This window comes from Pelmatolapia mariae, linkage group LG10_11, assembly GCF_036321145.2.
Source record: "Pelmatolapia mariae isolate MD_Pm_ZW linkage group LG10_11, Pm_UMD_F_2, whole genome shotgun sequence".
In the NCBI taxonomy this organism is placed as follows: Eukaryota; Metazoa; Chordata; class Actinopteri; order Cichliformes; family Cichlidae; genus Pelmatolapia; species Pelmatolapia mariae.
In genome coordinates this window covers 53,573,981-53,646,069 of record NC_086236.1, presented here as the reverse complement: position 1 = coordinate 53,646,069, position 72,089 = coordinate 53,573,981, and the positions used below count along the sequence as shown (strand labels likewise).

At 39.2% G+C, this 72,089-nt stretch overlaps 3 protein-coding genes across 3 annotated transcripts; all 3 read right to left on the bottom strand.

Moving 5' to 3' along the window:
- Nucleotides 1–21,747: 21,747 nt before the first annotated feature.
- LOC134637747 (myelin-associated glycoprotein-like) lies at nt 21,748–23,710 on the bottom strand. The gene is made up of 6 exons (XM_063488265.1): nt 23,656–23,710; nt 23,166–23,573; nt 22,772–23,065; nt 22,528–22,627; nt 22,383–22,418; nt 21,748–21,784 (listed from the first exon to the last, which is right to left on the bottom strand). Exons 1-6 carry the CDS (start codon nt 23,699–23,701, stop codon nt 21,748–21,750), a joined length of 921 nt encoding a protein of 306 aa, XP_063344335.1. The 5' UTR covers nt 23,702–23,710.
- An 11,192-nt stretch (nt 23,711–34,902) lies between these two features.
- Nucleotides 34,903–37,279, bottom strand: LOC134637796 (myelin-associated glycoprotein-like). Its single transcript, XM_063488310.1, has 6 exons — nt 37,234–37,279; nt 36,744–37,139; nt 36,355–36,648; nt 35,931–36,030; nt 35,034–35,069; nt 34,903–34,939 (listed from the first exon to the last, which is right to left on the bottom strand). Exons 1-6 carry the CDS (start codon nt 37,277–37,279, stop codon nt 34,903–34,905), a joined length of 909 nt encoding a protein of 302 aa, XP_063344380.1.
- Nucleotides 37,280–57,107: 19,828 nt separating this feature from the next.
- On the bottom strand, nt 57,108–59,474 carry LOC134637490 (myelin-associated glycoprotein-like). The gene is made up of 8 exons (XM_063487935.1): nt 59,411–59,474; nt 58,920–59,327; nt 58,526–58,819; nt 58,282–58,381; nt 58,134–58,169; nt 58,007–58,039; nt 57,643–57,657; nt 57,108–57,212 (listed from the first exon to the last, which is right to left on the bottom strand). The coding sequence occupies exons 1-7, from the start codon at nt 59,454–59,456 to the stop codon at nt 57,645–57,647; spliced, it is 930 nt and encodes a 309-aa protein (XP_063344005.1). The 5' UTR covers nt 59,457–59,474; the 3' UTR covers nt 57,108–57,212; nt 57,643–57,644.
- Nucleotides 59,475–72,089: the final 12,615 nt, after the last annotated feature.

Sequence of the window (72,089 nt, the reverse complement as noted above, 5' to 3'; positions counted from 1 at the left end):
TGCAAATACGTGATGTCTTGATAAATCGAGCAGATATTTGAAGTTTACACTGATATTGCATTTGATTTGATATTGCATTTCATCATTTTGAGCAGTAATGTCCATAAACCTCAGACTTTGTTTCGTGTTTTAAACTCCATTGTTGATCCTCATACGTCCACTTGCCTCACACCTTCTGTCACCCTTTGCAATGACTTTTTATGTTTCTTTGTTAATAAGATTTCCCTTCTGCAGTCTGTCATTCCACCTCCACCTTTAAATCCCTGTGTTTCTCTCCCGTGCCAATCTGCCTTTAATCAGTTTGAGCTAATTTCTCTTTCTCAGCTGCATGAAACAGTCTGTAAGGTCAAGTCCACCAACTGTTCCACTGACGTTATTCCCTCTCGTCTTCTGAAACAGGTCCTGGACTCAGTTGGACCTTTCCTTCTGGTCCTGATCAATGCCTGTCTCAGCTCTGGTTGTTTCCCAACACTTTTTAAGCATGCTGTTGTTCAACCTCTCCTCAAAAAGCCTAATCTGGATCCATCTATACTCTCTAATTATAGGCCCATCTCCAATCTGCCCTTTCTGTCCAAAGTATTGGAACGAGTTGTCTTCAGGCAGCTCCAGTCATTTTTAGACAACAACAGTCTCTACGAGAAGTTTCAGTCTGGTTTTAGAGCTCGTCATAGCACTGAAACCGCCTTACTGAGAGTTTTTAATGATTTGCTTTTAACTGTAGACTCTGGTCGTGCTGCTGTCCTAGTAACCTTAGACCTGACAGCAGCCTTCGACACTGTCGATCATAACATACTGTTATCCCGCCTAGAACACTGTGTCGGTCTGCAAGGTACTGTTTTGAAGTTTTTCCAGTCCTACCTGGATAACAGGAGTTTTTCTGTTCACCTTGGCGAACTGTCATCTCCCAGAGCTCCTTTAACTTGTGGTGTACCTCAGGGGTCCATTCTAGGCCCCCTGCTGTTTATTTTGTATTTGCTCCCTCTGGGCGATGTGCTGCGCAAACATAATGTGTCCTTCCACTTTTTTGCTGATGACATTCAGATCTACCTCCCTCTGAGGTTAGACTGTAAGGACTCTTTGCAGCCGTTATTCTCCTGTCTGTCTGACGTTAAGACTTGGATGGCTCTTAACTTTCTACATCTAAATGAAAGTAAAACTGAAGTCATTGTGTTTGGGCTTCCTAAAGACCCTAACTCTTCTTTTGATTTTATGGGACCCCTAACTTCTGAATGTACTTCCTCTATTAAGAGCCTCGGTGTTACTTTTGACAGTGCTTTTAAATTTGATAAACAAATCAGCTCCGTAGTCAAGGGATCTTTTTATCACCTACGGATTTTAGCTAAAGTCAAGTCCTACCTGTGCAGGAACGATCTAGAAAGGGTGGTCCATGCTCTTATTACTTCACGGCTGGACTACTGTAACTCCCTTTATGCTGGTTTAGATCGTTCCTGTTTGCATCGCCTCCAACTGGTGCAGAACGCTGCTGCTCGCATGCTGACCGGTTCCAAAAAGAGAGACCACATCACTCCGGTCCTCTGCTCTCTCCACTGGCTCCCAGTTGCTTTTAGGATTGATTTTAAAATTTTACTGCTGGTTTTTAAGGTTCTTAACGGCACTGCACCTCCTTACCTGGCAGAGCTTCTTAGCATTTACTGCCCCAGGAGATCTTTGAGGTCAGCAGACTTGATGCTTTTAGATGTTCCCAGGTACAGATTAAAGACTAGGGGAGAGAGGGCTTTTGCTGTGGCTGCACCCAGACTGTGGAACAGTTTACCCCCTCACATCAGATTCTCCACAAGCCTAGGAACTTTTAAAACTGCTCTTAAAACTCACCTATTTTCACTGGCTTTTAGCAAGGTTTAACCTATTGTTTTTAATTTATTGTTTTATCTGTGAGGTATTTTATGTACCTGTGTTTTATAGTATTTTATATTTGTATTTTATTGTGCAGCACTTTGGTCAGCTTCGGTTGTTTTTAAATGTGCTTTATAAATAAACTTGACTTGACTTGACTGATTGGAGACCAAAACAGCCAGTCAGAATTTTTGGCATCCACGTCTGTGATTGGTTGGTTTTGTTGCACAAATATAACGGTGTACAGAAAGAGTTCAACGCGCACGGGCAGAAATGTTGAGAGCGCAAGCAACACATGTCCAAATTCATGGGCTGCATCCTCCTGAGGATCCGGCCTTCGCGGTCTACGTGGGCCGGATCCTTAGAAGGTCGGGTAGGCCGGAAGTAAACAGCTGTGAAATTGGACAGTCTAGCCTTCAGATTTGCATCACCGCTATCTCAGTGGAGTTTAATAAACTCAGCTGTACAGCTGAGTTTACAGAGCTGACACTCTGCATGATAAGAGAGACATAGTGTTGGACCAAAAGTGACTCTATGGCCTACAAATTATGCCTAGATAGTACTGTAAGAAAATTAAATGTTGTCACTTAAGAAATAGAGTATTTAACAAGTTCACCCTTTGACCTTCATCACCTCTAATGATCAATTATTCAATGAGCAGACGTCTGCTCATTGCTATCTAACATATAACAGGACACTGGTGTAAATTCTCATTTTCTGTTTGACGTTTATTCAGCTGTGTGAAAACCAAGGAGGAAAGTTTTATTTTATCTAATTTAATCTAATAACTTTAATCTCAGCCAAACCGATTTACTCACGAACAAATAAAACACTTAAAAAAGCCAAACAATAACATTTTTTAGGTTATCTAAGTGAGTGATATATATTACGTTTAACCTGAGTAGCAAAAGACCGCGGTGATCTGAAAATGATGTGCTGGGAGTTTGACGTTCTTGGCGGCTCTAGTGACCCTCGAGCTCCCGGCTCGCTATCAAGCTGGTGGATAACAGATGTCTCCGAAAACATCGGAGCACTTTTGCAAATTTTTGATATCTTGATAAACCGAGCAGATATTTGAAGTTTACACAGCTACAGTGGCTTGCAAAAGTATTCGGCCCCCTTGAACCTTTTCACATTTTGTCACATTACAGCCACAAACATGAATCAATTTTATTGGAATTCCACGTGAAAGACTAATACAAAGTGGTGTACACTTGAGAAGTGGAACGAAAATCATACATGATTCCAAACACTTTTTACAAATAAATAACTGAAAAGTTATGTTAATGTTAGCTATGTTATATTGCTGCCTCTGTTCGGTGGTGTCGAGCCAAACGGAACTTAACGTGTGTTTGATCGAGCTGACGGTTCACTCGTTAAGCTGAAAGAAAGATGCTTTAATCACAGGAGTCACACATGTGTCCACTGTACCATCTGGGAACTCTTCTTGTTTAGCACTCGTAATAACACAAACACTAAATCCTCCTTCTCTTGTGCTGTTTTGTAGCAGTGTATACACCTGAGACTGTCACCTGTCTGTCCTGCACTCTCTCTCTTTTTCTTTCTCTCTGATTGTGTAATAAAAGTATGAACATGTGTTTATAAGTTACACTTGTGTTTGAATCCTGCAGCTCATTACACATTTGATTTCCATGTGTGACAACTGCAAGTGTCCAGAGTGAGGACAGACTGAGGACCCACTGCTGCACATCATCTGTGAGGCTTTGCACCCCTGATGATCCACCAGGACAAACTCAGCAGTGTGTGAGGACGAGGAGGAGGAAGAGCCCGCAGCAGCTGACAGATGGAGAGAATAGACAGACTGTTCCCTGTTTGTGAAGGACTGCTAGAAAAGTTTAAAATAACTAATTGTCTGTTCTGAATCAGTCTTATTAGATAATGTTCAAATAACTGTATCATCCCAGTGTTTTCAGTGTGGGAGAAAGTACTCAGGGCCTTCAAGTTAAACACTATGAAAGGCAAAAACAAGTTTAATATTCAGAAACCTAAAGTATGTATCAGCAGAAGAATGGACCTAAAAATAAATGTCCATGTTTTTTTCAGGTGTATGAAGCTTTGAGTATTTTGGATTAGTAGTACTGCTGTGTTTGTTGCATCATATTGCTGTAATTGTTCATATGTTTTATATATTTTGAGGAAAGTTGATCTATAGTGTTACATGATATTCTATAAGGATGTTATGTGTTTGTATACTTTCTGCCCAGTTTGACCCATTTAGCAGAAGTCAGCCTGTTTAAAGCTGGGCATACACTGTGCGATTTTCTCAGTCGCGTTATTCAGCTCCTGCTCAAACTTCAACTACGATTGACTCGCAGGGGTTAGAAGTTCGTAGGTCACGATGCAGGGTCTCACACACGCCCGATGCTTTGATGCGACCTGAGTGCTCACACTGTGCGTCCATAACATGAAGCTTATAACACAAAATCTGTCTCTCGCTCTCCCTCTCTCTCCCTCTCTGTCTTTCACTCACACAGATACGCACACCATCACCATCAACTTTGCTAAATCGCTAATGAAAAACATTGATCAGGCAGCTGTGATTGAGCAGCCATGTCCATCCAACTATTTTCACGGTTGTTGCGGTTGTGATAATTTTGTGAAGCCACATTGAAAAGGCTCAGGTGAGCTTGCCAAAGTTCTACAAGTTGTGCCTCCATCACTTGTGTCCAGATCACACGCTGCACAGCCGTGCTGCTCCGTCTTTTCACTTTCATGTCTGTGTTTGCGCATGCGCAGTGTGAGAGGCTGCGGTGACACCCTCACGACGGCCGACACGATTTCAAACAGGTTTGATTTTCTTACGATGAAATGATTGATGATCGGGAGCTGGTTGTGAGGTGTTAATTGCTTCTCGTTACCCCATGTATACTACACGACGCACGACACACGATGAAGGCGAAACTCGGGCCGAACAGTCGCCGGACTGAAAATTCAGCTCAAAATGGGCCAAAAATCGCACAGTGTATGTCCAGCCTAAGGCTGTGACATCTATTCTGTATGACTTAAAGCAGTTATGACATGGTATGATTTTCTCACCCAATAAAGGAATATTTAATATATCAGTGTACTCTACATTCTATCAGACACAGTTATCACAGCTCGTACATTTTCTTTAGTAATGCCAACATATTAAACGAATAATATTTGTCTCTTATATATGATACATCTATATATACACTGTCAAAGATACTTGTCTTTGAGTGAAGATTTAAGGTGATAGGAAATTTAAATAAATGCAACTTGAATCTTTACTGAAGCTCAGTATTTGACACAGAGTTCAAGCTCACTGCTGTAATATATCATAATAATCGAATAAGAAATATATTATTGGCAATATTACATTTAACACTGAAAAACACTGAAATACATTTTTTGCACGCAGCAATAAATTTTGTTCACTCAAATTTAGCTTTTCTTTGCTCAAAATTAATTTCTCCACAAAATGCAACACTTGCACCTGCAAATTTTTTTTACGTGCGCACATTTTTTTTTTTACGTGCCCTCAGAATAGTGGCACAAAAATAACGCCATACATTATTCCACCTCACTTTACTTAACAGGATTGTGTCTGCTGTGGAAACCTTCAGGTTTTTGTGATCTACACTCTCCCTGTCTGTTTTCTTTACCATGTAGTAGTGAAAGATGTATTCTTATCTTTTGACTAAAAATACAAACTTCAGAAAAACCCATTACAAGTATTGCAAAAGCACATTTAAGTGAAAACACACATTTTTTATTCAGTGATTGTATATGATTACTCTGTGCACAGAACTCTTTCTGAACTTTAAGCCAGACATGTGACACTCTCTACCTACCTCTTTTATTCCACTCTGCACCCCAATAACATCAAGAATCAACAACCACAACACCTTTAGGGCATATACTACATCTCTCCCCTTCTTACTCAACACTTTGCATCATCATAACTTGGTAACACAAACATATTCACTTGTAGACTCTGTTCATAAATATTTCTTGCATTCATCTTACTTATGTATTGCAATTAAAACAGTCAGTTAATATGCCATCTTCCATTATTTAACATACAATGCATTTCACATTTTAATTGACATAACTAAATAATTCATTGTTAAAACTTTTTGTAGTTTTTAAAATTGATTTCTTTGTATTAGACTGCCATCTTCTGGACAGTAACAGTATTTGACAGATTACTAAAGGAGGCCAGTTTATTTAAACATTAATGTCTGTGATACCACTACAGTAAATAAACAACATAAAGTAAAAGTGCCAGAGACACAAATTATAGGACTTCCTCAGAAAGTAGACTCTGCTAAACCCTTTCTTGTACAGCATCACTGTTGGTCTTCCCATCCTGTCTGTCATTCAGGTGCACTGAAGCACCTCTAGGTGTTTCCACCTCCTCACCATTCAAGGGCAACTTTATTTCTACTCTTCATCAGCTCCCTGTACTTTGACTCCCACCTTCAATACACCCAACCACTGCAGTGTCATCAGAAAACGTCTGCAAGGGTATTGTTGATGGAGGTAAGTGACGGAAGTGACGGACAAGGTAAGCGACTCACGTTGTAACTGACGTCAGACGCCGGAGATTTTGGTGGAAAATTAAAGCGAATGGTAGTTTAGAATTGAACAAATTCCTTTAAGCTTCAGTATTACCAAATACACTTATCAATTGTCTTATAACTAACAACATTTGTCTAAATCATCTCCAACACCCTGGAGAACAACGGGGAGAGTTTAGAGGCTCTCCAAGATTACATTGATCAGTGCTTCCAGGATCTCGTGATGAAGAAGGCCCAGAGTGCAGCTTCACCGGCCAAATCTGAGACGCCGTCGTCGAAAAGACTTCGCCCGGCAGATTCCCCCAGCACAACATCGCCAGCCGGCAAAGATATTGCCGACATACTGGAGTCAATCGACCAACGATTGTCCAGTTTCGATGCAAGGCTGTCCTTGGTGGAGATTCTTCACCGGGAATTTAAATCCTTGCGAGAATCCCTGGAGTTCAGCCAGCAGCAGGTGGAAATGCTCGCTGCTGAAAATGCCACGCTAAGAGAGTCGGTGAAATGTCTCACAGACAATGTTACCCAGCTAAATAGAGAAAATAAAAAAATAAAAGAAACAGTTATTGATCTACAAGCTCGTGGCATGCGTGATAATCTTGTATTTTCTGGTATTCCAGAAGCCGCTGGAGAAGACGCGGAGACTACGGTGAAAAGCTTCATCAAAACCCACCTGAAGCTGCCGGAGAACACGGTGAAGAACATTGCCTTTGATAGAGTGCATCGCATTGGCCCCATGCGGGCTGTGACCGGGAGACCACGTCCTATTGTGGCCAAATTCGGCCACTTCAAACAAAAGGAACAGGTGAAAAGCCGCGGCAGGGAATTAAAAGGAACGGACTTCAGCGTAAACGACCAGTTCCCCAAAGAGATCCTGGAACGACGCAGGGTCCTCTTCCCAATCCGACGCGGCTTCATCCAGAAGGGCTCCCGCGCTGTCATCGCTGTGGACCGGCTGTACGTGGACGGACAGCTTTACCGCGACCCCGACATCACTCCGTGGTTGTATTAACTTCACACCCGATAAGAATCCGCTACACCCTTTCCCCACCCACTCACACTAACTTGCATTAACATCTGTTTAGTGTGATACCATAGCAGAATTAACACCGTCACTCTCCGTCAATGGTTTGATTGGAATGTTTCCGGGTTTTTTCCTTCTCGTTTTTTTTCTCTCTTTTTCCCCCTCTTGTTTTTATGCTGCTCACCCTTGTCCTTGGTTTCTTTCTTTTTTATTTTTCTTTCACTGCTTCGATCACCTGCTTCCACACTCATCCACAAACAACATCCTTTATTTCGATATTATACGCACAGCACGATCACGCACAATCATGCACTCAACGGCAGCACATTTACCTCAGCCAGACAGCACACACAGACGTATAGGATACACACACTTAAGCCAAGCGTACTCATATTAGTAAATATGCACACACATAGTCAGACTCAGGGAGCATCTCGCCACACATTTTTTCTCTCTCTCCTTCTCTTTATTTACGAACAAGTGATGTGTTCTCTCCACCTGTCTAAGCGACACACACAGCGTACACCCCTAGTTATACACAGACATCTATGGGTGCACTAAGGTTCGTTACATGGAATGTAAATGGAGCTGGCTCCAGAGAAAAGAGGTTAAAAATATTTAACCAACTCAAAAAACTACAGGCAGATGTTGTCCTTTTACAAGAGACCCACAGACCTCTTAGAGGTTCGAATGAACTTAAAACACCTGAGTTTCCTAATGTGTTCTCAGCTTGTTATAATTCTAGACAAAGGGGAGTAGCAATTTTAATACATAAAAATATTAATTTCACAGTACTCGATACAGTTATAGATCCAGAGGGCAGATTCTTAATCATTAAACTATCTATACTTGATAAAAAAGCTATGTATTGTAAGTGTATATGGTCCAAATGTTGATGATCCCTCATTCTTTCAGTTTTTTCAGTGCACTCTCTGTACACTTAGATGGCACACTTGTTCTTGGAGGCGACATCAACCTTGGACTAAATGAAGAAATGGATAGGCTCAATACAGCAGGAACTCAGCGTAATTGGCATTCCACAAATATAATCAAACAGTATATGAGCGACATTGGTCTTTGCGATGCATGGCGCTCCCTTCACCCCAACAGTAAGGAATATACTTTTTTCTCACATGTCCATCACTCCTACTATCGTCTGGATTATTTTTTGGTCAGCAGCTCACTGCTGAGTGACATTTCAGACACTGAGATTCACCCTATAGCTGTCAGCGATCATGCTCCTGTATCTTTAACACTAATGCACAAGAATAATACTACGACAAGTAAAAACTGGAGATTTAATACATCACTGCTTAAAGATGAAGACTTTATTAACTATTTTAAAAAAGAATGGACTCTATATTTAGACTATAATGACGCTCCCGGAACTTCAGCATCTGTTCTATGGGAAGCAGGGAAAGCTGTGATGAGAGGTAAATAATTTCCTTCTCATCACATAAAAAGAAAGAAGAAAACAAAAATATTCAGGAATTAGAAAAAACCATCAAATCCCTAGAGGAAGCCTAATTGTCACACCAAGATCAACAAATATTGAACAAAATACGCAAAACGAAACTAGAATTAAATGAGATAATTGATAAAAAAAAAACAAAATTCTTAGTACAAAGACTACGCTTACAAAATTATGAACATGGTAATAAATCTGGTCAATTTCTAGCAAACCAGCTAAAAATAAATAAAGAAAAAACAACTATATGGGCTGTTCAAGATTTATCTGGGAACACAATATATGACCCGAAACAAATAAACAACATTTTCAGGGATTTCTATAAAGCGTTGTATTCACCACAAATAAACCCATCTAAAAAGGAAATTGATCAGTTTTTGGACAACATAACTCTTCCAAAATTATTAGACACTCAAGCAATGGCACTGGATTCACCACTGACGCCAGGTGAACTCCAGGAAGCCCTGATAAGCATGCCCAATAAAAAGGCTCCAGGTCCAGACGGCTATCCTGCAGAATTCTACAAAGAATACCAGTTTTTTACAGAACGTTGTTGGAAATCAAAGAAAATGGCAGACTTCCATCAAATATGAATTCTACAAACATTAATCTCCTGCTAAAACCAGGCAAAGACCCTGTATATCCCTCAAGCTATTGTCCTATATCCCTTATAAATGTAGACCTTAAAATAATCTGCAAAGCTCTCTCAAAGAGATTAGAGAAAATAACCCCCCTCTTAATACATCCTGACCAAACTGGTTTCGTAAAAGGTAGGCACTCATCAACAAATACACGTAGATTACTTAATTTGATAGACTACTCATACAGTAAAAACATCGAAACTACAATATTTTCTTTAGATGCAGAAAAAGCATTTGACAGAGTTAACTGGAAATTTCTATTTGCAACTTTACACAAATTTGGTTTTGGAACCTCTTTCATTAATTGGTTAAAAATATTATATAATTCCCCAACAGGTTGTGTCAAAACAAATGACCAAACATCCTCCAGCTTCTGTCTCCTGAGGGGCACCAGGCAGAGATGCCCACTCTCCCCTTCACTGTTTGCAATTTTTATTGAACCACTAGCAGCAGCAATTAGACAGAATTCAGTAATTAAGGGCATAAAATGCAAGAATGTGGAACATAAAATCAGCCTTTATGCGGATGATGTGTTACTTTTTCTCCAAAACTCACAAACCAATATCTCTGGGGTTATTGAATTGTTAAACTCTTTTGGAAGAATATCAGATTACTCAATTAACTGGTCAAAATCTACAGTCCTTCCGATTAATTGCTCCTTCTATAATTCTTCCTCTACACCACTGCAATCGGGAAATATAAAATATTTAGGTATTAATGTTTCTCCCAAGCTTGCAGATCTAACTAAATTAAACCATATCCCACTTTTAAAGAAAGTAGAAGGCGATCTGGCAAGATGGAAATGTTTACCCATATCACTCATGGGAAGGGTTGCCACTATAAAAATGATGGTCTTACCAAAAATAAATTATTTATTCTCAATGATCCCAACTAAACCGCCACAAGATTGGTTCAGATCTCTAGATTCATATATATCCAAATTCCATTGGAAAAATAAACCCCCACGTATAAGCTTAAAAACACTACAAAAGACCAAGGAAAGAGGAGGATTAGAACAACCTAACTTTCAGCACTACTTCTTAGCCAACAGGCTTCAATTTATCTCAGGATGGCTAAAACATACCCTCTTAGATGAACCTTGGCTAGATGTAGAACAAGCACTTTGCAATAATCTAGAGATTTCAGACCTACCATTTATCAGCTCAAACATCCAACGACATGAATGCTTCAAAAGCATCAGCATCAGCTCTTCTCTGACAGCATGGTGGGAGTTTCTAAAATTGACGGAGTCTTCATTAATCCCATGCAAACGTACACCTATCTGGAACAACCCTGACATATTACAAAACAATAATATGATAAACTTTCCAGATTGGAGTGGTAAAGGAATCAAATATTTAGAACATATATTAGAAGGAACAGAATTTATTCCATTTGACAGACTAGTTACACAATATAGGATCAACAAGAAAAGATTTTTAGAATATCAGCAAATTAAATCCATAGTAAAAAAGTTGAACTACAAACACCACCAAGTGTGGTACAATTTCTTACTCTTAAAACCCCAAACTTACTTTCCAAAATATACAGAATGCTTTCTAAAACAGATGAATCAATATCACTTCCTATTGCAAAATGGGAAGCGGATTTATCAGTTAACTTAGACCAAAACTTCTGGTCTCAGATATGCTTAAAAACCTTTCATCTAATTAGAAATCCCAGTCTTCAATTAATTCAATACAAAATACTACATAGAGTACACTATACAGGTTATCGGATGTTCAAGATGGGCTTTACGTGTACCAACAACTGCTCACACTGCCAAACCAATTCACCGGACAATTATATCCACGTTCTTTGGTTCTGTCCACCAGTTCAGAAGTTTTGGCGCGAGATATGTGAAGACTTATCGAAGTGTCTGAAATGTAACATTCCAACTTCCCCTTTAGTGTGTTTGTTGGGCAGCTTAGATAATGTCACTACAGAAAAGAATATAGCCCATATGGTTTTCACTGCCCTGTGCATAGCCAAGAAAACAGTCCTCATGAACTGGAAAAATAAAAATAATCTTAATTCTAACCAATATAGAAATTATCTATTAGATTACATTAGTCTTGATACAGCCTCTGCCACCACATCAGATCAATTGCTCTGGGCTCCTTTGATCAGCTCCATCACCTAGTGGGGGTGGGGGGTCATAGTTTGGTCCCACCTTCTCTGTTGTGATTGGTGTGGAGGTAGGGACAGGCTTGGGGTGTCGGGGGTTTCCCCAGGAGCATCTTCCTTGGAGGGCTCAACCCGGGGTTGTGGTCATGGCCTATTAAGGGCTCTGTTGGCTCTTAGGTGACGGTTTCCTCGTGGCTGCGTGTAGCGGGGCTAGGGGAGGGTCTGTGCTGACGGACGTGGGTTACTGACCTGGTAGCCTGGCTGCCCCTGGGTGGGTCCGGAACGGGCGTGGGGTTCTGGGGGTGCTCCGTCTCTGGGCTGGGGCCCTGGCTGGGCCTTGGGGGCTTGGGTCCTGGTTGGTGTGTTGCCGGGGTTGTGGACGGGTGGGTGTATGGGGGCCCAGCCCTGGCGCAGGGTGCCGCCAGTGCATCGAACCACCTGGGGGGCTCTTCAACTGGTGGGGGAGGTTGTTACATCTTGCAGGAGGTCTCCTCTCTTCAGGAACTCACTCTGCAGGAGGGGGAGATATAGGAGAGGTGGAGGAAGATCTCAGCCTGGGCGTCCATTGTCTTGTGTAGTCTGGAAGATGAGTGGATGACGGGGTGGGTGCAGTTTTCTCTGTGGTGGGGTCGGGTGGGCTGTCCCGGGCTCTGTGGGGCCAGGCGGCGCTGCTGAACTGGACCCCGGTCCGGATGGGCCTGGGCCCCCTTTCCCTGGCGGGTTGCAGAGTATGGGGGTGCCTACTGGGGTCAGCGGGGGAGCTGGCCCCAGGGAGGGGTCACTTGCCCCTCCCTTCCTTCCCTCCCCATCTCCACCTGCCTCCCTCTTCCCGCTCCACCACAATCACCCACACATGCAGGGCCTTGGGGTAAAGGTGTGTCACCAGGGTGCAGGGGAGGCATCCCCCCCTCTGTCCCCTTCTGTCTGCCTGTGCCTCAATTTTATCCCACAACTTAGACATTCACATTACTCACACTCTCATAACACATACATATAGGATCTTGGGGGTGGGCACGCTACACGGAATCCAAGAGACCATCAGGGTGTACAACCTCACCCCTGGCGTCGTTGCCCACCTCTCAATTTTAAATACATGTATACATTGAGGGCTATCAGGAGGGGCTATGCGCTTACCTGCTGCTCTCTGGCAGGTAGCTCCATGCCCTCATGGGTTTTAAATGCACCTTAGAACACACATGCATCAACACTACATATGAGCGGGCGGAGGGAGGTTTGGAGTCTTCACACACCCCCATTCTCTGCGGCCTGTTGGAGCGGGGGGGCTAGGAGGAGGAGTTGGCCGTCCGATTGGGGTCTGGAATGTGGGGCCTCCCTGCTGCTGCCGAGTTGGGGCAGTCTGCTTCTCTCCACCCCAGGGAAAAGGGTAACACCACCTGGGTCTGGGTGCAGTTTCCCCCTCCAGGGGCAAGGGTACCTAGACCTGGGGCTTAGAGTACGCTTGGGGAGTGTGATTGTGTGTACAGTGTCTCTTTATGTCTGTCTCCACGTTGGGTGAGTGTTGAGTAATTGCATATGAGAGCATGAGGGTGGGAATGGATGTTTGTATCTGTGTGCGCCTGTATGTCTGTTTCCATATGTCAGGTTGGGTATCAGACGCCACCTCTCTAGGGACATCTCAGGCCCTCCAAGGTATGGAGGCCTATCTCCCCCCACCACTTCTCCTGCCGGTGGCAGACACCCTCAGACTTCGGTGCGTTTTGTGTCCGGGGATGGGCGCCCGGGTACCCACTGGCTCACTCCTTGGTGGCTGCTTATTGGGGCCTGGAGCCTGGGGCCCGCTTGGGCCACTTCGGGGGTGGGGTGTCCTCAGCCTCTCGGCCTGGAGCTCGGTCACTCTGGCGCAGCTGGCTGCCGGCGGAGCTCACGGACACGTCACTGCAACCCCCCCTGGCTTCTGCTCCGCGGCTGCTGAGTGACCCCTCATCTGGGACTCTCCTCAGCTCTTTCTGGGATAGTGGCGCGGCTGCCCCTCTGTTGGTCTTCCTTGGTCTCTTGTGTTCTGAGGGCCTCTGGATGTCTGGAGTTTGATCTCCTCCATACCTGCTTCATGCCCTGGAGGACGGGACAGTGGCCCCCCACACCCTCTAGCAGATCATTACATGAAGGAACCTTTTAAATACAAGCGCGCTCATGCTCACAGGTGTACACACGGGTGCTCACACACACAAACTACACCCTTTTTGGCTCCTACCTCAAAGCACACTGTGCGCTGTCGATCTTACATGCTGCACAATAATATTTAATATTTAGTATTTACTGTTATATACCAATAGATCATCATGATGTTGTTTATTATATTGCTCTCTTGTTCTTTTGCTTGTTTTCTCTTTTTTCTTTCTCAACAGGTGATCCAGGTGATTGATATATGTATTTTTTGTCTGCTTATTTTGTTGGTTTTTGTTTTTTGCCCTTTATCCCCGTCCCTCTTCTCCACTTTTTTTCTTTCCCTCTTTCTTTCTACCCTTTCTTTTCCTCAGTCAAGTCTGTCCCGTATTTAGCAAGTGAAAATAAAATAAAATAAACAATAAAAGGTGAATCAAAGAGACCATTACGGCAAGGCTGGGATGGTCCATTTGGTAAAGTAAATCCGTTGGGCATCTTTCTTCGCCTTTAGACAATAATTCTGATGGCAAAAGAGCCAAACGGGACAGGCAACAAAAACCAAAAAACCAAAAACGTCTGCACACGTCATGCTGGGAATGACGTGTACAAAATAAACAGGAATGAAGACTGGACTGTCCCATGTGGTGCCCCAGCATTACTATCGACCACATGAGGCAGGTCGCCACCCCAGCCATACAAACTGAGGGCTCAGAAGTGGTGACACTCTGCATGATAAGAGAGACATAGTGTTGGACCAAAATTGACTCTGTGGCCTACAAATTATGTCTAGATAGTACTGGAAGGCCCACGTAGACGGATCCTTAGAAGGTCGGGTAGGCTGGAAGTAAACAGCTGTGAAATTGGACAGTCTAGCCTTCAGATTTGCGTCACCGCTATCTCAGTGGAGTTTAATAAACTCAGCTGTACAGCTGAGTTTACAGAGCTGACACTCTGCATGATAAGAGAGACATAGTGTTGGACCAAAAGTGACTTTATGGCCTACAAATTATGCTTAGATAGTACTGTAAGAAAATTAAATGTTGTCACTTAAGAAATAGAGTATTTAACAAGTTCACCCTTTGACCTTCATCATGTCTAATGATCAATTATTCAAAATGTGTCCGCCTACAAGATTTGTTTTTGGATAATGTTCAGTGCTATTCTTTGTGCCTTTTCGTGTTTTTAGTTTGTAGAAATCATTTTAATGGTGCCCATTCACTCTTGTGGAGTCTTTATAATCACATACAATTATTTTTTTCTGGATATTCCTGATTTTTTCATTTGACTTTCTCCCAACCAATGTTACTGATTTTCTTTTGGAAAATTTGGAAATGAAGAAAGTCAGACATAAAGTAAGAGTCATATAACAGAAAACTGGCATAGATGCTTGAAGTCATGGAAAATTGGTGACATACGGAGCATGTTTAACTCGATGCAGCCTTCAACAAAGGAGAAATTGTCTTTTGTGGGTTCATTGCCTTCTGTTCGCACTAGTTCAACCCAGACACAGAAAGGGGAATTGTTGTAATCTCTAACATCAGTTATTTCCAAAGTGCAAATGTGTCCCACCCGAAGAAATTATAACTAAGCAGTTGAGATCTTAACCCTATTAACATACTCTCAATATTTACTTGTAAAACATCAAAACACATATGTGTAACACATCAGTGCTTCCATGTTGCAACAGTTCATGTGTATCTAAAGGACAATTTTTTCAGGAGTAGACCTAATAAAGCCAGTTACTGATTAAGAAGTGATACAGCATACATTACAGCATAACAAAAGAGATGTGCATATAATTGTGTGTGTTTGTCTTTCCAGAAATGATATGTCTTTTCTGTGACTTTTCAGGCAAAAAACCCCAAAAACAAAACAAAACAAAACATGAAGTTATCTTTATGTTTAAATTTAAATAGAAATGAAAAGATTGATAAATAGATACCAACTGCACAATTTAACTTCTCACTTTAGATGCAGTTAAAGTCCTATTTTAAAGGCACATGTTGCATTTACCATGTCTTGGTGCCCTATCCTACTTCAAAAGATTAATGAAAAAAAAGAGTAGAAGAGATTTAAGTTGAAGGTGAAGCGATGCTTGCAGAAACCAAAGCTGCATGGGATGAATAACCAGCTACTAGTAAGATTAAGATCATTTTTATATGTTTAAACTTAAATAACATTATTCATTAAAGAAAATGTATTTGCTTTTTTAAAGACAAATTTTAAGTTATTTTACTAAAACATAATAGCTTTGTCTATTGTTTCGGGGGGAGGGGAAAAAGCAAATGATCCTCTTATGTCAGACAGCTGCAGCATTAAATACCCAGCTGATCACATTAACCAGCTCAATCAGTCAAACCATGCACTAACATAAAAGTACTATTTGAAATAAACACAAGAAGCCCACAACTGGGAAAAAAAACCCCATAAGCACCTAATGTCATTTGAGTGTCCAACATCAACCTCATTAAACAAAAATGAACTTACAATTTAAAAACCTGCTGAGAGTGCAAAAATAAAAAGCGAAATGAGCTGGAGAAGGAAGAAGTGAAAAGGGAAATGTCTTCATTTTATAAAAACTTAATTTAGTTTGTAACAACTTCATCATTTTTCCGTTCTCTATTCTCTGTGGTGTTTTTTTTGTTTTGCAGAAAGTTGGCACAGTCATTGTTACTGTTTAATTTGAAATTAACTCTGTTTCCTGTGAAGTATTCAAAACAGAATCTGACTTATGTTTTCTTGGATAAGTCTCTGCAAGCTTGTCTTCATTGCTTTAAAACAAAGCAACCAGACTTCTGTAGGTTTGTGATGATTTCAACTTCAACTGTGATGTTTGAACTTGAGTTTGGAGAGATGAGTGGCTGGCGCTCCACACACACTTCAAACCTCTCTGATGACTAAAGGCAGACTGCATGGCAGGGTGCTTGATTACATACACTTGTGGCAATGGGACTGAAAACACCTGAATTACAAGGTTTGGCCCGATACTTTTATCCATAGAGTATATGTTTAAAGAAGCAACTGCATTAGATCTTTTTCCAGCTTTGGTGTCAGGAAACCAATCTCACTTCACTTTTTATAATTTTAATTATGTACTGATATAAAATTATGAATTTTAAACCACTCATGTGTGTAATTATCATGTTACTGTAACATATAGTACATTGCTTCACTGTTGCCTGTTTAAAGACTAATATGTCATTTCCTAAGCTAAACGTTACAAATACAAAAATTAATCACATATACTGAAAAAGCAACACAATATAAAGAAACAAGAAGTAATGATGACACAAACACAACTCATGGATCATAACCAGGGAAGTGTTCACAGTTAAAATGAGTTCATAAAATTCTGCTCATCAAAGTTTTCTTTCCCTAGTATATCTACTCAAACTTCCTGCTGAGGATTCATTTAAGGGAGGAAACACTACTAATATGCAAAAGCATTTGTTCACAAAACACACGATGACCTTAAATGAATGTCGTGTTTTTAATTCCGCTCCGGACTCGTGAATTTCAACCCAGCAGCAGCGGTAACGTTTGCCCGTCCTCTCCCGTTAATACGGCAGGTAAATAATCAACTAACAGTGCATATTATGTTACCGCGATCTGCCTTATTACAAAACCTGCCATTACTGTGCGCTGCATTTAGGTGACCATGATGAGAGAGACAGACCGAGTCTGGCTGGCTCAGATGCTGGCAGTTCTCGCTGCAGTCTACCGGTAGCGTCTCCTTTTAGGCCAGGATAGACGAATGTCACCGAGCAGTGACTAAGTTTGTGGTAAAAGGCTTGCACCCATTTGCCACAGCAGATGCCCCCAATTTTCGGTAAGTGAATGTGTTTAATTGTAGGCAGGGACATTAATGGATATTCTTGTGTAATTGCTACAGAAGAATATTTAATTTATGCCCTTAATTTATTATTTTACATTCACAATTTTTTTTTTTTCCTGGGGACCCTGTGACACCCCATTGAAGAGCCGTAGGCTGTGGATCTCTTAAGATCTCACTGTTGGGTTTGTAAGGCCATGTTACTCCTAAATTTCTATCTTGTTCAAAGAGAAGATATAAAACAAAGTTCTAAGCTAATCGACCTTAGTGTTCTCCTTTTTTAAAAAGAATCGTTAAACAGAATCGAAAATGGAATCGTGAAAATCTTATCAATACCCATCCCTAACCACAACACAATGCTCCCATGTATTGCTACTGCCAGTGTCTTTGTGCTTTATAATTTTTCTTATTAATAGCCACAACCACAATGTGAAAACATATAATAAATCATATTTTAAAAGTAATATAAAATTTTAAAATAATATGTGATCAGGTGCTTGGGTTCTACAGTATAAACTGTAAGAGAAGGACACCATGAGACATCATGAGAGTAAAAAAATAAAAATCAAGAATTTGGTGTACAAGTTTTTGTTTATTTTTGGATTTCTAAAATTAATAAGTACTCAGGTCTGAGAAACAAGCAAAGAGCATTATTTTTTGTTACGCTCCTTGACAACAATCAGCAAGTTTCTGTTATAGTTCTAGTCTGATTTAACCAATCTTCCAGTCTCAATTGGTTGAGTTTATTAAAAACTGTTGCTTTTTTCCACACACATTCCTGACTTTTAGCCACTGTCCACATACTTTTGGAAATGGTGGGGGGTGTATCCCAGCTAAAATAGGTCACCAATCTCACACAGGGCTTATAAAAAGAGACAGAGAACCATTCACAGTCACACATATGTGCAATTCAGAATCAGCAGTTAAACTTACCCCACTAACTGCATGTCTTTAGACTGTGGAAAAAAAGGCTCAAGCTATAGTATGGGAATATAAAAAGACAACTATATAAATATAGATATTTTATAGTGGCATTCTGTTCTTCATTTCCCAGTGAATTACGGTGAATTTCAGTTTTCTGAATTTCATAAAGTTGATGCTTTCATTAATGTTTTATTTTAAATATGAAATTACAGTGTGGTGGCATTACACAGTGTCTTATGCAACCACAGTTTGACCATGTCATTATTTTGATTTTCATTCTTTTTTGTTCATGGTGTCCAGTCATTAGTGAATCACAGTTATGTTGTCAACAATTCTCACTGTACAGCTGTGTGGTTATTTTTTGCATCCGGACTTACTACAAGTCCAGCTACAAAAAAGATCCTGAACAGGTGGTTAGGACTGCGGAAGAAAAGTAACAGCACCATTGACACTGCTGTCTATAAATAGACACTGCCCATGGAGTATAACAATAAACTTCCTGAAGTATTCGTGGATGTTTGCTGTCTCATCCTGGACTGTGGTACTGACGCTCACCAGTCTCCGGCCTCCTTCCTTCCACTTAGCATACAGTCTTCGGGGTGCTGGACTTGGGGTGAAACCCTCCATGCATACCCTCCATGGAGCTTCCTGGTCTTTTTGTAAGTGGCTTCTGTCTCCTCTTTTGGCCAGCTTATTATCCCGGCAGGGTACCTGATCACAGGCCGGGTGTAGGTGTTGATAGCCCGGATCTTGTTCTTCCCATTTAGCTGACTCTTCCAGACTTGCCTGACCCTCTGCAGGTACTTAATAGTTGCAGCTTTCATAGAGGCCTTTTCATGGTTTCCATTTGCCTGTGGGATTCCCAGGTACTTGTAGCTGTCCTCTATGTCTGCAATGTTGCCTTCTGGTAGTTCGATCCTCTCAGTTCTGATTACCTTCCCTCCCTTTGTTATCATCCAAATGACATTCCGATGTCATTGCTTTATATCCTGGTGAATCGATGTCTCATCCACTCTTGACATACAGATTAATGGGGTATAGCTTCATATTTATGTTTCTCGCTCTGTCTGTCTGCGGTAGACTTAGTTTAGCATGGGAGGTCTAGCGTAGGACCCAGACGCCACAGGCGGGAACCGAACTTACGACACCCGTGCAGTTACCACAACGCATAGTGGTAAGACAACCGAAATGAGCAAACACTTATGAGATCCAGTGTGGCTTGTTTTGATTTCTAAAAACCTAAGTTAAACCAATCCAGTCTACAGTTTTTGGAGTACTCGAATAAATTAAATTGAGCTCCTCTTAATTTAATTTTTACTCATAATATCCCACAGACTTTCAGTTTGTCAGTGAAAAACAATTAAACAAGAGAAAAAAAAACAAGAATAGCAATTATAGATGTAGTTTATTGTGAAATCAGTACTACATTTTGCTACATGCAGACTCAACAATGCTTTGACAAGAAAACAAAAACAAAACAAAAATGTTAAATAAATGCTGACTCCAGAGTTCAACTGTTGTATGTTTTGTAATAAAACTGAACATGCGTATAGTAAAATATAGTAAAATATTTCCTGTTGAATTTGGGAACTCTTCATGTTTTATTATGAAATGCCCAGTCTTTTGCACATTTCTATTTCTGTTGTGCTGAGTTACATTGCACAAGTCACCCTTCACTCTTCACAACTGAGTATCTTCCTGTTAATCTGCTGTGCTGATCAAAATCTCCACATTAAAATCAGCAATTACTGTACACCTTAAAATATGACAGATCACATTTTGATTCTTTTCAAAAGCTATAAATAGCTCTACAATCAGAATTAAAGCCTTTAACTGTGGAGTGTCTTTGTTTCCCAACATGTTCCATAATTTTCCCTTAATTATAACCATTAATTAAAAGTAATGTGTGTGAATGCTAGACAGAAAGCACTTAAGCACAGAAGAAAGTGACTGAGTGATCTGGGAGAGCAGAAAAGCACTATATAAGAATCAGTCCATTTACCATTTACAAATCATAAAATATCAGTGAGATGGGTAACAAACAATTCATTCAAACATGTCATGTCTATTAACATATTATGTCTTCTCTATATCTCTAATAACCTAACCATTGACAAATGAAGATGGAATCTTAAAATAAATGGAAACATTTTCTTTACATCATAGTTAAGAATTTCAAATATGCCTAAAACAGACCAGGTTTTTTGTTATTTAATGCTCTCCTAAATTATCAAAAACATGCAACACACACTGTATTCACAATCTATGTGAATAAATCTGAATAAATCTATCTGAATAAAAAAGGTACTTCTAAATGAAGTTAAAATTATACTTAACACTGAAGGTCTTTATCATTCAAACAATAAATTCAGTCTGGGGACAAATGAAGATTTAATATTCAAAAATAGGCTTACAGTACTGATACATCTGTTTAGTGGTGGGCTCGCATTGCTATATGCTCAGTTAACATTTCTGGCATAAATCAAACACAGCGCATCCTTTCAAGCATCAAAACAAAGAGAAAACATCACACTAGTTAATAAAAAAAGGCTAAAAGCTAATTGTAGAAAAAAAGCCATTCCTCCTTTTACTTTTTGATACTTTATTATATTACTTTTGTTCAATCACACTTTTTTACTTGTATTTAATTTTCATAATGTTTAAAAATATGATAAAATTGGGAATGTAGATAATACTGACAAGAGCTATAGCTTCAAGAGAAAGAGAAAATATATTCAAGACAATCAACATGAGAACCTGGATAGTACGCTTGTACACGTGGACAGTGTAGCAGCATTCATTTTTCTCACCTTCAGCGTCTTCCCCTGACGAAACCACAGAAAAATAAGAACAGAAAATAAGATATCATTTGAAATTTAATATCAAAACCACCTACAAAAATAAATCTGCCCTGTTTCTTTAAATGACTGTGAGACCATTGAGGCATTTGTGCACAGAAAGTTAGCGGTGGAGAACCAAAAACCAAAAAGCCTTTGGCCTTTAATCAGAATGGCTTAGACTGATTTAATTTAATTAGAAATGTAATCTTGAAGACGTGTGGACGTACAATTCCAAAGATTTTGCATTAAAGACAAAAAAAAGTAAAGAAAAAGAAAACATGCATGCGTACATTTCTTATATTGTGTTTTTACTTAACTGTAAAAACACAATATAAAAAACATTTTTTCTCATCTGCAAGATAATCTGGAAAGCCTGTTCCACATGCTGTGATAAATAAAAACAATCATTATATTGTTATCATACATGATGTGTTAAATATCCCAAATCTTTGTTCTTTGGGCTGAAGGAAGAACAACACAGTGTATAAATGCTCAATCAACAATCTCTTTATTCCATACAATTCTTATTATTCCATACAACACTTTGAGCATAAACGTCCTGACAGGAGATGTGGACAGGAGGGTGTCCACCAGATCTCGAAGTCTCTGACCGTTTCTCACATTCTTATAGCTTCAGCCCCCCTCCAAAGTCATAAAACCTAAACATCCACATTCTTTCTCTCTCAGTGAGTCTAAGGTATGACCTTGGCTTCCTATGCAGTATGTTCTGTTCTTTCTAATCAGACAAATAAGGCCATGATTCTCTGAAAACAGTATTTCTTATAAATCAGCAGTATAATACATCATAAAACAGTGTAATGATTTCACAATCTTTAATCCAAGGCATAATGTAGCCTATAGCCGTATAATAATTCAACAATTCTTTGATTAGAAGTATAGGGTGGCATAAGATAGTATAATAATCTCACAGATAACAGGCTCAGAAACCAACTGCATCTGATCTAAAGTACTTTTCTACTTACGTTTCTTCTTGATTTTGAAGCTCTGCAATACGGTTCCTTAAACAGAAAAAAATACATATATTAAAGAGCGTACTGTAGAACTGATGAGAGGGAAAATGTCTCCTCCTTGTTAACAGAAAGCTCGATTCTCTATAAAATGGCTAACTTGTATTTTTTTGCCATTAAAATGCAGGGGATGCCAAAGAGCAGAGCTGTACCAATCCCCACTACAACAGGAATGATGATGTGATTATAGTTCTCAATACCTGGAAATAGACAGAATTTATGACATCATTAAGAATGCATACAGTCATTGAAAGATACTTTTAATAGTGATGTTAACATTTTCTTAATCATGCAAAGTTAAGGTGAACCAACATATTGGAAGAGAACAACTGAAGGGATCTCACGTTTTACACTGAGTGTGAATTTTGAGGAGGATGTTTTCCTCCCATTAAAATCAGCTGTGCATGTCAGCTCTCTGTTGTCATCCTTCTCCTCAGGAATAAATGTCAGGATGGACTGTGTCTCCCAGTTGCCAGAATGAATTAGTCTATGGTACACAATTATCTTTTCTGTCATCCAGTTCCATGTAAGTGTAGGTACATGGGTTGGACAGGTGTGCATGACTGAACAGATGACAGTGTAGGGCTCTCCTTGAGTGGCTGCCATTGGTTGAATCAATGTAGGCTCTGCAGGGTCAGCTGAAGATGAAAAAGGCAGACATAAAGTAAGAGGCAAAGTGATTTAACAGAAAACTGGTATAGATGTTTGGAACTGGAAGGTGAAAAGTTGGTGACATACTGAGCATGTTCAACTCGACGCAGTCTTCAACAAAGGAGAACATGTCCTTTGTGGGTTCATTGCCTTCTGTTTTTACTAGTTCAACTCTGAAACAGAAAGGGCCATTGTCATGATCTCTAACCTGAGTTATTTCTAAGGTGCAGTTGTTCTGGCCCAGGTCTCCCAACATCTTTGTTCGGCCCTTAAAGTTGTCCTTAATCAGTGTAGCATCACTATGAAAGATGTTGTTTGCTTTAGTATCTGGTGTTTTGCCTTTATAGTACCACATTGCTCTGAGTCTGGACGTGGGCAGGTTTCCTCCAGTATGGGAAAATGAACACGGTACCACAACACAGGATGTAACCAGAGCGTCAATGCTTTTTACAACAGTGGCCTTCCATTCATCACTGGACGCAGAGCTACAGATGACTGAAAGAGAATTAAGCGAATGTCATTTATAAAGGTATAGAGCACCTATAAAACAATTGTAAATAAAAAGCTGGCTCATTACCTGCAAAAAGCATACAAGTTATCATAAACTTTGTTTCATTGTCCATGTTTCTTGAGGGTCTCGCTAAACACTGCAGGATTCTTCCATGAAAAAAATACTAATAAATAAATAAATGCATCAAAATCACTTCAATACATGGAAATTATAACATAGTTTTAGAAGTTAGACAGCTTTTAAAATATATTTATATGAAACACAGGTAAAATTATCATTCCCATATGTACTGCTATATATTCTGTTGGTATTTTGTCAGCGCCTCTGTCATTTATATTTTATATTTTTATATATTTTTTCTGTTTTACTATTTGTCTCTGAAAGCAGCAAATCTCTCACTTCCCAGGTTCCCTGTATTTCTACTTTTAATGTCTTTGGATTCATACTGCAAGGAAGTATCAGGAGTTTTTAAAGTCCACAATCACTATTTCAGGCTTCATTACAGTGACTTACAAAAATTTTATAGCAACGCTTATGCCATAAGTACTGTAAATACTTTGACAGTGAATTTCTTAGTAAATTACATAGGCTACAATACTGTGCAAAAGTGTTGCGCCACCTTTCATTTCATTATGTGTTGCTGGGAAAATGGGAAATAAATAGTGGTTTATTGAAATATGTAAACAAAAATGAAAATATAATACACAAGGCAAAATCAGAGTTGTACAATTGTAACAAATTTAAAGTTGATATTTGGTATGACCATCTTTATTCTCCAACACAGTCTGAACTCTCTTAGGCAAACTTTCTTGAAATTTCTTTTAGCAGTACTCAGCAATAGTTCTCCAGGCTTTCTGAGTGACATTTAAAAGCTCTTAATTTGATGTTGGGTGATATTTGTTCCATTTTCTGTCAATGCACAAGCAGGCAATGCCCACACAAAAATTTAGAAAGACATTCAGAAAGTTTGGCAAACTACTGCTCAAATATATATATATATTTATTTATTTATTTATTTATACATATACGTATTAATAGTGGAGCAGCATATCGGAGAAGAACGCTCAGTAATGCTCAGTGGCTAGTGGATCTAAGAGTTCACCACAGCAACCTCTCTGAACAGGATCCAGTAATCATCACAGTGGCATCCAGTATGAAGACAGCACCAGGCCCTGACATGATTCATGATACTACACGGAAGCTCCTGTCAAGCATCATGTGCTATATTAACATAATAATAAAAGAATATCAGTAGATTGGAATACAAACTCTTTTTAAAAAATTCTGATTATACTCAGCTGAAGCAAAAGAAGGAAAAAAAATGTTTTCTGCTGCCTGCATTGCAGAGGGTGACTTTGGGTCTAAACAGTATAACACAACACAATATTTTCTATTATGAGTTCCAGTAGGTTATCTTTGTGTACAGGATGTGATCAGCTGATCTGCTACTCTTTGTGGATAGATGTCAGCACATGTTTCATGTGTTGTCCTTGCTCATTTCCATCCTCTACACTGACAATACACTATTTATGCTGTTGTTTTTCTAGACACTATAAAGTTGGTATGAAGGTGGAATTCCGTCAATGAATCTAATCATCATCAGCTATAAATCGAGCCCGTTCTCACTCCCGAGGCGTAACATCCCGACGTTTTGTCACGTCCTGCGGCGTTCCTGAGAAACGCGAAAGGTGACCTTCCACGTTGTTATGGTACGCGGCGGTTTCCAGCCCTGTACTGCAGCCCTAAACTTAACCTTATCACTAAGCCTAACCATAACCTTATGCCTAACCTTAACCATAACCTTATGCCTAACCATAACCTTATTCCTAACCTTAACCATAACCGTATCCCTACGCCTAAACCTAACCTTATCCCTAAACCTAACCATAACCTTATGCCTAAACCTAACCATAACCGTATACCTAAGCCTAAACCTAACCTTATCGCTAAACCTAACCATAACCTTATTCCTAACCTTAACCAGCACTTTAATGAGGTGAAATAGTGTTTTCTAAAGCGATTTTAAGGGAAAAAGCGAAGATGTGTAGATTGAGTCCAAACGGTTCTCATGTGTCCGCAGTTTTCCGATGTCGTGACGTAGGAACGCCTTGGGTGCCCGAAAACGTAATATGTTGACGATTTGTCACCTAGCGTAAAATGTTACGATTTGGGAGTGAGAACGGGTTGATAAATCATATTAATCTCTGCTACACTTGATGTAACCATCCCTGACCATGAGGCCATAGCTTTGTTGAGCTGACAGAAATGTTGCATTTGAAATTACCAGCAAATTAAAAAATATCACTCCCTTTATGCTTGCTGGTCTTCTAGCTAGATGCTGAAGCACCGCAAACGCAATTCATCGACACCTGTTGTGCCACAAAAAAAAGAAAAAGGAAAAAAACACAACCCACTTTAACCCCTGACTATGGTTGTGTTTTTTGATCTCTTTTTATGCGACATCCCCTGGTGATTAATAAACGAACAGGACTGCCTTTCATGTGTTTCTGTTTAGGCTTAAATCGGTTTGATGTTTGAAGGCTCGCAGTGACGAAATAGTAGCTACCATAATATGCCTTAACCCAATAGTAACAAGCCTGTTTTGAGCCTGTTTTTTCAGGGGAAAAAACCGCTCAAATACAGATACTTGAAAATTCGATTTTTCAATTCAATTCAATTTTATTTATATAGCGCCAAATCACAACAACAGTCGGCTCAGGGCGATTTAAGTACAGTAACAACGTATATTTAGCCTATATGTCGTTATTTTCCACCTCAGAGCCCCGACAGCATGTTTGTTAATTTGACACATGTTGCTGCATCTATTTTTAGGTTCGTTTTATTTTTTTCTCAGCTTTTATCTCCACCATTTCGCTACTTCTTCCACACTAATGAAAAGAAATGGGCTCCTGTCAATGCTTGTATGCTTGCGCAGCGGCAAAATGCGTCTCTCCATCGGGAACATGCCAGTTCAGCCCTGCCTGGGGCATTTCGAAATCGAAAGTGTCGCCTTTCTGCTCAACTCTCACTTTAAAAAACTCAAACACAAAGCTACCGTCCCACAGTTCATACTCTTATCTATTCTATTGTCATTACAGTACTGTTTTACCTGCTTCTCCTCAGTTGTTTGTCTCTGCAAATCTCACTGACATCATCTCTGACTCTTTTAGGATGATTTTCAAATCTTTCCAGCTGGAACCACCCACTTCACTGGAATCCCAGAAAGAAGCACAGCCGTCTTACTAACATACAAAAACACGACCAGGATAAAATGGCGGATAAAAAAATCCCTCACTGAAAATGGGCCAGGGCCGTTTCTAACTTTTTTGAGGCCCTATTTTATAACATTACACAGGGGAGTTCATAGATAATCTGTAGCTATGCATCAACCTGTTACACGTTAAGAAGATAAGCTGGATGTGTGAGTCTAAAATTCTAATAAATATTTTTTATGTTCATCCAGCTATTAAGGAAATTCAATGTCTGTCGGTCCTGCTATTTATATTTTAATGATTTAAGACCAGATGTTTTTTATATTAATGTACTTAAGTATTCTTCACATATCAGTTAGATGCTATACGATATAATGACAACAGAAGGTAAGCTGAATTGTTTATTAATGTTGAACACATGTTTACCATTAATAAACACTTAAATGTTATTTGCTATATGTAGCTGTGGCTATTCAACCTCATTATGCAACACGTTCAATCTGCATGATGCAAATAAAATGAATAAATCCTGCTTCTTCTTGTGTGGTTTATTGTCTCTTAAACCAACAGACAAAGCTGGTCGCACACAGAAGATATGGGAGAAGAAATATTTGAGGCTGTGTACTGAAAAGGGTTTTTTTTTCTCATCATCATAAGACATTTGGTCTGACAGACCCACCATGACCACCAAACAGGAACCAAAGCTAACTAGTGGGGGTTATTTCCACACTAAAATGGGCAACTAAACATTAGCCACAGATGTGCTCCCGAGCTAGAAGCTCCATTTTCAGTTCCACCTAAACACCACAAGTTCTTGAGAGACACTTGTTAAGCCTAACAGGGGATAAGTGCTCCTGTCCAAATTGACACAATATAATGCCAGATAGGGCAGCATGGTGGTGCAGTGGTAAGGACTGTTACCTCATAGCAAGAAGGTCCTGGGTTCAAGTCCAGGGCCAAATGCAGGGTCTTTCTGTGTGGTATATTCTCCCTGTGTGTGTATGGGTTCTACTTCAGCTTACTCCTACACTCCAAAAACATGGGTTAGGTGAACTGATAATTCTAAATTGCCCATAGGTGGAAATGGTTGTCTGTCTATGGCAGGGGTGGGCAATCTCAGTCCACGAGGGCCATTGTCCCTGCAGGTTTTAGATGTGTCCTCGAACCAACACAGCTGATTTAAATGGCTAAATTAGCTCCTCAACATGTCCTGAAGTTCTCCAGAGGCCTGGTAACGAACTAATCATGTGATTCAGGTGTGTTGACCCAAGGTGAGATCTAAAACCTGCAGGGACACCGGCCCTCGTGGACTGAGATTGCCCACCCCTGGTCTATGTGGTAGCCCCGCAACCTCTCCAGGGTGTACCCTGCCTTGTCCCTTATGATAGACTCATGGATGGGTTTTTTTTAAGGTAATTTGCTTTTCTAATACTCATTAATTTAACTATTTGGCTTCATAATATGGACTGATTATTATTATGGAATTTGAGGTGTTGGTCAACAGAAAGTAAACATTTTTTTTTAAAACCTTATTGAACCTGCTTGTAAATCATTTCATAGCATAATAGGTTTCTAAGTCCTTTGGTCAATGTTGCTTTGGTGGTTGCTATAAACACACAGTCCACAGCAATCACAGTAGTAAACAGAAAAGTGAAATAACTCAAAATATGTTTTATATTTAAGATTCTTCAAAATAGGATGCTGTGGTAGCCATGCTGGCTCAGTGCACCTTTAATTTGGAATGAATCCCCAACAGTGTCACCAGGAAAACACCCCCACACCATCACAACTCCTCCTCCATGCTTCATGATGGGAATCATGCATTTGGAGATCATCTGTTCACAACAAAGACACAGTGGGTGAAACTAAAGATCTCAAATTTGGACTCATCAGACCAAAGCACGTATTTCCACTGGTCTAATGTCCGTTCCTTGTGTTTCTTGGCTCAAACAATCTCTTCTGCTTGTTGTTTTTCTTAGTAGTGGTTTCTTAGCAGCTGCTTGCAGCTTGGCCATAAAGACCTGATTTGCACAGTCTCCTCTGAACAGTCAATGCAGAGATGTGTTTGCTACTGGAAGTATGTGTGTCATTTATCTGGGCTCTAATTTGAGGTGCTGATCTGAGAAAAGCTTCTTCACTTCAACTGAAGAAGCTTCTCAGATGAAGGTGAAATGTCTTCAAGAAATTTAAAGAAGAAGAATTTAAAGAAGTCCAGACACTTTTCTTTCCAAGCTCCTTAGACCCAAGGACTTGTAACGCTTCAAAAAAGCAAAGGGCGGCTACTTTGAGGAATCTAAAATTAAATTAAAATATCTTGCTTGACATATTTGATGTCTTCAGTATGTATGTAAATATATGTATATATATAAAAAAATCCCCCTCTCTGAATTCCTTCAGATGCTTATTTTTCTTAAAGAGCCTTAACCAGTGACTCCTTCCGATGCGTCTTCGCTATAGCCTCAAGTAAGAAGACTCTCAGTCTCCTTCAAACTATTGGGACGCGTGCTTTTTCTTTTCATGCCCCATTTTTGTGGAACAACCTCCCTCAGGATTTTAGCCAGGCATGTTCTGTGGAGGTTTTTAAAGCAAAGTTAAAAACCCACTCAAAGCACTTTATAAATAAAGTTATTATTATTATTGTTGTTGTTGTTATTATTGTTATTATTATTATTATTATTACTTATAAACACATTCTAAAAACTGACAGTTATCTCCCTTTGTCTCCAGACAAAATCTTCTCATTGCAGTTATCTCCTGTGGAAACACTGTTTCTGGCAATAAACACCTTAAAGTATGGCAAGTCTGTTTTTGGGTCTTGCTTCAGATCTGCTATGAATAGCTCCTGCTATTGTATATTATATGGACAACTGTGTTAATGCTTTGATTTATCCAGAATATATTTAGTTAAAATATTGTTCTGGTTTCAGTGGGAAAAGTGTGCAGTTCTTTTAAATAAAACGTTCAAAGACCTGTGAAAAGTTCATTCATGAAGTGTGTCAATATTTCAGTATCACACTACAACCTGGGTTTGCCTCTTATTTAATTTTATTTAATTTTAATAACTGTACAGTATTCTATTTTTGGTAACTATTGTCCTTGATGTAAATATGTAAAAAAATAGTGTATGTTTCTGTTCTATGTCCTGTGTACTGTTTGTTTGTATATGTGTTTTTCTTGCTGCTGTTACAACCAAATGTCCCCTTGTGGGACAATTAAAGGATTATTTTATTCTTCTATTTTATAAGGATGTCATATTTCTGTATCATCTCTCTCCTGTTAGACCCTCTTACCCCAAAACATCATCCTGTTTAGTGTTCTCATATCTTATATTTATATCTTATATTTTATTATATTGCACAGTTTTCTCATCAATAAAAGAATATTTACTGCATCAGCTTGCCTTACATTTTATCTGAAAAATACAAGGTTCAAATCTTTTTAGCTTATTTTGGGATAGTGCCCTTAAATATAACTAAATCTTTCAGACAGTGGTCATTGTATATTAATATTTGTCTGTTAGACAGTCACACAGGAATAAATGATATGAAATAGATATATATAACATTAATTTAAACTGAAATGTAATACTTGAGATAACTGAATTTAATTCAACTACCGAGCATTTTCTTTTCAAACGTACAAGGTGTATACATTAAAATATCCATAATGTAAATCCTACTACATTCATACCATCAAAATGAAATGAGACTAATCTCTGAGCTATACTAGCTAAACTGAGCATCACTGATGGCTAAAGGGACTTAGCCCATGCTGTGGTCTTCTCCCACATACATCACATGCAGACAAAAGATAAAACAAAAAAAAAAGACATGAAATAAAGATTTTTCTGTATTTCTGTCGAACATACTGTCCACCACAGTTGTACCTGCTTATGTTGTGGTTGCTAGGCAACAGAAACTGCTTTACACTTCCGGTCTTTGCAGCACAGATGCAGCCCCTGAATTTGGACACAGCCACTGAATACTCTCACCCGTGAGAGTTCATGCCCTGGAAGGACTCTGCCCTTAACCAATCAGAGTGAGTCTTTTGGCCACCAAAGACCAACAAGAGCCCCTGGCCGGACAGATGATGGAGCAGTCATGGGCGGTGTTGGGTAAGTTACTTTAAATTAGTAACTTAGTTACATTACTAGTTACTTCTATCAAAGTAACTCAGTTACTTTAAGTAACTGATTTACTTTCAAAGTTACTAGTTACTAGGGAAAGTAACTTTGGTTTTACTCAGAATTCTCTTGTTAATGTGTTGCTTCCGTAACTGGATACCCAGCAAGATTGCCAGTCTTCTAGCTTGCTTACTTGCCACAAGTGCACTGTGCCACCTACCAACAGAAAGGAAAAAATAATGTGCATATTTCCACGAGAGAAATCCCACGCCTGGACCGTCGTTGACCGCCGCCATGATTCTAGCCTACGTCACAGCGTCACTTGCACTTTTTACATCCAACACGAAAACTGCAGTCATGGTGCTTTCGATTGTACTCAGAACTCGGAAATTCTGCCTTCCGAGTAGGAAGATGTAGGTAACACCAGACTGCAGATGAGCTGCATACAGAGCTGGACTGGGACAAAAAATCGGCCCGGGCATTTTGACTAGAGACCGGCCCACCATTATGGAAAAACCATAAAGCCTTTGAATGAAAACAAACGCTGTTGTGACAGTGATGTACACTGTTTTGATGGTATATATGTATCAATCTATCAATCATTTGTTGTAAGATTCAAATAATTATTTATTAAAAGCTAGATATTTTAAATGAGAATAAGAAAGAAAAGTATTTCTTTGTGCCCCGTTTCCCTGTTAATGCCCTACCTGGCCCCCCTGGCAAAACTTTGCTAGACCCGCCCCTGCACAGTTACCAGCTGTCAGCTACATAGAAAAGGATCCTGGTGTTATTTGTCTCCCAGAAACAGTTTATAACTTCCCTTCAACTCATTCATGTCACCTAAAAGGTAAACCTGTTTCTCCATCACCTGTTCAGCTCTGATGAGTAAGGACATCTCCTGGTTTCATCTTCATGTTTCCCTCTCACCAGATATACAAACCGATATCATGACCAGCAGCTTTTACAGCTGTGGCTCCAGCAAACATCAGCTGATACTAGAAATTAATATTAAATAAATTCTAACAACAGCTGATCAAGCTTAAAGGTGCTGCTGTTGTTTAACGCGACCTCCGCTGGGTTCCTCTTTCTGGATCAAAGTGGGCGATAAACAAACAAGAGAGAAAAGCCGATCAGCTGATCATTGATCAGTTTCATGATTGAAGGAGAGGGAGGGGAGAGAATGAGAGAAGAAGAGGCAGCTGTGCAGCAAAGACACGAAATAAATCCAGCTTTATGTCTTTTTCATTGTAGCTGAAGTACGGGACAAACTGTGTTGCTTTTCACCTCAATACGAAACGCGTAATATTTTCTCTGAACACGAGACGATTCCATTTTTTACGGGACGGTTGGAAACTCTAATAACTAACCTTATAAATAAAATAAAGTTCAACATCAGTAACATCATAGCACCCACCTAGCTGTATAGAAACTCTGTCAAGATAGCTAGTACCCAGTAAGAAAAAGTCAGCATAACGAAAATAAACTACACCTAAACTTGGTTTATATCTGACCCAGATAGACTGCAGGTCATAACTTCTTACCTGAAGTTCAGTTCACCTGACACTCAGACCGGCCCTGCCTCGGGTCTCTGCTCCTCCTGCCTCCCCTTTCCCTCATCCACCTGCTGGCCTCCACCACTTGCTAATGTTACTGAATCTGTCGAAGCTCCGCCATAGCCACCACAAGAAGTAATGAATAACCACCCTATCTAAATCCCAGTAACGATTAACGCGTTCCTGATTTTGGCATATTAACTAGTTACCGTGCTCGTTACCACAATAATAATGTAGTTACTGTAACGCGTTACTTAATAACGCGTTAGTTCCTACACTGGTCATGGGACAGTGAAAGGGGACATGGCAACAGCTCTGCAAAGCAGCACAGGAATGGACACTGGTTTGAGCGAGGACTCAAGGAAAAGGGAAAGACCATCTCTGAATCAAGGAGGGGGGCTAAGGGTACATCTTTCACCATCTTAGGATGGGCATACACTTGGCCCATTTTGAGACAATTTTTAAGTCATGCGACCATTGATCGATGATCAATGGTCAGGGGGTTATGACAATTTGCGTATTGATGATCATGAAACTGACCTTAGCCGATTGTTTATCAGTGGTGCTACTGTCAGTCATTATATTGTTTTTAAGGGTTGGGGAATCTCCCTACAGCCAGCTGAAACTAAAGAAGTCACTTGGATGAGTGACAACATTTTTCTCCCACTGAAAACGCTACATCCAAATGAACAGAATCAACATGTTGGGAAAGTAGATTACAGTTTTATAAAAATGTGTTATAACATACATTTATAAAACATGCTATAAAATATAAACAGTGTTTATAAAATATGAATTTCTCACAAAAAGCTTCACAATGCTCAAATAATGGTGTAACTCAGAATATACAGCAGGTGTTATCATAAGCCATGTGGGTGTGTACACAGGTAGCACCAATTAACCAAAAATTAAGTAATCACTACACGTAATTTTTCCCTTCATAATAACCATTAATGAAAGGAAGTATTAATGTGTGTGAATGCTAGACACAAAGCACTTAAGCAAAGAAGAAAATGCTTGTGTGAATGGGTGTATAAAGTGCCTATATTGTCCATTTACCATTTACAAACAATAAAATATGAGTGAGATGGGTAACAAACAATTCATTCAAACATTTTATGTATATTCATATATTGTGTCTTTAAATATCTTTAATAAATCATAAATTAAGCTTTGTGACCTTTGTGGCGTTATCTTAAATCACAGTTAAGAGCTACACACATGTGTATAACAGAGCAGGTATCTTGTTATTTGATCTCTTCCTCAATTTAACAGTAACATGCAACACACACTGTATTCACAATCTATTTAAATGATAAGTTAACTTATTCACTGTTGAATATTATGCAGTTGTAAGTTAAAGTTAAAATTTTACTGAATACTGAAGGTCTTTGCCATTCAAGCAATAAGCAGCAATAAATTCAGTCTCAGCACAAATGAAGATTTAATGTTCAAAAACAGGTTTACAGTATTGATAAATCGATTTAGAAAACAGGAAGTGGTGGGCTCACATTGCTACGTGCGCAGTTAACATTTCTGGGAAACATAATAGTGCAACCTTTAAAGTATGAAAACAAAGAGAAAGCATCATATTAGTTGATTAAAAAAATGCTAGAAGCTAAAAAAAAAAAAAAGCCATCCCCCTCTTTATATTTTGATACTTTTTCATATTCAATTTTTGTGTTTTACAAGTGAATGGAGAAAAAGAATGTAACCATTTGACTTTGGCCCCCTTGATTTCATTTCATTGCCTGAAAAATAAGAAAATACAGGTTTGAAGTATATATGATTTTCAATTCAAGCAAAGAAACAAAGGACAGAAACAGAAAGTAACAGGAATAGGCGAGAAAACACAATTGGCTGGAAAACTTCAAAATTGGAAGTAAAGCAAAACATTAGACACAAGGAACTTTCAAAAAGTGAAAAACTACTAAGAAGAAAAACAAGATGCATAATGTGTATCTTAATCTACATTAATTTCTAAGAGGAAATAAGTGGGAAGTGAAATAGCCACTGCAAGAAGGACTCCTGAAAACCTAACACAACTTGTTCAATCTGACTTTTTTACTTGTATTTAATTTTTATAATGTTTAAAAATATGTAGAGTATGATAAAATTGTGAATGTAGATAATGCTGACAAGAGCTACAATTGGAAATTCAAGAGAAGCAATAACGTAACGTGGATATTTAAGCAGCATTCATTTTTCATCTCAACTTCAGCGTCTTCCCCTGATGAAACCACAGAAAAACAAGAACAGAAAATAAGATATAATTTTAAATGTAATATCTAAACCACCAACAAAAATTCAAATCCAAAGATTTTGGATTAAAAATAAACAAATAAACAAACAAAAAACAAAACAAACAAAATACAAGCAGATTTAATGCACCAAACTGTAGATTTAAAAAGAAAGATTTTTTTTCTTATCTGCAAGATAATCTGGAAAGCCTGTTCCACATGCTGTGACAAATAAAAACAATCATTATATTGTTATCATATATGATGACAGGCTCAGAAACCAACTGCATCTGATCCAAAATATTTTTCTACTTACGTTCCTTCTTGATTTTGAAGCTCTGCAATGTGGTTCCTTAAACAGAAAAAAATACATATATCAAGGAGTGCACTGTAGAACTGATGATGTCAGGATCCTGGGTCTTCTGACCCAGCGTTTTTAATTCTTTGTGATTTTTGTGTTTTGTCGAGTACTCGTGTGATTTATTCTATGGTTTCTAGTTTTGATCCCTTGCCCCTGATGTTTCTCTGTGCCCCCTCTGTTCTGTATAAAGTCTGTGTTTCTTGGTCTGTGTCTTCGCATGTTTTGAGTTTCTTGTTTTCTGTCACTCTGTATTGTGAATTAAGTTCTCATGGTTGGTCTTTTGTTACTCCCTCGAGTCTAGTTTCTTGTGTTCCATGCCTAGTATTTCCCTCTGTGTATTTTGGTTCTTAGAGTCCTCTGCTTTATGGTTTATGTCTCTGTGTTTCTTAGTTGCTGTCTCCACTGTGTCAAGTTTGCGTCTCTGCGTTATACTTCCTGTTTTACTTTGAAGGTCCGTGTCTTATGTGAATGTGTTCTGCTTTGCTTCCTTGTCTCGTCAGTTCTGATTTCTCCCGGCTGTGCCCTCCTTCTGTGTCTCATTCCCCTCGTTACTTCCCAGTGTATTTAAACCCTGTGCTTCTCTGAGTCAGTGTTGCGTCGTCCCTCTTGCAGTGTGGCTCTCTCTGTGTGCCTCGCTGTAAAGTGTAGTTAATATTTTCCCCAGTGTAGTTTCGTTTTGTATTCTTTTCCCTTGCCAGCCAATAAATCTGTGACTTTGAGTTAATCCTTTCAGTCTGAGCGCCTGCATTTTGGGTCCAACTCCTGCCTGCCACACAGCGCTTCCTGACAGATGAGAATAAAAATGTCCCCTTCTTGTTAACAGAAAGCTTAATTCTCTATAAAATGACTCACTTGTATTTTTTTGCCATGAAAATGCAGAAGATGCCAAAGAGCAGAGCTGTACCAATCCCCACTACAGCAGGAATGATGATGTGATTATAGTTCTCAATACCTGGAAATAGACAGAGTTGGTATTTGTTTGGGGTTTTTTTTCTTGCTGTTGCTTCTTTAGAATACAGACAACATTCATCTAAACATACTTTTAATAGTGATATTAACATTTTCTTAATCATGCAAAGTTAAGAGTTAAAAAATATATTGGAAGTAAACTACTGAAAGGATTTCACGTTTTACATGGAGTGTGAAAGTGTCGTGTTAGTGTCCTTCTTTTTTGCTGCAACAGTAGAAATGAGACTAAACCTAGTTTTATTTTTAAAGCAGAGTTTAACTTCAATTCAACATTACAAAATTCAACAACTACTTAAAAATATCTCACATTTTACATGGAGTGTGAAAGTTTCAGGTGATTTCAGCCCTCCATTAAATTCAGCAGTGCAGGTTATCTCGCTGTTGTCATCCTTCTCCTCAGGAATAAAAGTCAGGATGGACTGTGTTTCCCAGTTTCCTTGTTTAATATCTTTATGATGCACAATGATGTTTGTACTATCCAGATTCCATGTGAGTTTAGGAACATGAGTGGGGCAGGTGTGCATGACTGAACAGGTGACAGTGTAGGGCTCTCCTTGAGTGGCTGTCTTTGGTTGGATCACTGTAGGCTTTGGAGGCTCAGCTGAAAATCAAAAAGGCAGACATAAAGTAAGAGGCAAAGTGATTTAATAGAAAACTGGTATAAATGTTTGAAGTTATGGAAAGTTGGTGACATACGGAGCATGTTCAACTCAACGCAGTCTTCAACAAAGGAGAACTTGTCCTTGGTGGGGTCATTGTTTTCTGTTCGCACTAGTTCAACCCGGAAACAGAAAGGACCATTGTCATGATATTTAACATCGGTTATTTCTAAGGTGCAGTTGTTCTGGCCCAGATGTCCCACCATCTTTGTTCGGTCCCTAAAGTTGTCCTTAATCAGTGTAGGATCCTCATGATAGATGTTTCTTTTTGTGCCATCTTTTTCATGCCAGATTCCTCTGAGTCTGGACGTGGGCAGGTTTCCTCCAGTATGGGAGAATGAACATGGTACCACAACACAGGATGTAACCAGAGCATCAATGCTTTTTACAATATTGGCCTTCCATTCATCACTGGACACGGAGCTACAGATGGCTGAAAGATAATTTTGAAAATAACAAGGAAATTATTTAATTATACACATTAAGCATAAAGAGACTGGAAATAAATAGCTGACCAGTGATGTTACCTGCAAAAAGGAGACAGAATTCCATCATAATTTTCTGCTTGGCCATTCTTCTATGATGTTGGGATCTTTGATTGATACTAAAGAAATCAAAACATTACATTTTACTATGATAACCAAAGCAAACCACAGCTGTCGAAGTAGACTTTATTCAAACAGCATTAATGCCAATAGACATTTATTTAGAATTATTCATATCAATTTCTATCTGATAAATACGAGTCATCATAGTAAAAAGTGATTTTCCCTGTGTGTAATGTCAATAAAGTGCTAAATATATTTTACAAATAAATAATGGCATTATTTCAGTAAAAGTATCACACATGCTTATATGTATATGTGTCATTTATACACAGTGATGGGAATAACGGCATTACAAGTAACGGCGTTACTAACGGCGTTACTTTTTTCAGTAACGAGTAATCTAATTAATTACTATTCCTATCGTTACAACGCCGTTACAGTTACTAACAAGGAAACGTGGTCCGTTACTATTTTTCAACAAACAGACGGTTGAAGCTGTGTTCAGTTTACCGCATCTTATATCAGTTGCACGGAAGTAGCTGTAAGTAATCTGGGTGCTACAGCTTTAAGCAGCTGCGCGCTCCCGCAGACGGCAATCACGATCACTGTCTAGCACAACACCTGGAGCTAAGGGGCAAAACAATCGCATGAGTGCTGCTGTTTGACTGAGGAAGAATAAAGTAGTCGTGGTAAGTTAATCACATGACCACTTCAAGACAAAGCAACAAGGTGATATATACCAGTTTATAAATTGTGTTGATAGGCCACGTAAAACCAGAGTCATGATAAACAATATATACGCGACGTTTTTTCCTCAATAGTTTCGTCACATTAGCACTAGCAAGCACTCTCTGCTTATGAGCAAAAAAACAAAACAAAACAGGGGAAGTTTTAGGAGTGACGGCGAGAGAGAGAGAGAGAGAGAGCAGAAAAATAAAGAGAGCGAGTTTTGAGATGTGGGAGATTTGTGACGTTTAGCGTGTTTGGAGTGTGTAGTTAATGTGTTGTCTTGTGTAGTTAGTGTGTAGTGTTGTGGATAGTTTTGTGTTGTGTGTCAGAACAATGAGGCAACTGCTGTCTCCAGGTAGAAACAGGAGTGATACACCTGCTGCTGTCAGACCTGCAGGTATCAGGCTGTGATGTTCTCCTTTATAGTGGACAGAAAATATTTTTTTGGAGTGGCACAAATAATTTGTGTGGCATCTTATTGAAGAACAGCTGATTGTTCTGTAAATAGTTTGAAATGGTTATTTAAAAAAAGGGTAAAAGGTAAATGGATGCAAATAACTTTTTTTAACTGTGGAAATTATAACACAGTTTTAGAAGTTAGACAACTTTAAAATATATTTATAATAAACAGGCATAATTAATATTCTCATATGGACTATTATATTGCCATTTATATTTTGCCTGCACTATTTGACTCTGAAAGCAGCAAATCTCTGACTTGTCAGGTTCCCTGTATATCTACCTATCTATATTTTCTTACTCAGTTGTATATAGCATTTGTATTCTATTTTCTTCTATTGTATATATTATTCTATTTTATTCTATTGTATATAGTATTTTATTTTATTTTATTGCATTCCAGTGTTTTCTAATTTCTGCTACATAACTTTGCACTTTTGCTGTAACGAAACAAATTTCCCACCTGTGGGACTAATAAAGGTCATCTTATCTTATCATCTTATCTTACCTTTAATGTCTTTGCCATCATACTGCAAGAAAAGTATCAGGGGTTCCTAAAGTCCCCAATCAATATCTTAGGCTTCATTACAGTGACTTAAAAAAAAATAGAGAGAAGCTCATGCCAGAGCCAGTGAATTTCTTGGCAAATTACATAGGCTACAATACTGTGCAAAAGTGTTGGGCCACCATACATTTCATCTTACCGGAAAAATGGGAAATAAATAGTGGTTTATTGAAATATACAAACAAAGATGGAATTACAATAAGTAAGGCAAAAACAGAGTTTTATAATTGTAACAAAGTCGATATTTTGTATGACCATCTTTATTCTCCAACACAGTCTGAACTCTCTTAGGCAAACTTTCTTAAAATCTCTTTAAGTAGTTCTCAGCAATAGCTCTTCAGCATAACTTTTTTTTTTCTTTTGAGTACTCCAGTAGATTTTCATAACGTAGAGGCTGTGATCAGCTGACCTGCTGCTCTTTGTGGATGTATACACCTGAATTCAACCAGATGTAAACCAGTGTTTCTTTAGTTATCCTGCCTGATTTACATTTTCCACACCGACAGTATACTTTTTATACTAGACTGGCACAGACTGTTTTTTTTTTTTTTTTTTCTTTTTTTTACTTTAAATCCATCACAATGCAGCATACTAACCTGTTTATCCTGCATTTCCTGTAGATCATTTTCATGGAATCTTTAATTGACATAGTTAGTCTAGCTCAGTTTGTTTTGCAGCAGGTTTCACAATATGAAAAACATAATGTCACATGTATATATTTGATTTAAAAACATGACTTACATGTAAGCTTGAAATTTCCAGTTTCTCAGATTCCACCGAGCAGTCCTTAAGGAAACAGTCAAAACAAAGACATGAACGGGACCATTTAACAACCAAGACAACCTAAAATACCAATACTGATAAATTAAAATCACAAGCAAGCAGAACTAGTAAACATAACACAAACAACATAATAATGAATAAACAAGACTCAAAACTCTATTAACAACAAACACTGTGGAAACGACCCTGGGACCATAGCACACACACAGTTTGTGTGTTTGCCGATGTTTGTTGGGTTGATAGAAACGTTGCATTTTAAGTTACCTGCATCTTAAACATCCTTTAACTTTAACGTCCCTTTATGTTCGCTACTCTTTTTTAGCGCTAGCTCAAATTCAAATTTTATTTGTCACATACACAATCATACACAGTACGACATGCAGTGAAATGCGTATTGCTGTGCAATTTCCGAAAAGACACGAGAATGAAACTAAAATTAAAAATCAAATATAAATTTAAGTTAAAAATCACAGGTGTGCAAATCAGCAGTGTGCAGACCGAAACCGCAACAAACAAACAAACAAAACCCAGTTATGGCACACGATTGTGCCTCTTTGATCTCTTTTTATGCGACATCCCCTGGTGATTAATAAACGAACAGGACTGCGTATCATGTGTTACTGTTTAGGCTTAAATCGGCTCGCAGTGACGTGAAATATTCCCTAATACGCACTAAACCTTTCTCTCCATCGTTTCGCTGCTTCTTCCAAACTAAACTTTTTCCTACTTTTTTTTCGTAAGAAATTTGATTGGGCAATCCAGTGTCAGTAATGAAAATGAAGAAACGGCCTGCTGCCAGTGCTTCCTGGTCGGTCCATCAGCCCGAAAGTGCGCCGGTCCACCAGGAAAATGCCCGGTTTACCAGATTACCAGTCCAGCCCTGCCTCAGGCCGAGCATGGTTAAAATGTAGACTCAAAGTGTCGCCTTTCGGCTCAACTCTCGCTTCATCACGACAGACCGCTACTGCTCATGATCGAGGTGGTCACTTTCAACCTAAGCACAAAACCTAAACACAGTTCATACTCTTATCTATTCTATTGTCATTACAGTACTGTTTTACCTGCTTCTACTCAGTTGTTTGTCTCTGCAAATCTCTTTGACATCATCTCTGACTCTTTCAGGAGGATTTTCAAATCTTTCCAGCTGGAACCACCCACTTCACTGGAATACTAGAAAGAAGCACAGCAGTCTTACTAACATACAAAAACATGATCAGGATAAGATGGCGGATACAAAAAATCCTTCACTGGAAATGGGACAGGGCCGTTTCTAACTTTTTTGAGGCCCTATACAAGATTCTGTTTGGCAGACTCTATTTTATAACATTACACAGGGGGGTTACAGCTCTTAAAGACATTGCTGTGGTGGTTGCTGTGGATGTTTTGGGTGAACTTGGCGTGTACATTTCCTGTTTTAAGCGGCCTGCCAAAGGGGGGCTGCATTTCATTTCAGAGTGCCAACAGTCTGCTATGAGCCCGTTCTCACTCCCGAGGCGTAACATCCCGACGTTTTGTCACGTCCTGCGGCGTTCCTGAGGAACGCGAAAGGTGACCTTCCACGTTGTTATGGTACGCGGCGGTTTCCAGCCCTGTACTGCAGCCCTAAACTTAACCTTATCAGTAAGCCTAACCATAACCTTATGCCTAACCTTAACCATAACCTTATGCCTAACCATAACCTTATTCCTAACCTTAACCATAACCGTATCCCTACGCCTAAACCTAACCTTATCCCTAAACCTAACCATAACCTTATGCCTAAGCCTAACCATAACCGTATACCTAAGCCTAAACCTAACCTTATCGCTAAACCTAACCATAACTTTATTCCTAACCTTAACCAACACTTTAATGAGGTGAAATAGTGTTTTCTAAAGCGATTTTAAGGGGAAAAGCGAAGATGTGTAGATTGAGTCCAAACGGTTCTCATGTGTCCGCAGTTTTCCGATGTCGTGACGTAGGAACGCCTTGGGTGCCCGAAAACGTAATATGTTGACGATTTGTCACCTAGCGTAAAATGTTACGATTTGGGAGTGAGAACGGGTTGCTGCTATAACTTGAATTCAAACCCTATTTTATACTTTAAGAAAAGGCCTGCTATTGACGTTTATAACACACACACACACACACACACACACACACACACACACACACACACATATATTTACACCCGTTGAAACTTTATCTCACCATGACAATGTCACTTCACTAAAACCTTTAAAATATGTGGTATAAAAGGGAAAAATGAGGTGGTATGATAAAGTCAAAGAAGGCCTTGAATATACTCAGTCATGTATTTATTTTTACTCAGAAATGCTAGTTTGATTTTAGTTTCCATTTGTATGATTGAACCAAATTCAAATTTGACCATGATAGAATGGAGACTGGTCCATCTGTTCACTACCCAACAAGACCCTGAGTGGATAAGTGTTTATATAATTAGATGACTGATATTGAATATGAATATTAAATAGAAATCCACTTTTAACACACATTCCTATGTAAGATTCGGCAAGTGTAATATGGATTACATATGTCTGAATTCCTAACCATAACCCTAGGTAAAAGTTCATTTATTTCAGTAATTCATCTCAAAAGGTGAAACTAATATATGATCTAGACTCATTACATGCAAAGCGAGGTATTTCACGCCCTTATTTGTTACAATTTCGATGATTACAGCTTACAGCTTATGAAAACCCCAAATTCAAAATCGCAGAAAATTAGAATATTACATGAAATCAACACCTCAAAGACCAAGGAACTGGTTGTGAACTTCGGGAGGTCCAGACCATGTCCACTGCCGGTTCAGATAGAGGGAGAGGAGGTGGAGGTGGTCAGCACATACAAGTACCTCGAGCTGTCGGTGGACAACAAACTGGACTGGTCATGCAACATGCAGCACCTGTATAAAAAAGGCCAAAGCAAACTGTATTTCCTCAGGAGGCTGGCTCTGCGGTTGGCATGAAGCTGGACACTCTGGTGACAGTGACAGAGAAGAGGACATTAAAGAAACTGTTGGACATTATGGTCAATGCTGGGCATCATCTGCACACATTCATAAACAACCAGAGGAGTCTGTTCAGTGACAGGTTGCTTCTCCCAAAGTCAAGGACCAACAGACTTAAAAACTCCTTTGTCCCACACGCCATTAAACTGTTTAACTCCTCGCTGGAGGGGAGAGGGAGGAGAAACAGGGGGACAAATGAGGGCGGGAACAACTAATCTGCAGTGCCCTTTTCACTGTGCAATATTTTTCCATATTCAACAGTGCAATAGACTGAAAATAGTTGAAATGTGCAGTTCCCTGGTTATTCCTATTATCCTATTTATCACTATTATATACTCTGTATTTATATATGTCTCTGTGTTTATATCGGTGTATATATGGTATATTTCTATTTCTGCTTACATTCTTTTGCAACTTCTGTCGGTGGTGTGCTACTGGAAACAGAATTTCCCAGAGGAACCCACCCGAGGGATTAATGAAGTTTAATCTAATCTAATCTAATCTAATCTAATCTAATCTAATCTAATCTAATCTCTAAATCATTAAAACAAGGATTTTAAATAGAAAAATGTCAGACCTCTGAAAAGTATAATCATACATATGTACTCAGTACTTAGTTTGGGTCCCCTTTAAAAGAAAATGGTAAATGGCCTGTATTTGTATAGCGCTTTACTAGTCCCTAAGGACCCCAAAGCACTTTACACATCCAGTCATCCACCCATTGGTGACGGCAAGCTACATTGTAGCCACAGCTGCCCTGGGGCGCACTGACAGAGGCGAGGCTGCCGGACACTGGTGCCACCGGGCCCTCTGACCACCACCAGTAGGCAATGGGTGAAGTGTCTTGCCCAAGGACACAATGACCGAGACTGTCCAAGCCGGAGCTCGAACAGGCAACCTTCCGATTACAAGGCGAACTCCCAACTCTTGAGCCACGATCGTCCACAATTACTGCCTCAGTGCAGCGTGGTATGGATGCTATCAGCCTGTGGCACGGCTGAGGTGTTATGGAAGACCAGGATAGCAGCCTTCAGCTCTTCTGCATTGTTCCGTCTCATGTCTCATCTTTCTCTTGGCAATGCCCCATAAATTCTCTATGGGGTTCAGGTCAGGCAAGTTTGTTGGCCAATTGAGCACACTAATCCCTGTATGATATCGCTGTATAACTACCTATATGATGACTTAGACTAATAACGCATGTTAGATAATAAAAGTTATGCATGAATTCAGCTAACACAATTATTTATTGCATATTTTCTTTGGATTTTCTACAATAACTTTATAAATAAATGCAAATCTCGTATTGTTACAGCTTTGAAATACAGAACTTTAAAACTTTCCCTCATGAAAGGTAATAAATCAGTCATCAAGACATATTTTATATGCAGTAAAAGACTGTCAAGATAATTCTGACTATAAAGTCAATGTATTAATGTGAATTTCCTTTGTCAAAACATGCTGCTGACAAAAGCTGAAAACATGACAAGTCAATATAGTAAAGCTATGTGAAACCCCCCCCCAAACTTAAAGCGATGTGGTGAGTGACAAAAGGAATGTCATGTTACGCTATGCATGGAAGGCAGAGTTATGGAGCCAATATTGCAGGACTCAGGTGAGTAACTAGAGTTAAACCACAGCTTTATTGCTGGAAATCAAAGGAAAGGAAATTCAAGGAACTAGTGACACTACGTCTGATACTGAAACCCCAAGACCTGTGTTGAGCATAGGGGGCATGTCCAAATGAAGTCCATGTCAAGGCCCTTATCAGGTTACAGAATATGGCGTGACCAAACATAAATGAGGCCCCGTTTCACTGAAATGAGGGAACTCTTTATGTGATTCGATCTGTTGAAAATGCGGGAATCAATTTCTTGCTTAAACTGGATCCGAGGTGAAAAAAAGGCAAAAAACATCAGCTGTTAGGGAGCATTTTGGCACAGTATGTCACAATGATAACATACATCTTTAATCAATCACAGATAGGCTTATTCAGGACATCATATGGGTATTCTGCAATTTGGTACATCTTTGGTACATCTTTATGTTTATGGCATGTAGTCCATATGTAATATCACAACAGGGCTGCTGTACATTGAATAACCAGCAGATGTCAGTACTTCCAAATGAGCTGTTGAACGGGTCTTCATGTGATCTGGCTTTTGGGAAAGCAAAAAGGCAGACAACATGGCAAAAAAGGCAAACTGTCATGAGAATTGGACATATTCTTGGAAATGCTAACTAAAGAAATACACAGGAAACCACCAAACAGACAGGACAGACACCTATAGGGAGGTTGTAAAAAAGAAAGAAGGAAACTAAGGACATAAATAATCATTAGTTAATCGGGGAGATAGAACACACCAGGCAACACAGGTGAATTAGATCACAATAACAAGACTAGGGCAACAGAATTGAAACACAATGCAAACAGGACAAGAGACTACTAAAAGAAGACAGGACACAAACAGAGATAGACCCAGATTCCAGACACATAAAGTTAAACACAGAGGGAAGGAGTAAACACAGACATGTGAATAACAGGAAGACCAGACAACCATAGAGACAGGGCACAGAGTAGATACAGAGACATGACCAGGGCCAATGATGAAGATAACAAAATATTGCAAACTAAGGAGAGATCAGGATATAAAGAGATTATAGCTTCATGTTTAGTTTGTAGTCTGTAAACTACACTGTTCCAAAAAATAGTAATGTCAAAGTATCTTACTGTATATTTTACAGTTTTGTACTGTCTTTCTAGGATATCATTAAATTTACATAAGTAGACTGTGATCTTACATGTCAAAGGTAAAATAACATAACATCACTGTAAATATAGTAAAACACAATTTACTTGTTTTTAAATATATTTTTTTGTACATATGCATATTTAGATTGTAAAAATACATCCAGAAATGTATCATAATTTCACGAATATTTGTCTGTTATGTGAGAGAATGATCTGTTAAATTCAAATGTAATACTATGGAAAAATATATAAAATGATCGAAAATTAATGAGAATAATCAATAATTAAAGGAGTATTTGAATTATAATTTTGCTGAAAATTTCATGTCACCTAGGTCTGATTCAATAATTCAGAGGTAACAAGTGAAAATATAATTAATAGGAATAAAAACTAAAAAAAAACAAAAAACATATTGTGGCGTGTTGGGGGAACAGCTAGTTCTCTCCCATCATGCCTTGGGACATGTGCTGCTGTTTAGATGTTCTTGTTTTATTGTTTATGGTTATGTTACTTTTAACTGTTATCTTGAATGTTGTGTTTATGCCGTGGTGCAGAGTCACTGACAGTTGTTGTTTTGTAGAGAGAGTGCTGTACCATGAGTGACTTCTGTTGTGCTGTTGTTGAACCTTGAGGCACATTGTAGCACTAGAAAGTGTTTTAATAAAACGCTCCCCCTACCAGCTTGGGGTTGAATAATGAGCTCAATCTCTTTCTGTGAGCTTCTTTGTTAAGATTTCTCTGCATGCCACAATTTAAAACATTGCACAGCCACGCTGTGCTAATGTTATATGTTTTGAAAAAGAAATGTAGAGGTAGGAATTGCAAGTAATATAAAAACATGACACTAAGCATTGGCCAATGAATGTGAACTAACAACAACAAGGTCGCGGGTATGGCTGCGACCGTAGGAAAAAATCCTAATATGAAGGTATTTTACTGTGCATTTTACAGTAATGTTCTGTTCTTCTAGAATATCATTAAAGTTACGTAAATAGACTTTGACTTCACATTTCAAATGTAAATTAACGTTAAATCACTGTAATGTAATGAAACATAATTTTCATGATTATTAAATGTATCTGTCTGTACATATGCATATTTAGATTGTTAAAATACATTCACAAATATATCATGGTTTCACACATATCTGTCCGTTATTTGAAAGATTGAACTGTTGAATTCAAATGTAATGCTATGGAAAAGCATATAACATGATCCCTATAAGCTTGTGTTACATCACATAAGTATTATTATCATTGCTAGTTAGGGCGATCGTGGCTCAAGAGTTGGCAGTTCGCCTTGTGATCAGAAGGTTGCCTGTTCGAGCCCCGGCTCGGACACTCTCCGTCGTTGTGTCCGTGGTCAAGACTCTTCACCTATTGGCGATGGCCAAAGGGGCCGATGGTGCGATATGGCAGCCTCGCCTCTGTTAGTCTGTCCCAGGGCATGCAATCCATTATTATTTAAACCAACTGTTAACTGTATATTCCTGTACATTTACGTATTATGATTCATATTGCCACATTCATTGGCCTTGTTTATAGGTAATTTCATTGTTTGATCACGTTAAATGTTCCTAATTTAATGTCTAAAAGCACTTGGAAAAGGCAGAATCCCATGTAAAATTAGCGCAACCGTATTTTTATGAGAAAGTTATTTTCTGTTATTTTACAGTCGTATTTTGGCGCCCCAGCTGCCGGAATATTACCGTTTTTTTAAGATGTTTTTTTTTCCTATTTATAGATGATTTCATTATTTAATGACATTAACATGTTCCTAATTTAATGTTTAGCGGCACTTGAAAAAGGCGAGATCCCATGTCAAATTAGCGCAACTAACTGTATTTTCATTACTGGAAATAACCGTATTTTTATGCGGGAGTTATTTTCTGTAATTATACGGTCGTATTTTGGCGCCCCAGCTGCCGGAATATCACCGTTTTTTCAAGATGCTTTTTCTAACAGTGTAGACACAAACCAAAAGTAAGTCAACACTGAAACAAAGACTGACACTTCACAGACCCAGAGAAACCATACAGGGGACATGACAGACTGGAGAAACTGAAGGTAAACAAGCACAAAGATGCTGAAGACAGGACATGGAGACAAGGACAGACTGGTCACAAAAAGAAGAACCAACATATAACAAGAAATCAAGAGCTATAACTATCAAACTCAGAGGCACTCAAACATAATATACTCAGGAACAAGAACATAAATAATTTCTGAATTTCAAGACAATTTATGATAAGTCCATAAAAAATTCAAAATGCTGAGTCAAAGGCAGCAGCTGAGTATAAACAATGAATTACAATCAATTACAAAGAAGGGACAATGGCAGCAACTAAACTGAGGGGAATACGATATGACCAGAGATTACAGAATAAATCAGGAATTGAAGTTAACCTTTACCTGGATTACTTAAGGTCTTTATAAAGTCACAGAATCAACAATTTCCAAGAAGTTTGGTTTCTTAATTGCTGTTTGAGTGTGAATTAGAGAGTGGCTAGTAAAGATTAAAAAAACCAAACAAACAGAATGCAAAAAGTCATAGTTTGCTCCTAATAATCATTAATAAATAGAACCCATCAAAAAACAGGCGCAGACTTTTACAGTCTTAGTTTCTGTTCTGGCAGGGGCTGTCTCTGGTGATGTACACATGGATGGCAGGAACAGCATCTGGCACATGTTGGTGAAACATCACAGTACACTGGTGCAGCCATGTCAGCTATTTGACACGCTGGATGGGAAAACCTGTTACACCACGCTGCTATGCCACCCAGCCTAACGGAGGGTGGAGGCTGCTGGATATCATTGGAGCATTTTGTGGAGGGGCTTCCGGGAGGATTGGCAGACTGGGTCAGATGTCACTGGCCAGCGAATACAAGGGCTAGATATAATTGTAATCAGCCAGTGGTCACTATGTCTGCCACCCCTGCTCTACGCCTTTGACCAGTTGATAAAAAATGATGGTCAAGCGGCCTGCCCTTCCGTATTTTGTAAATATTATAAGTAGTTGTAAGCTGATACATTTTTATAAGTTAACAGTTATATTGTAACTGATTATTGTCACCGTCCCTCTGTCCTTGCTGGCTGAACCTGCCATTTCTGTTTGTTTCCCTACATCCCGGAGCTCCCTGTCTCTCTCTCCCTTTTATGTGTGTTTCTGTGTTTGCCTGTGTCCTAGGTTTTGTACAGCGCTGGGGTCTGAGAGGTTCCCTCTCTGGAGACAGCCACACCTGCTGATGATCATACCCACCTGTTGCTGATGAACCGATCACAAGCGGTTGTTGATCAATGGTCATGACAATTTGCATATTAATGATTGTGTTATTGAGTTATTGTGCAAACATACTATTTATAACAGGAGTCTCAAACTGCAGTCCTCGAGGGCCGGTGTCCTGAGACCTTTCCATGTGTCCCTGTTGCAACAGACCTGAATAAAATTAGTAGGTCATTAGCAAGAGTATAGAACTTGACTACATGGTGAGGTGGCAATTCAGTCATTTGATTCATGTTAAAGCAGCTCATGAATGAACATGGTGCAATAAAAGTACTTTCAGAAGTACTTTTTTCTAAACACCTACATTTACTTAAATTTACTTGAGTAGGGTTAGGGGTTGCCACTTCAGCATGCAGTCAAGTTCTATACTCTTGCTAATGACCTACTAATTTTATTCAGGTCTGTTGCAACAAGGACACATGGAAAAATGTTTCAGGACACCGGCCCTCGAGGATTGCAGTTTGAGACGTCTGGTTTATAAGGTTGGGGAAACCTGCAGTCCACTGAGACTGAAGAAGTCACTTGGATGAGTGATGAAACGTTTCTCACACAGAAAACGCTACGTCAACCTTTTGGCATTTACTGGCCTGGATGATTGAGCATGCATCAAGACTCTCCATGTTAATGTCTCTCGCCCCCATGTGTCTTGTCTCCATGTTTGTATCTCAGTCCCTCGCCCCCTTTGTCTCTTAGTTACGTCATGGTGTTTCGTCTTCCTTACCTTTTTCCCCTCTTCCTCTCCTTGTGTCTCATCTTTTGCCTCCCTATTTGTTTTTCCTTGTTGCTGTGACAACACTGCAACAGACAAATAAAGGAGACACCTTTCATTAAATCTCAGTTTTTGCCTCCTCTAGTCTCCTTTTGGGTCCTCTTAAAAAAAAAACAACAACAACCAAAATCACATAACCTGCTGCTGGCAATCATGACACATTTGATTATACATTCATATATATCAAATCAAATCAAATCAAATCACTTTTATTGTCACATCACATGTGCAGGTACACTGGTACAGTACATGTGAGTGAAATTCTTGTGTGCGAGCTTCACAAGCAACAGAGTTGTGCAAAATACAATAATGTAAAACAAGCAAAATATAAAAATGGCTAATCTAAAAAGTAATAAATATATGTACAATATGTAAAGGTATATACATTACTGAATGTGTATACTAAATATGTTTTTCTACGTGTGTGTGTTTGAGTGTGTATATAGTATGTATATACATGTTTTACAAATGAAATAAAGTAAACAATAAAATAAGATATATAAAATATACAGAGGTTGGTATGTGTGAGGACAAAAAGTCCAAGTATATACCATCACTATGACATCATTCAGCAGGAAATGTATTTTATCGTTAGCTTCATAGCATAAGTGCCTAAGTCATTTTCTGGTCAAATTGAGATTTTTGCCTAACTTTACTCCCCTACCACTGCTGCATCATCCTGTCCGTCTGCCTATGTCATTGGCCAATCACAACACTCATAAGAGTCAAAAAACATACTTGCCTAAGTCATTCATTTGACTTAGGCAGTTTTACCATTGGACTTAGGCAGTTTTGCTACAATCAATTTGACTTAGGCAGTTTTGATGTATGCAAAATGGCTGATAAGAAGAAGAGGTTGACCACAAGTGAAGCCCTTGCTCTTCTTTTTGATTCATTTACATCTGGTAAAAGTTCATATTTTTTTAGTTTTTTGGTCACTAAATGTATTTTCATTCAATCAAAGAGGTTATGACCATGTTAAAAGATTACTTTTTTGTTGCAAACAAAGTATGATGGCTAGCTAACATTAGCGTTAGTAGTGTAGCATTAGCATAGTAATGTAGTACAAGCTAGCAGCTAGCTAACAGCAGCATGCTACCAGAGTAAATCTTTGGCAATTTCAAAGGCAATTTGAGCATTTTCAGCAAGTTTGCAAATTATATTATGTTTCAAACATTTGCTTTTTATTAGGAGGGGAGTCTAAGGACGGGGGACGCCCTGGGTTCATTGTTAATTGTTAAATTGGACTTTATATTGACTGTGTTCAAATGACTGATACTGGTTGAACTCTATTGCCAGTAATATTCATGTAGCCCTTTGAGGCGACTGTTGTTGTGATTTTGGGCTATACAAAAATAAATTGATTTGATTTGATATTAATAGTACAAATTGATTTTTTTTTTTTTTTTACATAGCAGACATTTTGACTACACAAGTAGATTTAGATGTCATCTTGATTTACCATTTTAAGATACTCCAACAGCATTTTATTTTCTGTTGTATCATCAGGAAAGGAAGTTGATGTGAACTTAGAGGAGTTGGTGGATATAGATGAGGGAGAAGGAGGAAATTATGTTGATATGGGGCAACAGACTGATAAGCAGCCAGAGGAAGGAGAGGAAGATGAAGGAGAGGAAAAGAAAGGGGAAGGAGAGGAAGATGAAGGAGAAGAAAAGGAAGGGGAAGGAGAGGAAAAGGAAGGAGAAGGAGAGGAAGATGAAGGAGAGGAAAAGAAAGGGGAAGGAGAGGAAAAGGAAGGAGAAGGAGAGGAAGATGAAGGAGAGGAAAAGAAAGGGGAAGGAGACGAAGATGAAGGGGAGGAAGAGGAAGGAGGGGAGGTGGAAGCAGAGGAAGAGGAAGCCAGTCCAACCCCCAGCACTTCTGCTGTTCGTCACAAGCGTCCACTGCCCCATACGTGGAAGAAAAATGTCATCAAAGAAAAGCGTCTGAAGGGAGAGAATTACAAGAATACAATGGGACAGGAGAGACCACCAAAGGCCATGGGCCCACCATGCACATCACAGCACTGCTTCAAGTCAACGAAAAGAAGTTGTGAGCTACTGACTGAAGTTGAGAGAAGAGGAATCTTCAACAATTTCTGGTCCATGCCTTCCTGGGAGACACGCAAGGTGTATATCCAGACTGTTGTTGAAAATGTGCCCATAAAACAGAAGAAAGGTGGTGTTGATTCAAGGAGAACAACATCTCTGCTATACCACCTGCAACTCTCAGATAGATGCAAAATACCTGTGTGCAAAAATCTTTTCTGTTCCACACTTGGTATTGCCCTGAGAACCATTGGATCATGGTTAACTGCAGGCATGAAACCCAACACTCATACCCAGCCCAACCCCAAGATCAACAAGACTGGTCCTCATATGCCAATATCAGATGGAGACCAGGCCTTCCTGAAAGAGTGGCTCTCTGGAATACCTACAGTCCCATCCCATTACTGCCGCCAGGTTCCCTCTTATCAGAACAAGAAGTTCCTGGAGCCAGGAACAGTTTTGAGAGAGCTTCACAAGGAATACCAGAATGCTGCCAATGAGAATGGAAAGCGTGCTGTGAGTGAGACATACTTTCGGAAGGTTTTTGGAGAGCAGGATTACTCTGTGTTCATTCCAAAAAAAGACCAATGTGACATCTGTGTAAGCGCCAAGGTAGGAAATACAGATGAGGATGCTCTTGCTACACACTTGAGATTGAAGAGTCAGGCTCAAGCTGAAAAGGCTGCAGACAAAAATGAATCCAGTGACACACTTTCAGTGTGGACAATGGACCTTCAACGCGTTCTTCTTTGCCCCCAGACAAAAGCAAGTACAATGTACTACAAAACTAAATTACAGATGCACAACTTTACCTGCTTCAACATGAACAACAGAGATGGGTACTGTTATGCTTGGGAAGAACATGAAGGCTCCCTCAGCAGTGAGGTTTTTGCACATCTGCAGTCCAACCACTTTGAGTCTGTCCTACAGGCCAACAGAAACATTGAGAAAGTCATTGTCTGGAGTGATGGCTGCGGGTATCAGAACCGGTGTGCTACCATCAGCAACGCCTACCTTTACCTGGCCATGAAGCATGGTGTCAGCATTGAGCAGAAATTTCTAGTTGCAGGCCACACACAGATGGAGTGTGACTCCATGCACAGTCTAATTGAACGGCGCATTGTGCAAGACGTTTACACTCCACGAGATTACGTTGTCATCTTTGAGGCTGCACGCATTAATCCATCCCCATACAGGGTGACTCAACTATACCACAATGACTTCATGAAGTTATCTGGCACCTATGTCACCAATATTCGACCCGGCAATAAAGTTGGGGACCCCACAGTCCATGACCTCCGGGCTTTGCAGTACTTGACTGATGGACGGATCAGGTACAAGCTGGATTTTGAATCTGACTGGGAAGACCTGCCTCGGCGCATCAGCATACCCGACAACAAGCCATTCAAGTGGATCCCACTCTTTCCTGCTCAGTTGCCCATCACCCTGAGGAAATACAGTGACTTACAGTCAATGAAAAATGTACTACCAAGAGTGGCCCACAAGTACTATGATGATCTTCCTCATCAGTAGTATACATAGCCTACCAAATAGTACACACACACACGCACGCACACACACACACACACACACACACACACACACACACGCACACACACACACCCGCACACGAAGAGAAAGAGAGAGAAGTGAGAGACAAACACACACAGACAGATACAAACACACATAGACACACGCACACCTCTTTTATGAGCCTACAGGCCTCCTCTGCAAATTAATGGGTGGGTGAGGTGAAGTGAGTAAGTCTCCTTACTCTAGCTGCCATTTTGTGATTAAAATTGAAAAGTTACAGTGTGTTATGGTTACATTATAGTATGTCATGTTCATTTTATAGTTTGAAGAAAAACTGCCTAAGTCATAGGCATAATCTGCCTAAGTCACTTTTATTAGACAAAAGAAATGATGTTGGGTTTTGTTCTTTTTCCATACTTTTCCTCACATATACTTAAATGTTCTGTGAAAATATCAATTAAAAATATGCATGTGATATTTAGAAAATTAGTTTTTTCTTGTTTTCCGAAAACACAAAAAAATGACTTAGGCAATTATGCTATCAAGCTAACGTTATTAGTTTTCATAGGTGGGGTAATTGGGTAGCTGGTACATATTGTAAATTTGAACTGACATTCTGTCATTCTGTAAAACTGAGTGACAAAAATGTGGGCATATTTCCCTCTGAGAGACGACACAGAAGAAATACCAAATCAAGCAATGATTTCTAAATGAAAAATTGCATGTTCAATCAGAGGTTCAAATTAATGATATATCTGGTTAGAAAACAGCAACTTTTGCATTAAGTTCATAAGTGCTCAAGAAACGTGTCATACAAAAGAAGGACATCCTCTGAAGTATAAGCAAAGAAAAAAGAGAATACATCAAAGTAATGAATGTAAAATAAATCTTTTCCTATACGATATGACCTTAATGACCGTTATTTGAAAATTTAAATTGTAATTGTATTCTTCTTAAGTTGCTGTTAAGATTACATAGTTTTTTTCTGTGATACTGAGAAATGAATAGAAAGAAGAATTTAATGGACCATTTAACTTGGTCCTCTCTCTCTCTCTCTCTCTCTCTCTCTCTCTCTCTCTCTCTCTCTCTCTCTCTTATTTCCTTGCCTGAAAAATAAGAAAATAAAGATTGTATGATTTTTATTTACTTTGTGATTTTAGAGCTACAATTTCATTAAGTTCAAGGAAAGGGACACAGGCAGGTATACAACCAGAGACACAGGCAAACTCAATAGGATGAGAAACGTAATTCAGACAAACTCAATACAAAAGAAGAACACAGGGAAAGAAAAAATAGTCGCAATGAGAGACAATGGGAAGGACTGGACAATAGACTCTAAGGCACAGGTGGAAAAATGATACAGTTTTTCTTCATAGCTAAGATTTCTCATTTTCTCCACTCCAGTGTGGTTATCAGGTTCTTTTGTAGTGCTAGTGTCTTCTCACATTATCCCAGCGCATACATTTGCAATCCCCTGTGGTCTTTCCTGTTGCCTACTAGCTGGCTTCTCTTCTCTGGATATTCTCCTTCAAAGACTTATTCAACACATCTATCTGTCCACCCTTCAGTTGCTCACTTTTCTTACAGAGACTAACTCAGTGGCTCCCTCCAGTGTTTCCTTGCTACCACCCTCAAGTAAGTAGGCTCTCAGTCACCTGCAAACACATTCCAGTAACTGACAGTGATCTCCCTGTGTCTCTGGACAAAATCCTCTCATTGCAGCTATCTTCTGTGTAACCACTGTTTCTGGAAATAAACACCTTAAACTATAGAAAGTCTGTTTCTGGGTTTTGCTCCAGAAACAGACTGAAGCAAAACCCTATTTATTAGCTCCATCTAATTATTGCATTCACTGTGGCGTTCACTGCCCCAACTAGTGATGGGTTAGCCAAAGCTGGCTCACAAAGTAAATTTTAGCTCTCAAAGCAAAAAAATGTCTGGGAGATTGCTCATATCTTGACAAAGTCAATAGTTGTGACGCTCGTAATTTAAGCTACCACTGTATCACAATTCACTGATCACATTAACTCGGTGGACAAACACATCGAGTTCACCTGGGAGGATATGAAAAATGCCAGGCAAGCCTTCTTCTAGCTTTCTGCGAGATTTCCATCAGCAATGGAGAATGTGTACTGTAAACCAGTGAAGGTATTTAAGGTTTTAGCTCTCATCATCCAGTAAACTACAAGCTGGGTGTTATCAGGATGCTACAACACAGACTGAACACCATCTCCACAGATACAGCGGCTAGGGAAGCAGAAAACCATCATATGCGGTTATCCCACCTGGACTTTTGTCAAAGCTGGAAAGGTGCCTAAAGAAAGCTCCAGGTGATCCAGGAGACAAGAAGGATAACTGCTGCCTTAGCCAAAACTCTTAGTGATCCTGTATGTGTCAGGAGTATCGGAAGAGCTGAGATGCATTTTCTCTAAAGACCTGTTCTCTGTGCCTTTCAATCCCCAAAACATTCTGGACCAAAAATTGCTCCACCCCAAGGATCTGGTCCCCCGACACAAACAGAGTAATGTAGTGTGTGCTGTTAAGTGCCAGGAGGATTGCCATGATTTATACACACCAAACAACTTCTGGATAAGTGGATGGCACAACACAGAAGCTCTTACTTGTCAGGCCAGGACTCCACAGTCTATTTACACCTTCAGCCCACCTTAATGGTCATTGATCAATGGACATGACAATTTGCCTATTAATGATCAAGGAACTGATCCCTAGTTTCAGTCATTATGCAAATGTACTGTTTATAAAGTTGGGGAACCCTGCAGCCAGATGAGACTGAAGAGGTCACTTGGATGAGTGATGAAGTGTTTCTCCCACTGAAAACGCTGCGTCCAGATGAACAGAATCAACTTTTCATCAAAGTAAATACAATTTTTTATAAACATTATAAATGTTTATAAACTACCATGAGTATCAATTTTTCAGAAAACAAACAAAACTCAAGTAATGCCATCACTCAGAATATAAAGCATGAGCAGGTTTTATCATGAGCATTCTGCAGAGGGTCTGTATACAGGTAACACCGATCAACCAATAATGAAGTAACTACAGTCTAAACAGTTTAAGGTTTGAGTTTCAAGTAGTTAGTTTTCCATTACTCACGACTCTGTTAAGACTACAGACAATCTTTAAATACATCAGATTTTTATAGTAATCTCACTTCCTCCACACAAGTTGACACACACAGACTTATAGTGAGACAAACAATTGTCTCTGTCTTGTGCTGTAGTGACATCACAGGGCCTGCTTTCAGTAACCCTTCCCTCTTCACAACTGAGTATCTTCTTTTCAATCTCCTGTGCTGATCAAAATCTCCACATTAAAATTAGTTATTACTGTTCGTCTTAAAATATGACAGATCGCATTTTAATTCTCTTTAAAAGCTTTAAATAGCTCTACAATTAGAATTAAAATCCATCTTTAACTTTAGAGTGTCTTTGTTTCCCAACATTTTCCATAATTTTCCCCTTAATTATATTCATTAATGAAATGGAGTATGAATGTGTGTTAGACAGAAAGCACTTAGAAGAAGGTGCTTGCGCGAATGGGTGTGCAAGTCATGTTGTATAAAGTACTTTGAGTGATCCAGGAGAGTAAATTAAATTAAAATTTTACTGAATATTGAAGGTCTTTATCGTTCAAGCAATGAATTCAGTCTCAAGACAAATGAAGATTTATTCTTCAAAAATAGGCTTACAGTATTGATACATCTGTTTAGAAAACAGGAAGTGGTGGGCTTACATTGCTAAATGCTCAGTTAACATTTCTGGCATAAATCATCTATCACATGATAGCGCATCCTTTCAAGCATGAATACAAAGAGAAAGGATCATACTAGTTAATGAAAAAGGGTAGAAGCTATCTGTTGAAGAAAAAGCTTTTTTATATGACATTTTTGTGTTTGTTTTTTTTTTTTTTTAACATTTTTCTAACATATTTTCCTGAAGCTGATATGCAAATGGAAAGCAGAATGTAACCATTTGAATTTGGTCCCCTTCTTGATTTCATTTCATTGTCTGAAAAATAAGAAAATACAGGTTTGAAGTATATACGTGCGATTTTAAGTTCAAGCAAAGGAACAAAATACAGACACAGAAGGGAACAGGACTATTCTGTTTCTGTCCTTTGATCCAGTAGGCTGGAAGCCTTCAAAGATGGGAGGAATAACAAAGCACGAGACACAAGGAACTTTCAAAAGTGAAAAACAACTAAGAAGAAAAACAAAATGCATAATGTGTCTCTAACTCTACATCAACTTCTAAGACTTTGTAAAATGAAGGGGAAGTGAAATCAACCACTGCGAAGAGGACTCCTGCAAACCTAATTCGACTCTTTTGATCAGAGCTTTAACTTCAAGAGAAATGAAATTCAAGAGTAATAACATAAGTAATTAAGCAATAACATAATAAATGTGTCTTAAAGAAGCATTCATTTTTCATATCTCACCTTCAGCGTCTTCCCCTGATGAAACCACAGAAAAACAAGAACAGAAAATGAGATATGATTTTAAATTTAGTATCAAAACCACCAAGAAAAATAAATCTGCCCTGTTGCTTAAAATGACTGTGAGACCACTGAGGCATTTGTGCACGGAAAGTTAGTGGTGAAGTAAGTGGAGAACCAAAAACCAAAAATCCCTTTGGCCTTTAATCAGAATGGCTTAGACTGATTTAATTTAATTAGAAATGTAATCTTGAAGACGTGTGTGGTATGTACAATTCCAAAGATTTTGCAATTAAAAAAAACATGCTTGCGTATTTAATGCTCCAAACTGTAAAAACAAAAGAAAAGAAAATTTCTTTTTTCTTACCTGCGAGATAATCTGGAAAGCCTGTTCCACATGCTATGATAAATAAAAACAATCATGATATTGTTATCATATATGATGACAGGTTCAGAAACCAATTGCATCTGATCCAAAATATTTTTCTACTTACGTTCCTTCTTGATTTTGAAGCTCTGCAATACGGTTCCTTAAACAGAACAAAAAAAAACATATATTAAAGAGCGTACTGTAGAACTGATGAGAGGAAAAATGTCTCCTCCTTGTTAACAGAAAGCTTGATTCTCTATAAAATGACTAACTTGTATTTTTTTGCCATGAAAATGCAGAAGATGCCAAAGAGCAGAGCTGTACCAATCCCCACTACAGCAGGAATGATGATGTGATTATAGTTCTCAATACCTGGAAATAGACAGAATTCATGACATCATTGAGAATGCATACAGTCTTTGAAAGATACTTTTAATAGTGATGTTAACATTTTCTTAATCATGCAAAGTTAAGGTGAACCAACATATTGGAAGTGAAGAACTGAAAGGATCTCACGTTTTACATTCAGTGTGAATTTTGAGGAGGATGTTTTCCTCCCATTAAAATCAGCTGTGCATGTCAGCTCTCTGTTGTCATCCTTCTCCTCAGGAATAAATGTCAGGATGGACTGTGTCTCCCAGTTGCCAGAATGAATTAGTCTATGGAACACAATGATCCTTTCTGTCTTCCAGTTCCATGTAAGTGTAGGTACATGGGTTGGACAGGTGTGCATGACTGAACAGATGACAGTGTAGGGCTCTCCTTGAGTGGCTGCCATTGGCTGAATCAATGTAGGCTCTGCAGGGTCAGCTGAAGATGAAAAAGGCAGACATAAAGTAAGAGGCAAAGTGATTTAACAGAAAACTGGTATAGATGTTTGGAATTGGAAGGTGGAAAGTTGGTGACATACTGAGCATGTTCAACTCGACGCAGTCTTCAACAAAGGAGAACATGTCCTTTGTGGGTTCATTGCCTTCTGTTTTTACTAGTTCAACTCTGAAACAGAAAGGGCCATTGTCATGATTTCTAACATGAGTTATTTCTAAGGTGCAGTTGTTCTGGCCCAGGTCTCCCAACATCTTTGTTCGTTCCTTAAAGTTGTCCTTAATCAGTGTAGCATCACTATGAAAGATGTTGTTTCCTTTAGTATCTGGTGTTTTGCCTTTATAGTGCCACATCGCTCTGAGTCTGGACGTGGGCAGGTTTCCTCCAGTATGGGAGAATGAACATGGTACCACAACACAGGATGTAACCAGAGCGTCAATGCTTTTTACAACAGTGGCCTTCCATTCATCACTGGACGCAGAGCTACAGATGACTGAAAGAGAATTAAGCGAATGTCATTTATAAAGGTATAGAGCACCTATAAAACAATTGTAAATTAAAAAGCTGGCTCATTACCTGCAAAAAGCAGATATGTTATCATAAACTTTGCCTCTTTGTCCATGCTTCTCCTTTGTGTAATACACTGGAAAAATAAATAAACTGAAAAAATTAGCTGTCAAAAATGAAGCAACTTGAAAAATATGAAATTCAAATAATAAAGATTTTCATATGGATTACTATATATACTCTCTGTATTTTGTCACTGCCTTGCCTCTGTCATTTATATTTTGCCTGTTTTATTTTTACTTGTATGCAGCAAATCGCTCACTACCCTCAGTAGTTCCTTATCTTTGTATATTTAAAGTCTTTGCCATTTGACATCAAACTGTAAGAAGGTATCAGGGGTTCTTAAAACCTTCAGTGACTATAAAATATAAAAAAACAGACATGACCAGGTCAGAGCTTCAAATCTGGCAGTATCTCTATGCATGCTTTGACATCATTCATTACTGTGAAATTCTTAGTAAGTTACATAAGCTACAGTATTGCACAACAGTCCTGAGCCACCATTCATTTCTGTATATTTTGCTAGGAAAATGAGAAATAAGTGTAGATATTTACTAAAACATTTACCAACACATGGAAATACAGCACATAAAGCAAAAATAAGTTTTTACAATTCTAACAAACTTAAAGTTGATATTTGGTTTGAACACCTTTATTCTCCAACACAGCCTGCACGCTTTCTTGTTATTTCACTAAGAAGTCTTAAGCAATAGTTCTCAAGGCTTCTTGAAGGACACTGAATGCTTTCTTTTGTTCCTTCCTCTTTCAATGCCCAACTAGCCAATGTCCAAAGAAAAACTTTGAAAGACCTTCAGAGAACTATTTTTCAAGACTTGTTATCTAATAATCATATAATCATATAAATATCTTACCTGCTGTCTGGTTGATTTATATAAGGCTGATTTATATAAGGCTACAAAACACTTTAGCAATGTGTCTGAGTCTTTCAGATTTTTACTTTCAAATCCTTCTCAAAGGGACCACCCACTTACCTCTGACTGCAGACAGAAGCACAACCTTCTAATTGTTTGTTTTAAAAAAAATAAAATATGCTTTTCTTTGTGACATGTTAGTTCGTTTCAGTTCTCCATGAACACTTCCTTTATCTCACTACAATAATCTTTACCCTTTTTTCTTCCCAGTTGAACTAACAACAAGTATGATAGTGATATCTTAATATGATTCCAAATTTTTTTCAAAATATTGTTTATTTGTAAAACACCAAAACATCTGTGGAGAATAGATCAGTGTGCCATGGAGCAAAAGCTCATTTCTAAGAAATATTACCGGAAACTAATAAGGATACCAACATATTACACATTACATTTAATATGTAATACATGGATTTTATTTTATATTTACCTTATCTAGGTTTTACTAAACTCTAAATTAATAAATAATAATGTGTGGGACAGTTATTGGTATGCACTATACTACCACACTAGTTTCAAATCCAGTGGCTGGCCAGGGCCTTTGTGTGTACAATGACATGCCCTCCATGTTTCCTGTGTGACTTCTGCGCCTTTCTTCCACAGTCTAAAGACCTGCATGTTAAGTTAATTGGTGATTTTAAAATTGACTTTAGGTGTGAATGTGAATGTGAGCTCAAATGGCTGTCTGACTCTCTATATTAGCCCTTTGATAGATGGGTGAACTGTGCAGTCTTCAGCCCACCTCTATCCCCCAATGGATGGAACAACAACAACAACAACAACAACAAAAACAACAATAATAATAATATAGTCAAAACGTTTCCGATAATTCCAACTCTATCCATTTTGAGGAACCTAAACTTAATTGTCAGAGTGCAATTTTTGTTAATTAAATGCAATTAAGCAACTCATCATCATTTTACTTCCAGAAACAATACACTTGTCAAACAGACACAAACCTTTTCACTTGTTTAGATTCAATTCAATGTCTACTTTAAAGATATATGTTGTATTTAACTTGTCTTTGTGCCATTTTGAAATGGCACATTTGAACCAGTGAGCTATTTTTGACTATTTTAACAGCTCATTGTCTATGCACAGGAAGTGACTGGTTCACTGTGCAAGATCTAATCGTGGAATAAATGCACATGTTCTGTGTGGGTAAATTTGTAAAATCTGACAAAAGCAGGGCAGCTTCTTCCTGTGTTAAAGGAACAGAGTGCATTCAGGTACGTTTGAGGGTGCAATGATATTTTGAAAATATGCACAATGAAAATAAAATAACCTGGAATTAACCCAAAGGCAAAGGAGGAACTTGCCTGTTATCAGCAGATATCCACCACTAAACATATCTAAATACAGTTTGTTGAGTTTCTTCCGCTGCTACAAGGCCAACAATAATTTTTCTATCTGATTTTATAATAACTTTGACAACATCTGAACTAATAGTAAAAAATGTATTAATAACTTACTATGCATTTTTTCTCATTTATTGTGTTAAATGCCTGCTTCTGATAAGGCCATAGAGAAAGCAGAACAGAAAATTAGAAAGCGTGTTATCACAAATAAACACTCTATTTCTGCAAGCATGTGGGGAAATTACTGTGAGCCCAGTGATGCACTGAGGTGTGAAAGCTGAAGTTTAAAGTCTCTCAGTTATCAAAAACGGCTGCAGCACCCTAACCAAAAAGAGAATGACCTCAAGGTTGTTATTTTTAGTAAAGACAGATCTGTACATCCTCACATCAACCCAAAGAAACAGTGTTATTCATCTATAAAAAAGTCCCATATGCTAAATGTAATCCACATATTACTGCATAAGTCACATAATCACAACACTGAAGCAACTGAGTGCACACTCAGAGAAAGACTATAAACTGACACTAAACATAAATATTTTGTAGCTGGGCCTGTAGAAGAAATCTTCTTTCATTCTTTTTATTTCAGTATTACCATAGAGTATTTATATTGCATAAAAAGAAAAGGAACACATAGAACTAATTTGTCTTGATGCATGCTCAATCATCCAGGTAAGTAAATCCCAAAGGTTGATTCTGTTTATCTGGACGTAGCGTTTTCAGTGGGAGAAATGTTTCATCACTCATCCAAGTGACTTCTTCAGTCTCAGCTGACTGCAGGTTTCCCCAATCTTATAAACAGTACATTTGCATAATGACTGAAACCAGCCCACTGAAGGAACAATGGGCTGGGAGGTCAGTTCCTTAATCTTAATTATGCATATTCTAATGACCATTGATCAACAACCACTGACCAAAACCCACTGATCAAAGCCCACTGATCAAAGCCCACTGATCAATGGCCATGAGTACCATTCACAGAAAGTTGGGGAATGGCTGCAATCACAGCATTGTAAGATGGTGACAGATGTACCCTTAGGCCCCCTCCTCGATTCAGAGATGGTCTTTCCCTTTTCACGTAAATGGCCTCCTTGACTCCGCGCTCAAACCAGCGTTCCTCTCTGTCCAGGATGTGTACATCCTCATCCTTGAAAGAGTGTCCACTGGCCTGTAGGTGTAAATAGACTGCAGAGTCCTGGCCTGACACGGTAGCTCTTCTGTGTTGTGCCATCTGCTTCGCCAGAGGTTGTTTGGTTTCCCCGATGTATAAATCCTGGCAATCCTCCTGGCACTTAACAGCGTACACTATGTTACTCTGTTTGTGTCAGGGGACCCGATCCTTGGGGTGGACCAATTTTTGGCGCAGCGTGTTTTGGGGTTTAAAAGCCACAGAGACCCGATGTTTAGAAAAAATGTATCTCAACTGCTCCGATACTCCTGACACATATGGGATCTCTACAGGTTTTCGCTTGGGCAGCGGTTGTCCTTCTCTCCTGGATCGGCTAGAGCTTTCTTTAGATGTCTTTCCAGCTTTGACAAAAGTCCATGTGGGATAACCACATTTACTCAGGGCCTTCTTGATGTGCCGTTCTTCTGCCTCCCTAGCCGCTGTGTCAGTGGGGATGGTGTTCGCTCTGTGTTGTAGCGTCCTTATCACACTCAGTTTGTGCTCCAGTGGATGATGAGAGTCAAACCTTAAATACTGATCCGTATGTGTAGGTTTACGGTAAAAATCAGCTTTTAGATGTCCCCCATTACTGATGGAAATCTCACAGTCTAAGAAGGCGAACCTGCCACTTTCATATCCTCCCTGGTGAATTTGATGCGTCGGTCCACCAAGTTAATGTGATCCTGGTTTGAGCGCGAAGTCAAGGAGGCCATTTACGTGAAAAGAGAAAGACCATCTCTGAATCCAGGAGGGGGCCTAATGGTATATCTTTCGCCATCTTACAATGCTGTGATTGCAGCCATTCCCCAACTCTCTGTGAATGGTACTCATGGCCATTGATCAGTGGGCTTTGATCAGTGGGTTTTGGTCAGTGGTTGTTGATCAATGGTCATTAGAATGTGCATAATTAAGATTAAGGAACTGACCTCCCAGCCCATTGTTCCTTCAGTGGGCTGGTTTCAGTCATTATGCAAATGTACTGCTTATAAGATTGGGGAAACCTGCAGTCAGCTGAGACTGAAGAAGTCACTTGGAGTCACAAGTAGCTCCTTGTATTTGATTTGGCAGAATTTTACAGGAATGCCCTTTCTGACACAAACAGAGAGTGGTGTTTGTCCCCTTCGTGATTCCCTATTTTATTGTATGTTTGTTACACTTTCTAAATGACAGAGCTTGTTATTAAGTGGAAAGAATATTCAAAGCTACATGGCCCTGTGTGAAAAGTGATTGTCAACTAAACCTGATAACTGGTTGGGCCACACATAGCAGGAACAACTGCAATAAAGTGTTTGTGATAAAAGGCATTGACTCTTTTAAAATCAGTATTTTGTCATATCTGAAATATAAATCTAATACAAAATGTTTCTTACTGAATTAAAAACACAGTGTGTGTTTTTTAATATTGTAATAATAAAATTACATAATTATAATGATATGTGTATCAGATAGCTTTAAAAAAAATTATAAGCACTTCAGAAAGGCAGAGAAAAGCCCTGTAACTTACTTTAAAACTAAATATGTTCCCCAAAACCGTGAACAGAGCTACAGACCCATGACACCCTTACCCAGTTTGCTAAACCATTCACACACTTACACCTATGGGCAATTTAGAGTTACCAAATTACATAACCCCTCTAACTGCATGTCTTCAGAATGTGGGAGGGTCAGAGCACCCGAAGAGAACCCACGCAAACACAAGGGGAACATGCAAACTCCACTCACTCCACACCCCGTCCCCCAGGGCATGAAGCAGGTATGGAGGAGATCCAGGCCCCAGACATCCAGAGGCCCCAGAGTACAAGGACCCAAGGAGGACCACCAAAGGGGCAACCGTGCCACCCTCCTGGGAGAGGGAGTTGCAGTGACGTGCCCGCGGGCTCTGCCGGCAGCCAGCTGTGCCAGAGAGGACAGAGCCCCAGGCCCAGAGGCCAGAGGGCGCCCCACCCCCCAGAAGGGGCCCAGCTGGGCCACAGACGCCAGGCCCCACCAAGTGGCCACCAGGAATGAGCAGGTACATACATGAGCACCCAGCCCCAGATACCAAGAACCACCAATTCACCGACGTCTGAGGGCATCAGCCACCGGCAGGGAGTGTGGTGAGGGGAGATAGGCCTCCATACCTTGAAGAGCCTGAGATGTTCCCAGAGAGGTGGAGTCCAAGACCCAACCTGACATATAGACACAGATGAACAGGCGCACACAGACACAAACATGCATTCCCACCCCCATATACACAAACAAATACTCGGCACTCACCCGACGTGGAGACAGACACAAATAGACACTGTACCCAACAATCACACTTCCCAAAACATACTCTATATCCCAGGTCCAGGTACCCCTGCCCCCAGAGGGGCAAACCGTACCTAGATCCAGGAGATGTAACCCTTTTCCCTGGGGTGGAGGCAAGCAGACCGCCACCTTATCTGCAGTAGCAGGGAGGCCCCGCATCCCAGAACCCAATCTGACCGCCAACACCTCCTCCCAGCCCAGCAGCCCCGACGGTTAACAGAGAACGGGGGTGAGTGAAGACCCCAAACTTCCCTCCGCCCGCTCATATGTAGTGTTGCTGCGTGCTGTTCTAAAGTGCATTTAAAACACAGGAGAGCATGGTGCTTCCTACCAGAGAGCAGCACGGCTCCTCCCGAAAACCCTCAGTGTCTATATGCATTTAAGATTGAGGGTTGGACACCAGCGACAGAGGTGGGTTTGAATACACAGACCATCCTCTGGACGCTGTATAACTTGTCCACCCCCAAGGCCCTGTATGTATGTGTTATGAGAGTATGAATATGAGTATGAGAAGACGATTTTTAACATTTCCCCTTTTGGAGAACAGTTATTAATATCTGGCATATTTAGGTATATAGAACCGGATATGTTTTGCTAAACAAGATAACAACATAGACCACAAGTTCCCAAAAAGATGCTATTGGATCTAGAACAGAATGTAGACCCAGGAACATGGATGAATTTCAAGATGGCTGCTGAGATGAAAAGTTCAAAATAAGATTTAAAGACCTGATTTAAAGATTTAAAGCACTGATGTGCCCATCGGTGCACATCAGTGTTGGTTTGTCCACACTGACAACCATGTCAGGCGACCGTGGCTCAGGGGATTGGGAAGCTCCTCTGTAACCAGAAGGTTGCGGGTTCGATCCCCCTGCTCTGTCTGTCCTGGTCGTTGTGTCCTTGGGCAAGACACTTTACCCTACCGCCTACTGGTGTTGGCCAGAGGGGCCGATGATGCGATATGGCAGCCTCGCTTCTGTCCGTCTGCCCCAGGGCAACTGTGGCTACAACTGTAGCTTGCCTCCACCAGTGTGTGAATGTGAGAGTGAATGAATAATGGAATTGTAAAGTGCTTTGGGTGCCTAGAAAAGCACTATATAAATGCAATCCATTACGTGACATGTCTCATTCCTTGGGGAAGACCATTCTGTTTCATCACTTTTTGACATCTATATTTCTCACCTTGCAGACTTGCAGTCACTCTCATCCTTGTCTTTAAACTGACTGTTTGACTTCGGTTAAACAATACTGCTGTAGCTCACCTGGTTGAGCAGGTGACCTGTTGTGAGCTACAAATTGATGACCTCTGTTCTATCTAATACAGACAAAAAGGTTTCCATGAACTCCTCCTATTTCAAATCTTTGTCTATACTAAAATCACTGAGATTATCTGAGTAGAGAATCTTTTTGCTATCTTAAAGAAAATAAGGAGCAGCACATGCAAAGCTATTTATTTGTTGGGTCAACCCTGATTTGCACCAAGAATAGAAGGTAGAAAGGAGGAAAATATAGAATACCTCCTGCAAAACAGAGGGTAAACTGTGCAGGCAGGTATAGCTGCTTGTAATCTAACAGTGCAGGACCCTTTTTGCGGGAAAGCAGGAGCAAAAGAGAAAACACACACACACATGTACAAGCAAATACCCACCTCTCATCCCACACACACAAACATCAGGCCACACAGGACAAGGATAGACTGAAGGGCCACAGCACTTCCCCATTTTTACAGACAGAGAGTACAGCAGACCTGAACAATGTTTGTATATTATTACTGCATCTGTTCTAAACATAAAATGAGCCAAAGGCAAGGAATTTGAGCTTGAATTAAAAAAAAATAAAAAAATAAAAAAAAAAAATAAAAATAATAATAATAATAATAATAATAATTTTCCTTTTGGTAAACACCTAAAATGAGTGACTTGTAATGATTTTGTCCTATTACAGTGCCAAGCTAAAATTCAGTGAGCTCTTTAGAACAAGCCACTCTTTCCCAAATACTTGTAAAGGCAGATCCCATGGCAATGTGTTTAATTTTATGCACCTGTGGCAAACGGACTGAAAACACAACACATTTTCCATATGGTATATGTTTAAAGCAGCTGCATTGCATATTTTATCAACTCTCTCACGTTTTTTAATCCTGTGTCTGTACTAATATTTGTAGGTTACCAAATCATGCATGAACTGCTTTTCTGTGTAAACTGTCTTAACTGTGTGATATTTAGAGTCCAACATGTCACTTCCCATCAAAGATAAATTCTGCAAATATAGAAACGAAACATAGATACTGAGAAAAGCTAAATGACATTGAGATAAAAGAAGTGAAGATGTTACAAACACAACTAAGGGATAATCACCAGGGGAATGTCCGAGGTTAAATTTACTTCATTTTGTCTGTCTCTAGTAAAACTTTATCTTGATGCATGCTCAATCATCCAGGTAAATCCCAAAAGGTTGATTCTGTTCATCTGGACTTAGCGTTTTCAGTGGGAGAAACGTTTTCGTCACTCATCCAAGTGACTTCTTCAGTCTCAGCTGACTGCAGGTTTCTCCAAATTTATAAGCAGTACATTTGCACAATGACTAAAACTAGTCCTGAAACATTCGCACAAGTCCTGCTGATTGGCTGAGGAAGAATAAAGTAGTCATGGTAAACCAATCACATGACCAATTTACAGTTTTTCCCAATTGTTTACACATAATTACTCATATTTCAGACACATGACTACAACATGTAACTGATGCACCAACTCCCTGAACCAATTCTGCTAAACTACAAGCACAATTCCTGCTTTACTATGGAGGACCACAAGAGCCACGCGCATCGAAATAAAGAATTCTGTGCTGAAATAATGAATTGTAGAATAAATTTTCCATTTGTAAATTCATTTTTGAATTCCAATTTAATAAACTGATTTTTAAAATGCTTTTTAAAAACTTCATTTCAAAAAACATTATTGAAATCCACTTTAATAAACTGCAGTTCAAAAATCTTTTTTCCAATTGCACCTTAATAAACTGCATTTCAAAATCCATTTCCCTTTCCTGTTCGCTCAGGGATTAATTTATGGATTAGCTGTTGGATTAACAACTTCATTTTAAAAATCCTGCGGCTATTCAAATTAGCCACACCGTGAGATGTAAGGAGCTCTCTGATTGGTTGGACAGACACAGGCTGTCTGCCTGGATTTTTCTAGCTCATAGCTTCGCCCTGCTAAGAAGCGTGTGTGCTTGTACAAAGGCCGTTTAGCCTCGGGATTTACATTCGGCTCGACACGGATATGTGAAGAATGAAGGGACCCTGCAGCGAAACATAGAGCGCAACCTCTGACTGAGTGCCTGTTTACGCAGTCTGACAACCTGTTGAAGGTAACGAGGTGACGTGCTAACATGGCTAACGCTAGCATCACCGCATGTAGCCCCTTTATTTTAAGGTCATTTTAGCTTGTGAAAATTTTATGTCGCAGCTGTACGAGCTAGCTACGTGTTTTGTAAGCTGCTGTCCTCTTCACAAAAAAACTGGAAGCAGCTCAGACTATTAGAAACAGCACTGAGCTTTGTTACATTTATACAGCGTTAGAGCAATGGCTGTAACCAATGTTCCCTCTAAGCTGCGCGCGTGCGCAATTGCGCACTGCTGGCACGGTCTCTGCACACAAAAAAAATCTAACCTGAATTGAAATTAAAAATAAAACTTTAACAATTCTGTTTTGCAGTGTTGATCAGTAAGTGACTGGCTGCTCCAGTATGGGATTAGAACGATGCCACCTTATCCCATAGTTCAGCCAATCACGTGATTCACATTCGTAAATACGCAGCTAATCAACGTCGTTGACAGGCTATGACAGCGTCGTTATGTGCCGACGCCGGTGTTTTAGCTAGCAAAGCGGCGTGGCTGATGTGGAGTGAAGCCACGTTAATGACAACATGTACAACCATTGGAGATGTGAGCAGAACAGACGGAACAATTGACGGAAAAAGTGTGGACTTTGTACCAGTTTTTAAATTGTGTTAGGTGTTGTGATAGGCCACGTAAAACCAAAGTTATGATAAAAATATATGCAATGTTTGTTTTTCTTCCTGAATACTATCGTTGTTTATATTTACCGCGGGAAGAAACAGTACAAATGGCGTTTTATAAGGAAAACACTCGAAAGCACTCTCTGCCTGTGAGCAAAGCCAAAACCAATAAACCCCACCCTTTCCTATTGGTCGAAAAATGTACCATATCGACCAATCAAAAAATGATATGGCAACATGGCATTTAGTTGTTAAGAGACGGGGGGAAGTTTTAGGAGTGACGATGGTGTTTTGAGATGTGAGAGATTTGCGACGTTTAGCACAAATCTTGTGTAGTTAGTGTGTAGTGTAGTCAATAGTTTTGTTGTGTGTGTCAGAACAATGAGGCGACTGCTGAATGTTACAGGAGTGATACATATCCTGTTGTCAGGCCTGCAGGTATCAGGCTGTTGTTTTTTTATCTCATAGTGGACAGAAATAATTTGTGTGGCATCAGATTTGATGCAGAACAGCTGATTGTTCTGTTAATATTTTGAAATGTTTGTTTAAAAAAATCCTTGGCTGCTTTTTTAGGTAAACAGCTGCAAAAAACTTTGTTGTTTGCAAAACTCAATAACTTTTTTAAGTGAAGTAACTATATAATTAGTTGCCCAGCATTGGTCATTACTGTATTTTGCAGACAGTTACAGGACTCTCTCCCAGACCACAGACTTATAGTCATAATACAAGTCAGAGCTTTATTTTTACTTCCAATAGTGTTAACATACTACAAAGGTCATGAACAAGATTTTTTTAAATTTTCATTGTAAGTGGGCAAAAGCACTTAATTTAAAAATAGTCTAGCATAAATGTAAATGCTGTAATTTGATTATTTTAATAAACCATGTAACTTGAAAGGATTCGACGCTGGCGTGACCACAGTGCACACGTCTGCTGTTGCTCACAGTGGTCCAAGGGATCGCTCAGGGAGTTTGTGTGTTCGCTCAGACACATGAAAAATTAGAGGGAACATTGGCTGCAACCTAAAGCCTTTAAACTATCGATTACAATGCTGACAGTAAACTCGTCAGTCCAGATGTTACCACATTACTTTGTGATAGGGCTGTGCGATATGACCAAAATCTCATATCCCGATATAAGAATTCTATCGTCCCGATAACGATATAAATCTCAAAAAGGTAACATTTTCTGTAAATTCTGTGAATCTCTGGCAGCTCGTCTTGCAGGAAGTGTTTCCAGCTGCGCGTCATGTACCTGGAGTCGAGTGTTTTAACCGATGCGTGAAACGATAAATTTTTAGACATAAGTTGTAACGGCCGCCGTTTTCTTTGTGAGTATTTATTACACGGCGTGCTGCGGGGAAAAGCCTGTTCTAACGTTTTAGTCTAAGGTTTATTTTTTTAACACCTGGCGGCTCTTTTTTACTTCTCATCCGTAAATAATCTGCTCTTTCACGTGATTCAGTTTATTTTGAAAAGTCTCAACAGGATCTTGAGCTTTATTGTGAAAGGTTTATGTGGAACATAAACAAGCGGACACGCGATGCTGTTACCGTCGTTGTTGCTAACCACAACGCATAAAAACAGGCGCTTGTCCGTCCATAGTGTGGTTATATAAAATATAAGAGAAAGAGAGAACTTTAAGAAGTTAATATAGCCACTACAGTGACCATCAAAACGATGAAAAAATATTGCCGTAAACAATTTATTTTGCGACACCACGAAACAAACGATAGCGTAAAATGAAACGATAGACGTTTTTATATCGTCATCCGATATATATCGTTATATTGAACAGCCCTACTTTGTGATATTTAGAGTTAAAACAACTGAGACAGGCTGATTAAAATAACAGCTGTCAGTTCTCTCATTCCTTATATCAAGACTGGAGATCACACTACTGATTTCAGTTCATTTAATGTGTGAGTGCACAGATTCATTCTCACCTGGACATAAATGATGATCAAAGGTTGTATATATGATGAATTCATCAAATCCCAGCCTCTAACACAGTGCGCTGAATCTTAGCTTTGAATGTCCAGTATATTCTAATCAGTGCAATTTAAGCATTCACTGAACCTACAGTACCTACACCTGTGTGGCACATGTGTGGTAAAGACACAGATAATGAAATTTAATTATTAATACAATATACATCATGAAAAACAAAAGCTGAAATAATTGATTCAGTTTAGTACTTTTCTCTGTATGCTCTGTGATTATAAAGGCCTTAAATTCTGTGATATATACTGTAAATGATTTTCACAGAGGTCTTAAAGTAGTTAAATCACTGCTGATAGTCTGGTTGTTTATATTTTCACATGTTTTTGTGTCTGTAGGGCTGTTTGATGACGATTTGGACTCCTCTGGGAGATAAGGACACACCCACATCTGTTCCATACTGCAGCCATTGATGGTGTTACGGCTCTGAGTCAGCTTTGGGCCATCAGACGCACACACTGGAAAACCAGCACCTGGACTTCATGCAGGAGAGACGGCCTCAGTGATGTTGGACTCTGCATCCTCTACTACACCTCCTAATCTCTTTCTCCTTTAACACACAATTAAAATCACTCCAAAAGAGTGTAAACTTACTGAGGAAGTCTCTAACTTGTACACATTTGTACTTTTACTATTACTGTTACTTTTTCTGAGTTATATTTAAGAAGAGTAAAGTTAAAGTTTTTATTCTTCTGTATTTATTCTTTTATATCATGTACCACAGTCATACTGAACTTTACAGACCTGGTGAATTGGAGAAAAAAATCATATATAATGTATGTGTATATATATTATATATATATATATATATATATATATATATATATATATATATATATATATATATATATATATATATATATAAAATTCCCTGCTCGCCCCTGTGGGCGGTTAATCCTTCAAGCTCGGGTCCTCTAC

Excerpts from the sequence above, each read along its gene's own strand:
- LOC134637490 (XM_063487935.1), bottom strand. The coding sequence starts at position 59,456 with ATGGACAAAGAGGCAAAGTTTATGATAACATATCTGCTTTTTGCAG. Across the intron at positions 59,328-59,410 it reads AACATATCTGCTTTTTGCAG|TCATCTGTAGCTCTGCGTCC; the intron begins GTAATGAGCCAG and ends ATTCTCTTTCAG. Across the intron at positions 58,040-58,133 it reads CTTCAAAATCAAGAAGGAAC|CATGTGGAACAGGCTTTCCA; the intron begins GTAAGTAGAAAA and ends TATTTATCATAG.
- LOC134637747 (XM_063488265.1), bottom strand. The coding sequence starts at position 23,701 with ATGGACAATGAAACAAAGTTTATGATAACTTGTATGCTTTTTGCAG. Across the intron at positions 23,574-23,655 it reads AACTTGTATGCTTTTTGCAG|TCATCTGTAGCTCTGCGTCC; the intron begins GTAATGAGCCAG and ends ATTCTCTTTCAG. Across the intron at positions 23,066-23,165 it reads CGTCGAGTTGAACATGCTCA|CTGACCCTGCAGAGCCTACA; the intron begins GTATGTCACCAA and ends TTTCATCTTCAG.
- LOC134637796 (XM_063488310.1), bottom strand. The coding sequence starts at position 37,279 with ATGGCCAAGCAGAAAATTATGATGGAATTCTGTCTCCTTTTTGCAG. Across the intron at positions 37,140-37,233 it reads ATTCTGTCTCCTTTTTGCAG|CCATCTGTAGCTCCGTGTCC; the intron begins GTAACATCACTG and ends ATTATCTTTCAG. Across the intron at positions 35,070-35,930 it reads TTCATGGCAAAAAAATACAA|GAACCACATTGCAGAGCTTC; the intron begins GTGAGTCATTTT and ends TTTCTGTTTAAG.